We start from the raw sequence: 61,652 nt of genomic DNA, 5'->3' as shown, positions 1-61,652 counted from the left end.
ATTCTTGTAAGCTCTGAAGTACTGCAAAAGGTCTCATCAACAATTTTTCATCTCAGGGAATCCAATGATTCTTGCTGGTTTTTCAAGAACTAAAACAGTTTCATCTTGTGTTAGGAAATCCAATGATTCCTGAAGATTTTAAAAGTCTTTTTAACAGTCTCCTTGTCAGCCATCTGATTCTTTCTCCATCTGTGGAAATATAAGCAGATCCTCTTCCCCAAGCAGTTAACCTAATTCCCTTCTATTTACCAAATTTGGGATTTCTCATCATCATCTGGTAATTACATTGGAGTTGTTTGCATTGGATATTGTCTTGTTGTCTTAAAAGGCCTGTATTCTTCCCAATTGTAATCCTGATTGCTTTTCTGTTGGTTGATGACATCAGAGTTCTGAATTTCTAAAGTCTCTCTGGGTGTAACCTCAGCTGCTATCATGCCCCACCTGTCCTTTGATTGATACTTTAGAGCTGGGCCCTGCCTCTCATTCCTCTGGGTCAATATACATTTAGAGGCCCAGTGAAAGCCTCGGTTACATTTTGGACATGGGGTTTTGGGTTTTCTCTCACCCTGTCTTCTCATTGTATCGCTGTATCTACATTGGGCTCTTAGATGTCCAATTTTTCCACACTGAAAACATCGACGAGTTTCTCTAGAATTCCTTTGCCAAGAAGGACCTTGTCTTTCCATGTTCATCATAGTTTGGGCATAATAAGCATTTATGTCCACTGTGGCACAGAGTCTTATGATCTCTTCTAAAGGAGCATTTTTGTCTAGCCCCCATATAATTCTCTTGCAAATCTCATTGGCATTTTCCTTAGCCAAATGTCTAGTCATTATTTCTGTTGCTGCATTGTCTCCAATGGTTCTTATTACAGCTGTTTGTAAACGTCCCACAAAATCTGCAAAAGGTTCATTGGGACCTTGCTCTATTTTTGTGAAAGCATTATTTCCATCTTTCTGTCCAGGGAGAGAATTCCAAGCTTTTATTGCAGCCTTAGAAATTTGCTCATATACTGTTATGGGATAATAAATCTGTTCTGAACTCTCTGCATGCTGACCTTGACCAGCTAGTTGGTCAAAAGTGATTTGTCCTGTTTGCCTATTGTGTTGGGCTTGAATCCTACATAATTCATGAAACTCTGAAAGCCACAATAAATTTTGTCCTGGTTCAAGACATGTTTTAGCGATGGATTTCCAGTCATTTGGGGTTAAGATTTCATAAGACAAATTATCCAGTAACATCTTCACATAAAATGATGTAGCCCCATAAAGAGTGCAACCCTTTTTCAAATCTTTAATTTTTCCCAAATTAAAAGGAGTGTATTTTCTCTCTTTTTGACCTGAGGAGTTGAGCTCTTCAATCACAGGATATGCATTTATAAAATCAGATATATCTTCTCCTTCATTTTTTGCTTTAATTAATGCTTTTTCTAATCTTGTCAAATTCTGCTTTACAGGAGAAGCTGACTGTGTTTCTGTCTCTCTCCCTCCCCCTTGTTCCACCCATGAAGGGTTAATTGCGGGGGGAGGGTCATGAGATGTGGAATCACCTAATTCTTTCTGCTGTGAAGTATCATACTCAGAATTGTAATTAACTCCATTCTCATCTGATTCGTCCTCCTTTTCACCTAGTAAAGCTGGCACTTCTTCCTCCTGTACTTTCCTTTTCATCATTCTATCACTTAAATAACTTCTTATAGCCAATTGTATTACATTATATGTATTAATTATTGAGTTAGGCCCATTTTTATCATAGAATTGACAAAGATCCTCTCCAACCAATTTCCATTCATTTAGATCTAATTCCTTATCAAGAGAGAAACAAGGACATATGTCCTTTACAGTTTGTAAAAGTTCAGTGATTTGCTGTAAACTTATAATTAAACCTTGGCTTTCCATAACTTTGACAATGCTCTCTAAACATTTTCCTTGAACAGAAACAGGCTGTTTTCTAAATATCTGTCCCATCTTAGATGAAATTCTACTTTAACTCTTCTAACAAAATTTCTTTGTTGCACTCACCCTAATTTCTGGGTTGAAGAGTCTTTTCCACTGGATCAGGATCAGAGGCTTTTCCACTTGAATCAGGATCGGAGCTTTTCCACTGAAATCCACTGGGCGGCGGGGGGGGGGGGGGGGGGGGGGGGGGGGGTCTGTTAGCCCCACATTCAGGACGCCAAAATGTTGGGAGTTCAAATGTTGTGATCTTTTTCTTCTCAAAACGCAGTCAGGTGATAAGAGTTCAGATCTTTTATTATCTCCAATATAGCCCGGTTAGCTTAGAGGCCTATCTCTCTGCTTGGTTCCAAGAGCTCTTGCCGCTTTGTCCTTTGCTTCTGCCTCTGCTTTCTTCAGCCTCCAGAGCCAGCACCACTCTTCATGTCATTCTGGTGAAATCTCTCTTTGTAGCTTCTTCACTCTGAAGAACTTCCTCAACTGGCCCATTGAAGCTCTATTTATGCTCAAGAGAGGGATTATGGGTTTTCTCCCATAGTGCTCTCTGGCCCAAAGAGCTTCAAGGGAGGTGTGAACTCATTGAACTCCAATGAGTAAAGGTGTGGACACAAGCCTTGTATTAATTAGTTCTACTTAGTACCTTGTTTCAGGTTCTGCCCAAAACATCTTCTTGTAAGATTAGATCAACTCTAATTAGTTAGCAGTTAGTAAGGATTCCAACAGACCATCTCTCAAATCATGTGTTTGCCCAGTTTTAGGGGAGCTCAAGGGTAGAAAGAACAACCATTGATAAATTTCTCTGGTCTTCCTCAGACAGTACAGGAAGGTAGCCCATGAAGTCCATGGTATCTTTACAAATTTTCTGTAATTTGACTACCCTGTCATGTGGTAAGGACCAGCGCCAGGCCTGAGAAATGTTTCGGGCATTCCTGGAGCCTGTGTCAAAGGGATGCTTTCCCATGCCCTTGCCCTGTGTGACGTTATGCACCCAGATTTGGAGATGAGGCAGGAAGGGTAACCCTGCAAATTCATACAATTTGGCGGTTTGGGTCAGTGGGTCCTGAATCAAGTCTTCATAGCGTATCAGCAGGTAGCGTCTCCGGAGGGAGTCTGGTAACAACTGAGCTGCCTCATAGATCTCCTTGTGGCTTTGGCAGATGGTTTTCATCATGTGATAGGGATGGTCCTTTTTCTTTATCATTTTCCATTGCTTCCCCATGACAATATGGCTGTCACGCAGCAGATCCTGTTCGGTGTTTTGTCGAGAGCGAAACATAGCCCTGGGGTCTCGTATAAGGTGAATGATCTGCAGATTGAGGGAGGGGTCAGTCAGCAGAGGGTAGAGAGGCTTCAGGCTGAAGAAGCGCACCTCCTTGACTACCACATGACTGTAGGATCTACAGGCTTCTTGTACGGTGCTGAAGGGCTGCTTGCCACATAGGGTCTTGCAGTCAGCCGGGGGGATGATGGCTTCCCTATTAAAGAGATGGCACGCAGGTGGGGAACACAGAGCCCTGCTAGTCTCCCATTGGAAGAGGCTGGATTGTTTCCTTGGACCCCAGGCCATGTAAGCATCAAAGACACTCATGTCACAGAGGAAGACTGAGCGAACCAGGTCTCTCACGGCCATCTGCAGCTGCCCAGCACTCTCAGAAGAGAGGTTCGTCCACACGTGCCAGGCCGGCTCCATCAGGTAAAAGACATCCGGGTGCTGGCTGAAGAGCTGGCCCACAAAGGAGGAGCCCGAGCGCCAGGAAGACAAGATCAATACATGCTTAGGGCTTGACTTTCTTATTAGACCAGGTGAGTGACTGGGGTGGTAAAATGGCTGAAACAAAAGGAAAGCCAGAAATGGGAGCACCAGGAGGGCTAACAGCTTTGTTTTGTTTGCCCAGAACATTGTGCAGGAAGCAAAGCAGGCAGCCTGTTGGAGATAAGAAAAATAGACTGTAAGAGACTGTTGGGTATCATAAACAATGATCATAAACCAATGTCTAGCTGTATTAATTCAGTAATTTTCTTATACTTAATTGTATTAATCTCACCTTTAATTTTTAGGATTTTCAATTTGGTATTTAGTTGGGGATTTTTAATTTGTTCTTATTTTTTTAAAACACGTTTATTGTTCTGTTCTTTTTCTAGCTAATTGATGTAAGCATTTACAGATAAAAAATTTCCTATAGTTACTAGTTTTGCTGTATCTTGTTTTGAAATGTTATTTCATTATCATTTTCTTTAATGAAGTTATTAGCTATTTCTGTTTTGTTTTTTAATCTACTCATTTTTTAAGATTAGGTTATTTAGTCTCTAATTTTTAATCTGTGTATTCATAGTCCCTTTTTAAATATAATTTCATAGTATTATGATCCAAAAAAAGATGCATTTAATAATGTATGGCTTCCTGCATTTAATTATAAAGTTGTTATATCCTAATATATGGTCAATTTTTCTAAAAGTATCATACACCACTGAGAAAAAAGTGTATTCTTTTCTATCCCCATTAGTTTTCTCTAAATATCTATTATATCCAGCTTCTCTAAGATTCTATTCATCTCCTTGATTACTTTTTTGTTAAATTTATCTAGTTCTGAAGGGGAAGATTGAGTCACTCACAATTATAGTTTTGCTATCCATTTCCATCTATAATTCTTTTAATTTTTCCTTTAAAACTTTGGATGTTATAGCATTTGATATATACATACATATAGGTTTAATATTGATATTACTTCATTATCTATGGTTCTTTTAATCATAATATAGTTTTCCTGTTTATCACTTTTGTTACATTAGCTGAAGCATAATAAATTCTACTCCAACCCTTTATTTTTATTCTTGATATCTCTCATTTGTATTCTTATAAATAATATATTGTTGGTTTCTGGTATTTAATCCATTCTGCATTTCCATTTTATGCTTGAGTTCATCCCATTTACATACAAAGTAATAATTACCACTTGCCCATTTTCTTCCACCATGTTTTTTTTTTTTAATCACTGTTTATCTTTCTCTCCCTCTTTTCACTCTATTCTTCTTTTAATGTTTAATTGACTTCTAATCACTGCCTCCCTGATCCACAATCCTTCTAATAATCCCCTTTTTATCCTCTTCCTTTATCTCTCTATTACTTGATCTGCACACTCTTCTAAGAGTTTCTTCCTTATTCTATTTCTTTGTTCTGCTATTTCTCTGTAAGTTAGACCATTTGTACACCTTCTAGGTAGATATGTTAATCCCTCTTTAACCCAGTTCTGATGATAAGATTCTAGCTTTACCAGTACTGCACCCTTTCCTGCCTCCACTGTAACAGTTCTTTCATTCATTATTCATTTGTATGAAATAATTGTTCCATTTTTTTCTTTCCTTACACAATTTTATTTTTTAGAATCATTCCATCATACTCACTGACATGAAACACTTAACCCTTCCTAGCTGTGTGACCCTGGGCAAGTCACTTAATCCTAATTGCCTCAGCAAAACAAAAATAAAACAAAAAAAATTTTCTCCTAGACCTGGGAGTTTTGAAACTTGGCTATAAGAGTTTTCATATTGGAATCTCTTTCAGGTGATCTGTGGATTTTTTGCTATTTCTATTTTATCCTCTTGTTCCAAAACTTAAGGGCAATTTTCTTTAGCAAGCTCTCAAAGAATAGTATTTAGACTTTTTTTAACCATAATTTTTATTTAGTCCAAAATTTTTTAAATTGTTTCTCCTAGATCTGTTTTCTAGGTTGATTGTTTTTCTAATGAGATGTTTCACATTCTCTTCCCCCCTCCGTAGTCCCCACCCCCACACCATTTTTTTGATACTAATAGTTTAGTATTTTTTTTCTTTTTTAAGTCAAATTAAGCAGTGGTTTATCTATTTTTTTGGGTTTTTAAAAAAAATAAAACCAGATTCTAGTTTTACTTATTAGATCAATGATTTTCTTACTCTCAATTTGATTAATTTTTCCTTTGATTTTCAGGATTTCTAATTTGGTGTTTAATTGGGAACTTTTAATTTGTTCTTTTTCAATTTTTTTAGTTGTATACCCAATTCATTGTCCTGATTTTTTCTCTATTTTATTGATGGAAGCAATTAGAGATATAATTTCCCCTCTAAATACCACTTTGGCTGCATCCCATAAATTTTGGCATGTGGTCTCATTTTCTTTAATGAAATTGTTGATTGTTTCTATGATTTGTTATTTGACTCACTTGTTTTTTAGGATTAGATTATTTGATTTCCAATTTATTTTTAATCTCTTTCCATTGTCCATTATTAAATGTAATTTTTATTGCATTATGATCTGAAAAGGATGTGTTTACTACTTCTGCTTTCCTGTATTTGGTTGTGAGGATTTTATGTCCTAAAACATGATTAATTGTTGTGTAGGTGCCATGTATTGCAGAGAAAAGGGTATATTCCTTTTTGATGACCACGCTAGCACCCAGGATACCTTAGAATCAGCCGGAGTCAGGATAAGCAAAAGTCCTTAGTCTTTATTCTTGGTCTTTAGGGGTAGAAGTGAAGGGGATGGAAGCAGAATCTCCACAACCTCCTTCTTCCTTGTCCACCACAAAAGTGACCCTGGCTAGTCTTACTCCATTCCCTAGGCCCTCCTACAATTCTCTGTATACACCAACATTGAGCTACCACAGGATAGTGGGAAGGCATTTTCCAAGCATATGCCCATAGAGTATTGTCCAATCAGTAGTTAGCCTCAAGTGCTTGGCTGTCCTGACCTCAGTGCATCGACTCCAGAGTTTCAGCCCTCTACATTCCTTTCTATTCCCATTCAATTTTCTCCAGAAATCGCATATATAACTTATCCAGAATTTTATTCACTTCCTTAACTTGTTTTTTTTCTTGTCAAAGTTGTCAAATTATCTCATTCTGAGATGGGAGAATTGAAATACCCCACTACTATAGTTTTATTATCCATTTCCTCCTGTCTCTCAAATCAACTTCTTCAAAAATTTAGATACTATATCATTTCATGCATATATGTTTGGTACTGATATGACTTCATTATCTATGGTATCTTCAGCAAGGTAGTTTGCTTTATCTCTTTTAATTAGGTCTATTTTTGCTTTTGCTTTGTCTGAGATCATGATTGCTACCCCTGCTTTTTTTATTGCAACTGAAACATAATAGATTCTCCTCCAGCCCCTTACCTTTAGATGTATGTATTTCTCTGTTTCAAATAGTTTTCTTGTAAACAACATATTGTAGGATTCTGGTTTTTAATCCATTGTGTTATCCACTTCCATTTTATGGATGAGTTTACCTCATTCACTTTTATATTATAATTGCTTTCTCTCAATGTTATGCTTCTTTATCCCATCTTCTTACACTCCACCCTTTTTCTCCTCTAAGTGTTTTACTTACCTTCTGATCACCACTTTCCCAAATATAACCTTCTTTTTTTATGTCTCCCTTTCCTTTCTATTATCCCCACCCATTTTTTCTTATAGAGTAAAATAGATTTACATATCCAATTGAATGTGTATATTATTCCCAATTTGAACCAATTTTGATGAGAGTAAGTTTTAAGCTTTGCCCACCACCTTCCTCTATCTTACCCTTTATTATAATAGATCTTTAATGCCTGTGTTATAAAGGATATTTTATCCCCATTTATTTTTTCCCCACCTTCTTCCGGTATAATTTTCTTTCTTACCATTTTATTTTGTTTTTTAGCATATATACCATCCAAGTCACTTTATATCCATACCCTCTATCTATATATACTACTTCTAATTGCTCTTACAGCAATAAAGTTGTTAAGAATTACAAATATTACTTTACCACATAGAAATATAAACTGTTTATCTTATTGAATTTCTTATGTTTTCTATTTCTTGTTCCTGTTTTATTTTTTTATATTTCCCTTGAGTCTTGTACTTGGACGTCAATTTTTTTATTTATTCAGCTCTGATAAATGAATTAGAAAAGCTTGAAAATCCTCTATTTCCTTCAATATCTGTTAGGATTCCTACAAAGTGCTAAGTTGATTGTCTAATTTAGCATGGTACTTAACAGTTCTCTAGTTCAGAGTTCACACTTTTCACGTCTTTAAGAGTTCACACTTTTAAGAGAGCATATAAGAGGAGGAGCCCACTAGAGGAGATTCACAAATCAGGACTCAGTGAAGAAGATTCACACGTCTAAGAGGAGCTCCCACAAGCCTAGAGAGAACCTACAATCCCTCTCTCGGAGGCAGAGTCAGATTCATTCCATATATTCCACCATTGTGCTGGCTGGAGAGATTCGGAAGAGAAAGGCTAAAGCTGGCAGAGGCAGAGATAAAGGACTCGCCACGAGAGCTCTCGGAACCAAGGAGAGAGATAGGTCTCTAAGAAAGCTAACGGGGCTATTTTGGAAGAGAAAATAAAGGACTGAACTGTATTTAAGGTGATTATTAATCTGAACTGAAACTAAGGCTGCCTCCAGAAGCCCCCCGAGAAACGTACTCCACAGAGAACATTATAATTTAAAGAAGAACATTAAAAATATCCATTTTCCTCCTGAAAGATATTCAATTAGATGATTCTTGGTTGTAATCCTAACTTATTTGTCTTCTGGTAAATCCAAATCTTCTGGTTCTTCAGAGGACAACTTGTAAACTTCTTAAAGGATTTTAATTGTTAAGAATATCTTAACAGATCACTGGTGCTTCTATCTATTAGAAAATAATAGAATTGTAACCTGATTTGAAATAAATTATCAATCTTTAGAAAGATATCTTTAGCATGGACCCACAGTTAACACGTATACTAAGATAAGCTCAAAATTGTGTCCATGATTTAGGCATAAAGAATGAGATTATAAATAAATTAGAGGACAGTTTACCTCTCAGACTTGTGGAGGAGGAAGAAATTTGTGACCAAAGATGAACTAGACTAGATCATTATTGATCACAAAATAGAAAATTTTGATTATATCAAATTTAAAAGCCTTTGTACAAACAAAACCAATGCAAACAAGATTAGAAGGGAAGCAGCAAACTGGGAAAACATTTTCACAGTTAAAGGTTCTGATAAAGGCCTCATTTCCAAAATATTTAGAGAATTGACTCTAATTTGTAAGAAATCAAACCATTCTCCAATTGATAAATCGTCAAAGGATATGAACAGACAATTTCAGATGATGAAATTGAAACTATTTCCACTCATATAAAAGTGTTCCAAATCACTATTGATCAGAGAAATGCAAATTAAGACAACTCTGAGATACCACTACATACATACCTGTCAGATTGGCTAGGATGACAGGAAAAAATAATGATGAATGTTGGAGGGGATGCGGGAAAATTGGGACACTGATGTATTGTTGATGGAGTTGTGAACAGATACAACCATTCTGGAGAGTAATCTGGAATTATGCCCCAAAAGTTATCAAACTGTGCATACCCTTTGATCCAGCAGTACTACTACTGGGCTTCTACCCCAAAGAGATACTAAAGAAGGGAAAGGGATGTGCCAAATATGTGCCTTTTATGTGCCAAAATGTTTGTGGCAGCCCTGTTTTTAGTGGCTAGAAACTGGAAAATGAATGGATGTCCATCAATTGGAGAATGGTTGGGCAAATTGTGGTATATGAATGTTATGGAATATTATTGTTCTGCAAGAAATGACCAGCAGGATGAATACAGAGAGGCTTGGAGAGACTTACATGAACTGATGCTAAGTGAAATGAGCAGAACCAGGAGATCATTATACACTTCAACAACGATACTGTATGAGGATGTATTCTAATGGAAGTGGATTTCTTCGACAAAGAGAAGATCTAACTCAGTTTCAATTGATCAATGATGGACAGAAGCAGCTACACCCAAAGAAAGAACACTGGGGAATGAATGTAAACTGTTTGCATTTTTGTTTTTCTTCCTGGGTTATTTTTACCTTCTGAATCCAATTCTTCCTGTGCAACAAGAGAACTGTTCAGTTCTGCACACATGTATTGTATCTAGGATATACTTTGACATATTTAACATGTATAGGACTGCTTGCCATCTGGGGGAGGGGATGGAAGGAGGGAGGGGAAAAGTTGGAACAGAAGTGAGTGCAAGGGATAATATTGTAAAAAATTACCCAGGCATGGGTTCTGTCAATAAAAAGTTATAATTTAAAAAAAAAAATAGAAAGATATCTTTAATAAGTCTTTGGTTTGGTGTAACAGCAAGGTGTACTAAAATCATGAAGGAACAATGTACAGAGTAATGGAAGAAAAAATTTTAGATATGTATGCTATTGAAATAAAAAGAAGAATTTATTAAGTGAACAAGTGAAAGAAAATTTATGAGAAGACTATTAAGTTAATGAGAAAAATGATTTTCAAGACTACAGAGAAATGTTGAATAGATTTGAATATGTTAAAAGAAAGATTTGAGGGGAGTTTTGGTTTCATCAAAATGAGAAAGATGAGAGATATTGTATGTATTTATTTTATAGAGACTATAGTAACCAGAAAATTGCAGTTTGGAATTCCTAAACTCTAAAAGGGAGAAAGGAATGCAAAATTATAATTGCTCAAATGATTAAAAGGTCAAAAATAACTCCTTAAGCAGTAATGAACTGAACCAGGTACACCCAGCGAAAGAACCCTGGGAGATGACTAAGAACATTGAATTCCCAATCCCTATATTTTTGCCTGCCTGCATTTTTGATTTCCTTCACAGACTAATTGTACAATATTTCAGAGTCCGATTCTTTTTGTACAGCAAAATAACAGTTTGGACATGTATACTTATTTTGTATTTAACTTATACTTTAATACATTTAACATGTATTGGTCATCCTGCCATCTAGGGGAGGGGATAGGAGGAAGGAGGGGAAAAATTGGAACAAAAGGTTTGGCAATTGTCAATGCTGTAAAATTACCCATGCATATTAACTTGTAAATAAAAAACTATTAAAATTTTAAAAAAACAACTCCTTAAATATTAGAATTGGCCAATTAGAAACCAATCTTAATATGATATGATATGGCATATGCTAATCTGGCAGGCAAAGAAGCTAGAATTACAAGCAAGAATAATCTAGGAGCTAAGTGGCTCAGCAGATAGAGCACCATCCTGGAAGTCAGGAGAACCTGATTTCAAATATGATCTCAAGACACAACACTTCCTCACTATGTGACCCTGAGCAAGTCACGTAACCCCAATTGCCTCAGCAAAAAGAAAAAATAATAATAATCTTACAGAAAAAATAGATATAATCCTTCAGAAGAAGAAATGGATTTTTAATGAAATAGAAAATTTTCTAGCATTCCTGCTGAAATGACTAGAGATGAATAGAAAATATGACTTTTAAATACAAGATCCAGACAAGCATTTAAAAATGACCATAAGTGAAAAAGTATAAAAGATTTAACAAGGTCAAAAAAAAATTGATCAATTTAAAAAGGGAATGCACCGGAAAAAGAGGAAAGGGAAAAGAAGAGTGGTGAAAATTATCTTACAAAAAAAAGACATGAAGAAAAGAGTTTTTATAATGGAGGAGGAAATAGAGAAGGGGAGAAACACTTGAACATTACTCTCATCTAAATTGGTACAAAGAAGGAAATAAATATATACAAATATATATATATACACATTCTTAGCTGCAAAAGCTATTCAACTCAACAGGGAAGTAGGAGGAAAAGGAAATAAAAGAAAGTGGGGGAATTTAAAAAGTCAGATTAAGAGAGACAATGTTCAAAAGCAAAACTTTTGAGGAGTAACTGTGAATGTGAAGGAGATAAATTCACCTATTCAAGAGAAGGGGATAGCAAAATGGATTAGAAAAAAGAAGTCAAAAAAATTTTTTTTACAAGAAATAACTTGTTTGTGTGTGTGTGTGTGTGTGTGTGTGTGTGTGTGTGTGTATACACAAATTAGCAGAAGAAGAAATAAAATACTTATATAATTCTATCTTGGAAAAGAACATTAAACAAACCATAAATGAACTCCATAAATAAAAATCCCCAGAACTACTTGTAAATACAAGTGATTTCTACCAAACATTTGAAAAAATAAAAATTTAACTACTTTCTCCTATGTCTATTTTGGGCAGGTGCTTTCCATATAATTTTCTTTGTTTATTTAAGTTGTTTCTATTTCCTGGGGTTTTGTTTTGGGTTTTTTTGATTGACTAACTTATGATCTATCATAAACCATATTTGACTCACAATATTGTGCCACAGTTCTCTTTTAATGTCCTGACCCAGTTTTCCTAATTGCCCTATTCAATTACTCTGCCTCAGGTTATAACCATTCCCTCTTAATGTTAGGATAAAGGTCTTATATCTTAGACCTTAGGCTATAATCATTCCCTCTTAATGTTTGATGGGATAAAAGTCTTTATTCATTTTAGACATCATTAGAATATCAGGAGCCTCTCCAGTACCTCCCATTATGTCATCCTAGGTGCCTTCCCCTATTAGGTCATCCCCTCAGGTACTTCCCCCATTATGTCATTGTTCTTGTTATCCTATAAAAGAATCTTGTATCTGACATTCTAAGGCTGGATTTTTTGAGACGATAGTCTCATTCAGCCCTGGGACCAAACATGGATCATTTGGTCCCAGTAAATCTCTCCATTTAATAAATTATTAAATTGTTCTCTAATCTGTATCTTGCTCAGTTTCTCCAGCATTACAACACCTGTAATGATGGGTTGGGAGGGGGGAAGTTAATGAGGAACATAAGTTGATAGTTTGGGCTGAGCTGATTCAGATGAGAATCATGTAATTTTGATATTATTAATAATTACTACAAGCTCCTAAATAGTAATTTTAAAGCCACATAACCTGCAACCCATACTTCTAGGTTGATGGAACCATTGATGAACAAGTTCCAGTGATTTAAAGTAAAGGAATCTCAAAGAAGCACTTTACAACGTAAACATGTAGACTGTGAGATGTATATAAGAGGAAGATATAGTCACCGAAGAGATCTGATTACCTCTTTATTACTTCTGTTTATTTTAAATCTGACCAAACTTGCCTTTTTCCTATTCTTTAATCATGAAATTTTCTTTCCCATAGTCAAGCCTTTGCACTGACTGTCCTCCATATGCAGAATGCATTTCCTCATTCTCTTCTTAGAATTTCCAATTTCCTTCAAAACTAAATTCAAGCACCACTTTCACCTTTAAATTATTTCATATCTATTTGATACACACCTATATATGCACGTTTCCTCCTGGCTAGGTTGTAAATTTCTTAAGGTATGGGTCGTTATATCCTTGGTGCCTGAAATGTTGTGCCACAGTTCTCTTTTAATGTCCTGACCCAGTTTCCCTAATTGTCCCATTCAGTTACTCTGCCTCAGGTTATACTCATTCCCTCTTAATGTTTGATGGGATAAAGGTCTTTATCCATTTTAGACATCATTAGAATATCAGGAGCCTCTCCAATACCTCCCTCCATTATGTCATCCTAAGTGCCTGCCTCCATCATGCCATCCTCATCCTAGGGGCCTTCCCCCATTAGGTTATCCCCATCCAGGTACCTCCCCAATTATGTCATTGTTTGTTACCCTATAAAGGAATCTTGTATCTGACATTCACTGCTGGATTCTTGGAGACGATAGTCTCATTGAGCCCTGGGACCAAACTATGGATCCTTTTGGTCCTAGTAAATCTCTCCCATTTAATAAATTATTAAATATCTCTAACCTCTGTCTTGCTCAGTTTCTCCGGCATTTCAGACACAGTACCTACTTAGCATAATAGGGATTAATTGATGAACATTTATTAATTGGTTACTTGATTGACCTACCATTATTACAGAGTTTTCAATAACACTTCTATTCCATGTGATGACATCAAAATAATATTTTGGTAGGGGAACAAATTATTATTTGCTTATTACATTAGATTATATTTTTATTATTATAGATTGTTCCATATACGGATGGTATGGTGCTGGCTAATGGAGCACCTCCATTTTCAAGGTGGTGTTAGGTCAAAATTATTACTAGCTGCAGAGAATAGATTCCTTATTTTGTAATATCTCAGCATTGTATACAGTGAGTGTACAATCATCAACAAACAAAAAAATCATGCACCAACACTCCTTCCACTTTAGTTTTGGTTTGTAGTCTTTTCCATTTCAAGAATTTATTATCAGCTGATCTTCATACCGTGTTTGTCCTCACTGAAGGTATTTGACAGCATGGCTGAAAACGTCATGCTAAAAATAATGGGAGCAAGCACCCAGCTTCATCTCATTCCATTGGTGCCTGAGAAAGCCCAAGAACACTGTCCATTATCTAGAACATAGGCAAACAAGATGCCATGAAATTGATGTATAATACTGATGAACAGCTCCAGATAGCCACAATTTGATATAATTTTGCATAAGCACTCACAACTGATGGTATTAGATGCCTTGATCAGAGTGACAAACACTGAGTATAGATATTCTGCTTCTAGAATTTCTCCTTCAGTTATCAGGCAGCAAACACCTTATTGAACATTTCTCAGTTTTTTCCAAAGCCACACTGGCTCTTATCTTCTAGGCTACTAAGGAGTACTCTGGAAAGAATCTTGTCAGCAATGACTAAGAGAGACCCACTGCCCCCACCCCATTCATGATTGTCATAGGATAATCTATTTCCTTTATCTTTAAAGAGATGGACAATGGAGGTATTCTCAAACTCCTAGAGGATAACCTCTTGCCACATAACCCAGAAAATTTCAGTCAACTTTTATATGAGCAATGGACATCCCCACACATCTTGTAAATCTCTGATAGAATAGAATCAGCACCAGGTATTTTGTTACATGAAAGGACCTAACGGCATTCAATTGGAACTTCATCTAGGGAAGGATTGACTTCAACCTGAGGTAAATGATCAATGACTTCAGCATTGATTTGTTATGGTCTATGAGAATACTATAGAAATGTTCAGTTTGTCTCTCTAGGATCCTGACCTTATCACTAACCAAATTCAGTGCTACTTTAGCACTGAATAGCATCATAAAAACACTTTGAGTTGTTACTATCAGCATAAAACTGAATTTCATCTACCTTCTTACTGAGTCATGAATCCTGCATCTCTCTAATCTTCACTTGTACTTTACTTTTGATGGAATTAAATGCTGCCTTCTCAGAGATGGATGAGCTATCCTGATGATAAATCTTATAGAGTTCTTGTTTTTCATTTAGCAGCTTCTGAATTTCTCCATCATTTTCATCAAACCATTCTTGATGTTTGCAAGTATTCTAACTCAGATGAGCAAATGCAGTGCTGTACAACAAACCTCTGAAAGCTGCCTGCTCCTACTCCACTCCATTTTGCCAACTGTGTGTTGGCTCAACTTATCCTCCAAATTAGAAACAAACTGTTTCCTCTCAAAGAAACACTCTAATCTGTTGATATTAATCCTTCTGGTCCTCTTTTTGACTTGGAGCTACCACTTTTGTTGAATGTGAATATTCAGGTTGGAAGGGATAAGTCTCAGTACTCTGTGTTACATGTTGCCTTCATCATTCTCACATCCTGTCTGTCTCACATCCCTACAAATACATAATCTATTAAATGCCAAAGTTTGCAGTGAGGCTACATTCACAAAATTTTATTCCATTTAGGTAAACAGAAGATAGTCCTTGTGATGAGATTATGAGATTCAGTAGTAAGTGTCCATTGCTGCTTCCAACTCTATTCCTGCCAAGGACTACCTGCCATGTCTGGTAATCTGAGCCTACTCTAGCATTAAAGTAACCAAGTCCTCTTTTGGCATATTAATAATAAGGCTTTCCAGGTGTTCAGAAAATTTTTCTTTGGCTTCATCAGGGTTTGTCATGGAAACAAAGGCCCTGATGATGGGGGTATGGCATTTTCCTGCAAATAGCAATTGCATTGTCAGGAACCTATTGTTCACTCCTTTTGTAATGCCAGAGAAACTGAGCAAGACAGAGATTAGAGACCAATTCAATAGTTTATTAAATGGATCCATGTTTGGTCCCAGGGCTGGAGGAGACTATCATCTCAAAGAGTCTAGCCCTCAGTATCACAGAGCAAGCTTTTTTATAGGATAACAAGAACAATGACATAATGGGGGAAGTACCTGGGTGGGGATAACCTAATGGGGGAAGGCACCTAGGAAGACACAATGGAGGGAGGTTACTGATATTCTAATGACATCTAAAATGGATAAACCTTTATCCTGTCAAACATTAAGAAGGAATGATTATAACCTAAAGATATAAAACCTTTATCTCATCAACCATTTAAGAGGGAATAATTATATCCTGGGGTTTGGGGCAGAACAACTGAGGTAGACTTTTATCTCATCAAACATTAAGAGGGAAAGGTTATAACCTGAGGCAAAGTAAATAGGACAATAGGGAAACTAGGTCAGGACATCAAAAGGGAATTGTGGCACAACACTTTTGGTGAATATACAAGCTTGTTGAACACATTAGTTATAGGTACAAAAGTCATGCTAGTTTCAGGCACTTATCTTCTCTGTGGCCACTCCAGAAAAACTAAGTCTTAGTCATATCCAACTTAGACTTCAGTACTGTAGCCTTCATTTGAAAGCCTGCTGAATTCTCTTGCAACATTAGTTGTTTGTCTTTCAACTGTACTACTACACACTGTTTAAGACATAAGCACTAGATTACTACATTTATATTGACTCCAAATTCATTTTATGGTTTTTACTTTTTTCCAATTATCTCTTAAAAGGAATCTTGACTTTTAATTCAAACTGTACTAGAGATTAGAAAAAAAGTTTTAAAAAATTACCTCTATGTATATAAATATTTATAACTTCTCTTTTAGTGGTACCAAAAAATTGCAAATGGAGAAGATGTTCATCAATTATGACAAAGAACCCTACCATAGAAACTTACTATGGGAATAGGAAAGACAGGGGTTCATCTTCAGAGGAGGAGAATGGAGTAAGAAAAGCCTCTTTTACCCCAAAGAGTACATTAAATGGTTACCTACCCAAAGAGAATTTATAGAACTCAAAAAATAATTTAAAAATCAGATGAGAGAGACTGAAGAAAAATTAAAAACTAAAACCAAACCATCCAACAAAAACAAGATTATGAAAAAAAAAGTTAACCTACTTAAAGAAGAAAATAATTCTTTGAAAATTAAAATTGAGCAAGGAAAAGCCAGTGAAGCTATAAGAGGCCAAAAAAATAACAAAACAAATATAAAGAATGAAAAAAATTACAGAATATGAAACATAAGAAAAACAATAGATCTAGAGAACAGATCAAGAAGAAAAAATAGTTGGACTACCTGAAAGCTGTGATCAAATAAAGAACCTTCACACAATAATGCAAGAAATAATCCAAGAAAATTGTCCTGGAGTGATAGAACATGAGGGCAAAGTAGAAATAGAAAAAATTCACTGTAATCACCAACTCAATGAAATCCTTTGTGAAAAACACATATTATTGCCAAATTTCAAAATCCCCCAAATCAAAAAAGAATATTTTACAAGAAACAAAAAAATTCAGATATATTGGAACTACAATTAGAATTGTACAGGACTTATCAGCAACCACAATAAAAGATAGCAAGTCATAGAATCATATACTAGCAAGCTAAAAACTAGGCCTATGGCCAAAAATACCAAATTCAACAAAATTATCCATAGTAATTCAATGAGAAAAAAAAAAGGATATTCAATGAATTTGCAGGTTTTCAGGACTTTGTCTCATCCAAACCTTAAGTTAATACAAAATTTAACAAATAAGAGCCAATATCAAAATTAATTTCAAGGAATTTAATATGGGCAAATTCTTTGTTTTTTTACATGGAAACATATACTATATATTTAAAATTAACATCAGTAATTAGCTCAAAAGATAAATTGGGGAAGAGTTGAATACAATTTGATTCTAAAAAGCAAAACTGTCTAGAAAAAGATAAAAACAGTAATCATGTTATACAAATGAGATGTAGAGGAAGAATACAACCAGAGGCATTAGAGGAGGTAGAAGGACTTGTAATGCTGAAAACCTACTCATATTAGGAATGGATTAAATAGACAACACTACATAAAACCATGAAGGATATAGAATCCTCCATAATCTATAGAGAAATAAGGTGAGGCAGCTAGGTGGCGCAGTGGATAGAGCACCATCCCTGAAGTCAGGAGAACCTGAGTTCAAATCTGATCTTAGATACTTAACACTTTCTAGTTGTGTGACCCTGGGCAAGTCACTTAACTTCAATTGCCTAAGCAAAAACAAAACAAAACAAAACAATTAGAAATAAGGGGGAAGGAAAGGAAGAAGGGAATAGGACAAGGTAGGGTATAGAAAGGTATGTAGATTTATGGTAGCATGTGTAGATTAATGAGCATGGAATAAAGTGGGGAAGAATAGCATAAAATAAGGTGGAGTACAAAAGGTATTTAGATTAACAGGAGTGGATTAAGATATATAGATTAATGGGAATGAAATAAAGATGGGAGGAAAGGGTAACAGGAGAAGATAAGGAAGGAATCCATGGGTGGCAGGAGATTAAGTAAAAGCAAAGCAAGTTGAAGAGAAGAATTAAAGTACAAGGGGTAACCAGGATAGGAAATAAGAGATATACAGAGACATATATTACAACAAGGAACAGGAGTAGAATTTATTAGAAAAAAAAAGTAGAGCTAGTAATCATTGATCTCAAAGTGAAATTTAAAGTTTCAATTAAAAGAAATCTACATTATATGTCAGACATATTAATTTTGTTTTAGATATATGTTTACATATGTATAAATGCATATGTGTGTGTGCCTGAGTATATGTAGACATGTATGTATGTGTCTATGAATGTTTGTATATAGATATATGTATTTGTGTGGGTCTCTGGATGAGTGTGAATGTGTATAAATATGTGCATATCAATAGGTATATATGTTATATATATATATATATATATATATATATATATATATATATATATATATAGCTGCTTAACTGTAATCTGCTTGGAGTAAGTAGAGAGAAGTGAAGGGGAGGCAGAGAATAAAGTAAAAAATATACAGCAGAGAACAAAAGTATAACCTACAAGGAAGCAAAGATGGACACTTATGAATATAATTTCTTTTCTTTTATTATTATATATGCTTTTATGAAATAGAAATTTATCATTGCACATTTTGAATTCTCCCTGGTGTTCTGCTGGGCACGTGACAATGTTTTGTTTTGTTGTGTTTTTTATTTTCCTTTTTTGTCTCTTTTTTCTATTCTTTTTTTTTTCTTATTTTGTATTAATTCAATAAAAAAAATTTAAAAATTGAAATTGAAAAAAGATTTACTGAAAAGAAAGAAAGAAAGAAAGAAAGAAAGAAAGAAAGAAAGAAAGAAAGAAAGAAAGAAAGAAAGAAATTTACAAAGAGATGGATTTAGAAAAACCTGGGAAAACTTATAAGAACTAATGCAATATGAAGTGAACAAAACCAGTAGAACACTGTACTTAGTAACAGCGATATTGTAAGGATGATCAACTGTGAAAGACATCACTACTCTGAGCAGTACAGTGATCTACACTAACTCCAAAGGATTCATGATGAACATTGCTATCTATGTCCAAAGAGAGAACTAATAAATTCTGAGTGCAAATTGTAGCACATTTTTTTCACTTTCTTTCCTGTATTTTTTGGGGGCAACATGGTTAATATGAAAATGTTTTACGTGACTTAACATGTAGAATAGATTATCATAATGCTTGCCTTCTCAATGGGTAGGGGAGAGGTATGACAGAGGGAGAGAATTTGGAACTCAAAAAACACGTTAAAAAGAGAGAGATTCATTCCAGATTGTTTGAAAGGAGTTATCCTTTCAAAAACCCAGATTTTCAAAAATTTTCAAATGCAGATATTTTCCTAATATGTATTAACTTCCAAATAACATCCTCCTTTAATCCATAGACCTCAACTGCCAAGGCAGGATCAGTTGTGAGAATGCAGAATGCAGAACTATAAGGAAATGCCCCAGATCTCCATTTACTTGTGAATTTTCTTTTGGATATTAAAAAAAAATACTTTTAAAAATTGTGATTAAATCATCTTATTTACAATGACTGCTATGAATTTTAGAATGTGGAATAACTCAAGAATACAGAAACTAGCATCTCCTCTTTATTTAATCTTTATTTATTTTCATTTTCAATAGTATGTTATTTTCCAAATCCATGTAAAGATGGTTTTCAACATTTAATTTTGTAAGACTTTGTCTTACATAAATTTTTCTCCCTCTTTCCCTTACCTTGCCTATTACCAGAACAACAAGTAATCTGATATACATTAAATATGTGCAATTCTTTTAAGCATATTTCCATATTTGTTATATTGTGCAAGAAAAATCAGACCAAAAGGTTGGGGGAGGTGGGGGGAAGGAGGGAACATGAGAAAGAAAAAACAAGCAAACAAAAAGTGAAAATACTATGCTTCATTTCATATTCACTCTCCATAGTTCTCTTGATTCAGATGGCATTTCCCATTCCAAGTCTATTGGAATTGTATTGAATTGTTGGGAAAAGCCAAGTCCATCACAGTTGATCATCACATAATCTTGTTATTGTGTATTGTGTTATTGTGTTTTTTTAGTTACGCTCAATTCAGTCAGCCTCTGTTCACGCAAGTCTTTCCAGGCTTTTCTGAAATCAGCCTGTTCATCATTTTTTCCATCATATACATATACCATAATTTATTCAGCCATTCCCCAACTGAAGGGCATCCACTCAGTTTCTAGTTTCTTGCCACTACAAAAAGGGCTGCCACAAACATTTTTGTACATAGTCTTTTCTCTCTTTTATGATCTCTTTGGGATACCAGATCCACTAGAGGCACTGGCAGATCAAAGGATATATGCACAATTTTTTTTTTTTTTTTGAGATGGGGGCTCTAGTCCTTTATTTTTTTTTTAATTTTTATTTAATAATTACTTTATATTGACACTCGTTTCTGTTCCGATTTTTTTTTCCCCTCCCTCCCTCCACCCCCTCCCCTAGATGGCAAGCAGTCCTTTATATGTTGGATATGTTGCAGTATATCCTAGATACAATATATGTTTGCAGAACCGAACAGTTCTCTTGTTGCATAGGGAGAATTGGATTCAGAAGGTATAAATAACCCGGGAAGAAAAACAAAAATGCAGATAGTTCACATTCGTTTCCCAGTGTTCTTTCTTTGGGTGTAGCTGCTTTTGTCCGTCATTTATCAATTGAAACTCAGGTCTCTTTGTCAAAGAAATCCACTTCCATCAAAATATGTCCTCATACAATATTGTTGTCGAAGTGTATAATGATCTCCTGGTTCTGCTCATTTCACTTAGCATCAGTTCATGTAAGTCTCACCAGTCCTCTCTGTATTCATCCTGCTGGTCATTTCTTTTTTTTTTTTTTTTTTTAATTTTTATTTAATAATTACTTTATATTGACACTCGTTTCTGTTCTGATTTTTTTTTCCCCTCCCTCCCTCCACCCCCTCCCCTAGATGGCAAGCAGTCCTTTATATGTTGGATATGTTGCAGTATATCCTAGATACAATATATGTTTGCAGAACCGAACAGTTCTCTTGTTGCTTAGGGAGAATTGGATTCAGAAGGTATAAATAACCCGGGAAGAAAAACAAAAATGCAGATAGTTTACATTCGTTTCCCAGTGTTCTTTCTTTGGGTGTAGCTGCTTTTGTCCGTCATTTATCAATTGAAACTCAGTTCTCTTTGTCAAAGAAATCCACTTCCATCAAAATATGTCCTCATACAACATCGTTGTCGAAGTGTATAATGATCTCCTGGTTCTGCTCATTTCACTTAGCATCAGTTCATGTAAGTCTCACCAGTCCTCTCTGTATTCATCCTGCTGGTCATTTCTTTTTTTTTTTTTTTTTTTTAATTTTTATTTAATAATTACTTTATATTGACACTCGTTTCTGTTCTGATTTTTTTTTTCCCCTCCCTCCCTCCACCCCCTCCCCTAGATGGCAAGCAGTCCTTTATATGTTGGATATGTTGCAGTATATCCTAGATACAATATATGTTTGCAGAACCGAACAGTTCTCTTGTTGCTTAGGGAGAATTGGATTCAGAAGGTATAAATAACCCGGGAAGAAAAACAAAAATGCAGATAGTTTACATTCGTTTCCCAGTGTTCTTTCTTTGGGTGTAGCTGCTTTTGTCCGTCATTTATCAATTGAAACTCAGGTCTCTTTGTCAAAGAAATCCACTTCCATCAAAATATGTCCTCATACAACATTGTTGTCGAAGTGTATAATGATCTCCTGGTTCTGCTCATTTCACTTAGCATCAGTTCATGTAAGTCTCGCCAGTCCTCTCTGTATTCATCCTGCTGGTCATTTCTTACAGAACAATAATATTCCATAACATTCATATACCACAATTTACCCAGCCATTCTCCAATTGATGGGCATCCATTCATTTTCCAGTTTCTAGCCACTACAAACAGGGCTGCTACAAACATTTTGGCACATACAGGTCCCTTTCCCTTCTTTAGTATTTCTTTGGGATATAAGCCCAATAGAAACACTGCTGGTTCAAAGGGTATGCACAATTTGATAATTTTTTTGTGCATAATTCCAGATTGCTCTCCAGAATGGTTGGATTCGTTCACAACTCCACCAACAATGCATTAGTGTCCCAGTTTTCCGGAATCCCCTCCAACATTCATCATTATTTTTTCCTGTCATCTTAGCCAATCTGACAGGTGTGTAGTGGTATCTCAGAGTTGCCTTAATTTGCATTTCTCTGATCAATAATGATTTGGAACACTCTTTCATATGAGTGGTAATGGTTTCAATTTCATCCTCTGAAAATTGTCTGTTCATATCCTTTGACCATTTATCAATTGGAGAATGGCTTGATTTCTTATAAATTTGAGTCAGTTCTCTATATATTTTGGAAATGAGGCCTTTATCAGAACCTTGAACTGTGAAGATGTTTTCCCAGTTTGTTGCTTCCCTTCTAATCTTGTTTGCATTAGTTTTATTTGTACAAAGGCTTTTTAATTTGATGTAATCAAAATTTTCTATTTTGTGATCAGTAATGGTCTCTAGTTCATCTTTGGTCACAAATTTCTTTCTCCTCCACAAGTCTGAGAGATAAACTATTCTATGTTCCTCTAATTTATTTATAATCTCGTTCTTTATGCCTAGGTCATAGACCCATTTTGATCTTATCTTGGTATATGGTATTAAGTGTGGGTCCATGCCTAATTTCTGCCATACTAATTTCCAATTATCCCAGCAGTTTTTATCAAATAATGAATTCTTTTCCCAGAAGTTAGGGGCTTTGGGTTTGTCAAACACTAGATTGCTATAGTTGACTATTCTGTCTTGTAAACCTAGCCTTTTCCACTGATCCACTAATCTATTTCTTAGCCAATACCAAATGGTTTTGGTGATATATGCACAATTTGACAGCCCCTTGGTCATAGTTCCAAATTGCTCTCCAGAATGGTTGGATCAGTTCACAACTCCACCAACAATGTATCAGATTCCCAGTTTTTCCACCTCCTCTTCAATATTTATCATTATATTTTCCTGTCATTTTAGCCAATTTGAGAGGTGTCAAGTGGTACCTCAGGGATGTCTTAATTTGCATTTCTCTAATCAATAATGATTTAGAGCATTTTTTCATATGACTAAAAATGGCTTTAATGTCCTCATTCAAAAATTGTCTGTTCATATCCTTTAACCATTTATCAATTGGGGAATGACTTGTATTCTTATAAATTTGAGTCAGTTTACACTGGCTTTTTCCAGCTTTTATCCCCAGCTTTTTGCTTTTCTTCCAAATCTTGGCCACCTTGGTTTTGATTTTTAATTTAATGTAATCAAAATTATCTATTTTACATTTCATAATGTTCTCTAGTTCTTCTTTGGCCATAAATTCCTCCTTCTCTAGAGATCCAACAAGTGGACTATCTCTTGTTCTCTTAATTTGCTTGTATTGTCATTCTTTATGTTTGAATCATGAACCCATTTAGACCTTATTTTGATATAGGGTATTAGGTGTTGGTCAGTGCATAGGTTCTATCATACTATTTTCTAATTTTTTTTTCTAATTTACAAAATGAGGAAAATTATGTTTTTGTCTGGCAACTCTATACAATTATATGTTGCAGAGAAAGTGTCTACCTGCATTAGTACAAAAAAAAAGAGCTTCAATAGGATATTCCAAACATTGATAAAATAACAATTCTGTATCCCTGCTTCCTCTGTACTAAATACTTAAACTTACATCTTTATCTTCTTTTTAGGTGGTTACAAAGAATTGTTATCATGCAACACGGTACACAAAATATTTTTGTGCTAATACATTTTAAATAGACATTGCTTTGAGTACATTCATAGACAGGAACCAGTTAATCTCTAAGGTACCTTCCCAGATCTAGGTCTAATGTTTCTGTGATTTCCCTGGATCTTCAGATTCCTCATCTTTCAAACAGGAAAAAGAATACTCATACCAACAGGAAGATGGTAAAAATTAAAATGAAGTATGTGAAACAATAAAAATGTGACACAAAATGCTAAGTATTACTAGCTCAAGATATGTCGGCTATGTTAACTGATGATGACCTATATTGTGGATTATCTAGTGTCTAGATGCTGCTTTATTTTTTTTTTCTTTTTGAAAGAATTTTATTATTCTAAATTTGACAAATGCCAGATAAAATAGGTATTTCCATACAAAGTAGAAGAGAAAAAGACTACTATACATTACACTGCAGGTTTTTATTATATTCATTATTATGCTTTTCTGTGTTATATATTTCTTTTTAAGTAAATAGCTTCAGCTTGTAAGTTTCTTCCTGTTTATGTGTTTCTAAAATAAGACTCCAAAGTCCTTTTTTTTTTTTTTTTTTTTGGCTACCTCATCTATAACCCCATCCCACGTAAAATCCCTTTCCTTCCTCATTAGAAAAAAGGAAAATCAAGCCTTTAAAATGTGGATCCATAGCCATACAAAATATAATGTAATATTAATAATAATATAAAATATAATAAATTCCCACACTGATAGTGTCTAAAAATGCATATCTTATACTACATCTTGAGACTATTATACCTCTGGCATGATTTAGTCATTGCATTAATGAGAGTCTCAAGTCTTTCAAATTGTTTTTTCTTTATAATGTTATTGTTATTGTATAAAGTGTTTTGGCTTTTCTCACTCTATTCTCCAATAATCTGGACAAAGCTTCTCATTGAAGAATGGCTTTTATTCCTCTAAATTTGAATCAAATCTTCTTCTATCTTGGATATGAGACCTTTAGCAAAGAAACAGTACAATAAAAATTTTCTAGCTGTCTCTTTTCCTTCTAAAGTCAATTATATTGGTTTTGTTTATGTAAAAGACTTTTTTCATTTTGCATAATTGAAATTGTCCATTTTCTATTTTTTAATCCCCATTATCCATTGTTTATGAATTTTCTCACCTATTCATAGTTGTGAAAGATATATTCTTCCTTGTTTCTCTAGTTGTTTATGATGTGACCTCAAGTCTAAATCTTACATAAGCTTTTCTTGACATGTGATGTCAGATGTTGTTCTGCCAGATTACTTTTCAATGTTCCCAGACATTTCTGTTAAATAGTGAGTCTTTACTCCAGTAACTAGGGTCCTTATGTTTCTCAGACACTACAGTCTGTGTTTATTTGGTTTTTTTTTGTTTGTTTGTTTTTTATTTATTTAATAATAACTTTATATTGACAGAATCCATGCCAGGGTAATTTTTTTACAACATTATCCCTTGCACTCGTTTCTGTTCCGATTTTTCCCTTCCCTCCCTCCACCTCCTCCCCTAGATGGCAAGCAGTCCTATATATGTTAGATATGTTGCCGTATATCCTAGATACAATATATGTTTGCAGATCCGAACAGTTCTCTTGTTGCACAGGGAGAATTGGATTCAGAAGGTAAAAATAACCCGGGAAGAAAAACAAAGATGCAGATAGTTCACATTCATTTCCCAGTGTTCTTTCTTTGAGTGTAGCTGCTTCTGTCCATCATTTATCAATTGAAACTCAGTTAGGTCTCTTTGTCAAAGAAGTCCACTTCCATCAGAATACATCATCATACAGTATCGTTGTCAAAGTGTATAATGATCTCCTGGTTCTGATCATTTCACTTAGCATCAGTTCATGTAAGTCTCTCCAAGCCTCTCTGTATTCATCCTGCTGATCATTTCTTACAGAACAATAATATTTCATAACATTCATATACCACAATTTACCCAGCCATTCTCCAATTGATGGGCATCCGTTCAATTTCCAGTTTCTAGCCACTACAAACAGGGCTGCCACAAAAATTTTGGCACATACAGGTCCCTTTCCCTTCTTTAGTATCTCTTTGGGGTATAAGCCCAATAGAAACACTGCTGGATCAAAGGATATGCACAATTTGATAACTTTTTGGGCATAATTCCAGATTGCTCTCCAGAATGGTTGGATTTGTTCACAACTCCACCAACAATGCATCAGTGTCCCAATTTTCCCGCATCCCCTCCAACATTCATCATTATTTTTTCCTGTCATCCTAGCCAATCTGACAGGTGTGTAGTGGTATCTCAGAGTTGTCTTAATTTGCATTTCTCTGATCAATAATGATTTGGAACACTTTTTCATATGAGTGGTAATGGTTTCAATTTCATCATCTGAAATTTGTCTGTTCATATCCTTTGATCATTTATCAATTGGAGAATGGCTTGATTTCTTATAAATTTGAGTCAGTTCTCTATATATTTTGGAAATGAGGCCTTTATCAGAACCTTTAACTGTGAAGATGTTTTTCCAGTTTGTTGCTTCCCTTCTAATCTTGTTTGCATTAGTTTTGTTTGTACAAAGGCTTTTTAATTTGATATAATCAAAATTTTCTATTTTGTCATCAGCAATGGTCTCTAGTTCATCTTTGGTCACAAATTTCTTTCTCCTCCACAAGTCTGAGAGATAAACTATCCTATGTTCCTCTAATTTATTTATAATCTCATTCTTTATGCCTAGGTCATGGACCAATTTTGATCTTATCTTGGTATATGGTGTTAAGTGTGGGTCCATGCCTAATTTCTGCCATACTAATTTCCAGTTATCCCAGCAGTTTTTATCAAATAATGAATTTTTATCCCAAAAGTTAGGATCTTTGGGTTTGTCAAACACTAAATTGCTATAGTTGACTATTCTGTCTTGTGAACCTAACCTTTTCCACTGATCAACTAATCTATTTCTTAGCCAATACCAAATGGTTTTGGTGACTGCTGCTTTATAATATAATTTTAGATCAGGTACAGCTAGGCCGCCTTCATTTGATTTTTTTTTCATTAATTCCCTTAAGATTCTCGACTTTTTATTGTTCCATATGAATTTTGTTGTTATTTTTTCTAGATCATTAAAGTATTTTCTTGGAAGTCTGATTGGTATAGCTCTAAATAAATAGATTAGTTTAGGGAGTATTGTCATCTTTATTATATTTGCTCAGCCTATCCAAGAGCACTTAATATTTTTCCAATTATTTAAGTCTGACTTTATTTGTGTGGAAACTTTTTTGTAATTTTGCTCATATAATTCCCGACTTTCCTTTGGTAGATAGATTCCCAAATATTTTATGCTATCAACAGTTATTCTGAATGGAATTTCTCTTTGTATCTCTTCTGTTGGATTTTGTTGGAGATGTATAAAAATGCTGAGGATTTATGGGGATTTATTTTGTATCCAGCTACTTTGCTAAAATTATGAATTATTTCTAATAGCTTTTTAGTAGAATCTCTGGGGTTCTCTAGGTATACCATCATATCATCTGCAAAGAGTGATAGTTTGATTTCCTCATTGCCTACTCTAATTCCTTTAATTATTTTTCTCGACTCTTATTGCAGAGGCTAGTGTTTCTAATACGATATTGAATAATAATGGTGATAGTGGGCAACTTTGCTTCACTCCAGATCTTACTAGGAAAGATTCCAGTTTTTCCCCATTGCATATGATGCTTATTGATGATTTTAAATATATGCTCCTGACTATTTTAAGGAAAAGTCCATTTATTCCTATGCTCTCAGTGTTTTTATTAGGAATGGATGTTGGAGTTTATCAAATGCTTTTTCTGCATCTATTGAGATGATCATATGGTTTTTGTTTGGTTGGTTATTGATATAGTCAATTATGCTAATAGTTTTCCTAATATTGAACCAGCCCTGCATTCCTGGTATAAATCCTACTTGGTCATAGTGTATTATCCTGGGGATGATTTTCTGTAATCTTTTTGTTAATATTTTATTTAAGATTTTAGTATCAATATTCATTAGGGAGATTGGTCTGTAATTTTCTTTCTCTGTTTTCAGCCTACCTGGTTTAGGTATCAGTACCATGTCTGTGTCATAAAAGGAGTTTGGTAGGACTCCTTCAATCCCTTTTTTTTCAAATAGTTTATTTAGCATTGGAGTTAATTGTTCTTTAAATGTTTGATAGAATTCACATGTAAATCCATCTGGTCCTGGGGATTTTTTCTTAGGGAGTTGATTGATAGTTTGTTCTATTTCTTTTTCTGAGATGGGACTGTTTAGGACATTTACTTCTTCCTCTGTTAGTTTGGGCAAGCTATATTTTTGGAAGTATTCTTCTATTTCATTTAAGTTGTCGAATTTATTGGCATAAAGTTGGGCAAAGTAACTCCTAATTATTGCTCTAATTTCCTCTTCGTTAGTGGCGAGTTCTCCCTTTTCATTTTTAAGACTAACAATTTGATTTTCCTCTTTCCTTTTTTTAATCAGATTTACTAAGGGTTTGTCTATTTTGTTGGTTTTTTCATAGAACCAACTCTTAGTTTTATTAATTAATTCAATAGTTTTTTTTACTTTCAATTTTATTGATCTCTCCTTTTATTTTTAGAATTTCAAGTTTACTGTTTGACTAGGGGTTTTTAATTTGTTCCTTTTCTAGCATTTTTAGTTGCAAGCCCAATTCATTGAGCTTCTCTTTCTCTATTTTATACAAATAGGCCTCTAGAGATATGAAATTTCCCTTTATTACCGCTTTGTATTTCCCATACATTTTGGTATGATGTCTCATTATTATCGTTTTCTTGGGTGAAGTTATTAATTATGTCTATAATTTGCTGTTTCACCCAATCATTCTTTAGTATGAGATTATTTAGTTTCCAATTATTTTTTGGTCTACTTTCCCCTGGCTTTTTATTGAATGTAATTTTCATTGCATCGTGGTCTGAAAAGGATGCATTTACTATTTCTGCCTTCCTGCATTTGAGTTTGAGGTTTTTATGTCCTAATATATGGTCAATTTTTGTATAGGTTCCATGAACTGCTGAAAAGAAAGTGTACTCCTTTCTGTCTCTGTTACATTTTCTCCAGAGATCTATCATATCTAATTTTTCTAGTATTCTATTTACCTCTTTGACTTCTTTCTTATTTATTTTGTGGTTTGATTTATCTAATTCTGAGAGTGCAAGGTTGAGATCTCCTACTATTATAGTTTTGCTGTCTATTTCTTCTTGCAGCTCTCTTAATTTCTCTTTTAAGAATTTAGATGCTACACCACTTGGTGCATATATGTTTAATACTGATATTGCTTCATTATCCAAGCTACCCTTTAGCAAGATATAGTGCCCTTCCTTATCTCTTTTAATTAGATCAATTTTTGCTTTAGCTTGGTCTGAGATCAGGATGGCTACCCCTGCTTTTTTGACTTCACCTGAAGCATAGTAGATTTTGCTCCAACCTTTTACCTTTAACCTGCATGTATCTCCCCGCTTCAGGTGTGTTTCCTGTAAACAACATATTGTAGGATTCTGGCTTTTAATCCATTCTGCTAACCGCTTCCTCTTTATGGGGGAGTTTACCCCGTTCACATTTATGGTTAAAATGACCAATTCTGTATTACTTGCCATCTTGTTAACCCCGGTTTATGCTTTTCTCCCTTCTTTCCCCCTTACCCCCCTTTCCAGTATTAAGCTTGTGAGCACCACTTGCTTCTCATAGCCCTCCCTTTTTAGTGTCCCTCCCCTGGCCTTAGAGTTCCTCCCCCTATCTTACCCCTTTCCCTCCCAGTTTCCATATTCCCTTCCACTTAGCTTATTCCTTCCCTTTTCACTTTTCCCTTCTCACTTTTCAATGAGGTGGGAGAAGTTTCACCATAGATTGAATATGTCTAAAATTTTTCTCTTAAAGCCAATTCTGAAGGCAGTAAGATACCCACTATATTCATCCCCCTCCATTCTTTCTCTCAGATATAATAGGTTTCCTTTGCCTCTTCATGAGATGTAGTGCCCCCACATTACCCTTTTTCTGGTACAATGTCCTTTCCCATCTAGTTTCTAGAACAAGGTATACATGTATTCTTTATACATCTTTATAGCCGAAATATAGTACCCAAGATTAATCTTTACCTTTTTAGATTTCTCTTGAGTTCTAGATTTGTAGATCAAATTTTTTGTTAAGTTCTGGCTTTTTCATCAAAAATAGGTGAAATTCGCTTACTTCGTTGAATGTCCATCTTCTTCCCTGGAAAAAGATGCTCATTCTAGCTGGGTAAGTTATTTTTGGTTGCATACCAAGTTCCTTAGCCTTTCGGAATATCATATTCCGGGCCCTTCGATCCTTTAATGTGGATGCTGCCAGATCCTGGGTGATCCTTATTGTGGCTCCTTGATACTTGAATTGGGTTTTTCTAGCCACTTGCAATATTTTTTCCTTTGTCTGAGGGCTTTGGCATTTGGCCACTATATTTCTTGGTGTTTTGATTTTAGGATCCCTTTCAGTAGGTGATCGATGAATTCTTTCAATGTCTATTTTACCCTCTGTTTCTATGACTTCTGGGCAGTTCTCTTTGATAATTTCCTGGAATATAGTGTCCAGGCTCTTTTTTTCATCATACTTTTCTGGAAGTCCGATGATTCTCAGATTGTCTCTCCTGGATCCGTTTTCTAGGTCTGTTGTCTTCCCTAGAAGGTACTTCACATTCTTTTCCATTGTTTGATTTTTTTGGATATGCTTGACTGATTCTTCTTGTCTCCTCGAGTCATTCAATTCCATTTGTTCAAACCTGATTTTCAATGAAGTATTTTCTTCACTCACTTTTTAAAAATCTTTTTCTAATTGTCCAATTGAGTTCTTTTGTTCTATGGAATTTTTTTCCATTTCACCAATTTTGTTTTTTAGAGAGCTATTTTCTGTTTCCAGTTCACTAATCCTATTTTTCAAGGATTTTATTTCTTTATCCACTCTCTCTTTAACTGAGTGGGATGACTTCTCCAGATTCTTTTGCCAAGCCTCCCTCTCCTTTTCCCATTTTTCTTCTAGCTCTCTTGTGAGAGCCTTTTTAATTACTTCTATGAGGTTCATCTGTGCTGAGGAACAGATGATCTCCTCCTTTGGGGATTCACCTGGGGACTGTCTGTTTTAAGTCTCCTCAGGATTTAGAGTCTGCTCTCTATCTGTATAGAAGCTGTCAAGAGTTAAAGTCCTCTTCAATTTTTTGCTCATTTTGTTAAAGAATCAAAGACAAACTAGCAAAGAAAAAAAAGGAAAAAACCCTAAATGGAAACTGTTTTCTTTGGGGGGAGGGGCTGGGTGGTGTTACCGAGCTTCCTCTACAGACTGCGGGGCAGCAGTGAGGCACTGGCCCTACTGTGCTACACCTGCGCTCTGAGATCCGAGAGCGTGCTGAGACACTGTGGGGGAGGGGTGGCCAGATCCCAAGAGACTTCAGCTGTTTGGGGTTGTGTTCTTCACCCCCCGGACATTTTTAGCTTCTCTGCTGGGCTGCTGGCTTGCTGCCAGGGCAAAGTATCCAGTCCTGTAGCGAAGCTCTCCCCGCAGAGACGGCTGCGATCATACTCCACCCCCTCTCCGCTCTGCTCCTGTGCTCTCGCTGCCGCTGCCCTCAGCCTGCGCCCGATCTAAAACCGTCCCCGCCCTCGAGCAAAAACAGACCTTTCTTGGTGAGTTTCAAGGATGTCTTCTCTTGGTAACTATTTGTTGGGTTTTTTTTTTTCAGTCAAGCATTAATTCAGAGGCTTATAATGAAATGGATAATGAGAGAAAACGAGGAGCTTACACAGCTGTGTGCCTCCTCTCTGCCATCTTGGCTGGAAGTTCTGTGTTTTATTTGTTTTTACGTACTATATGCCTAATCTATTTCATTAATTAACTCTAACTTGCATCTTTATTTTTAAAAAGTTTTGATGATTATTGCTTTATTTAATCACTTGAGATCTGATAGTACCTAAATGATATTTTCTCCCAACCCTGACAATATCTTTGAGAAAAATTCAAAGCCAGAAAATAGTAGTCTACTTGACTTTTCCACTATTCATAGTTGTGAAAGGTATGTTCTTCCTTGTTCCTCTAATTTATTTATGATATAATTTTTTTGGTATCTGAGTAATGTCTATTTGGAGTTTTTCTTGGCATATCTGTAGTTGATACCAAAGTTCTGCCAGACTGCTTTCCACTGTTCTCAGAAGTTTTTGTCTAATAGGAGTCCAAGGAATTCAATATATGTTAAATATGTACAATATATGTCCAAGTAATCCAATATATGTTAAACATGTACAATTCTTCTATACATATTTCCACATTTGTTGTTCTGTACAAGAAAAATCAGATCAAAAAGGAGAAAACAGATTAGAGAGAAAACTAAAAGCAAGCAAACAACAACAACAAAAAGATGAAAATATTATGTTGTGATCCATATTCAGTTGCAACAGTTCTCTTTCTGGATACAGATTAACCATATTTTTGATAAAGTCTCTATGTTGTGGACCATCAATCATGGTCCGCTAACATTTACTGGTCTTAAATTTTCACAGGGAAATATCAATAATGAAACCATGTTTACATTCAGCCTTCAGCTTACCCAAGACACAGGCTTATTTGAAGAAGCTCTTTCCCATCTTAGCAACCTCATTCTCTAACTTCTCAATATCAATTCTACCACATTTGTAGATAAAATGGCCAGTTTTGTTGAATTTGTTAAACATCTATATGTCCAATATGACAATGTTAATGCCAGGCTTTTCCTTAACCATTTTTGTGATGGTTTTCACACCTATGTCCTCTGATGACAAACCTATTATGAACAAACTACTGAAAAATATTGATAACTATATTGTTATATCATTTGAAATTTGATGGTTCCTGAGTACTATTTTCTCTGAAATCTTACACTGTCTTCAAGAAGAAGACAGGCAAGAAGAGACTGTTCTATCCGACAATTTAATAAACTGCTATTAAATTATGTCTTCAAATAAGTAGATCTGTGAATAATCCAAGAATCTCCTTTATGCCAATATAGGATATCACATGTTAGATCAAATATCCCACACATTGCAGTCATTCTTCCTCAAGTCTTGTTTTGGTTCTCAGCAGAGAGAATATCTGAAGGATCTAATTTCTATAATGAAAATGTGGATTTACACTTTGGACATATTTGTCAGCTCTTGGCTTTCAGTGGAATATTCAACTTTAGTGAAAGAAGTAAGAACACACACCCAGACTCAGTTAGATATAGAAATGCAGCTTACCCAATAGGGAAATAGAAAGATAGGGGAAAGAAAAAGAGGGTAGGTGGTGGGGATGATAACAGGAGATCAGATTAAAGAAGACAGTGGTTAAATTAAAAATAGATCTTGGAGGAGAGACAAGATAAAAACAGAGAAAAGAAGAAACAGAAGAAAAAGAGATAGAAGAAAATACACAATTAGGACTTGTAACTCTGAATGTAAATAAAATAACTTCACCCACAAAATAGAAGATAGCAGAATGAATTAAAATTAATTATATGTAATAGTATGTTGTTTACAAAAATCACACTTAAAACAGAAGGACACACACAGAGTTAAAATAAAGGAGAAGAATATAATATGCTTTAGCTGCAATAAAAAAAAAAAAAAGAAAAGAAAAGAAAAAAAGGGCTGTTGGCAAACATGATCTCAGACAAAGTAAAAGCCAAACAGGACCTAATTAAAAGAGATAAGCAGGGAAACAACATTTTGTTACAAGATACCATAGGAAATGATGTAATACAAAAAAACTTACACATTTCTCCAGTAAAGCCCTCATTTCTCAAATATATATTGAATCAAATTTATAAAAATAAGATCCATTCCCAAACTGACAAATAATCAAAGGATAAGCAGTTTTCAGAAGAAAAAAATCAAAGCTATCTATAATCGCATGAAAAAATGCTGCAAATCATTATTCATTTGAGAAATGCAGATTAAAACAACTCTGAAGGACTACTTCATATCCATCAAATTGACTAATATGACAGAAAAAGAAAGTGACAAAGAATATTAATAATAATATTAAGGCACTATTATCCTATTTTTTCCCCATTTCCTCTAACATTTGTGGATATGTGAACTGATCCAACCATTTTGGAGAGCAATTTGGAACTATGCCCAAAGGGCTACAAAATTGTGCATAGCCTTTAACCAAGCAACTCACTATTAAGTCTGTACCTCAAAGAGATTTTCTTTTTAGGGAAAATGACCTGGTTGTATATTTATAGCAGCTTTTTTTTTTTTTTTGGTCATGGCAAAGAATTGGAAATTGAAGGAATAAAGATCAGTTGGGGAGTGGCTGAATAAATTGGGTTATATGATTATGATAAAATACTGTTGTACTATCAGAAATGCTTTTAGAAAAACCTTCAATGACTTATATGAACTGAGCAAAATGAAGTGAGCAGAAGCAGGAGAGCATTATATATGTGAGTATGAGTGTATGTATATATGTATGTGTGTATATGTACATATATATATACATGTATATATAGTGGCAGTAATATTGTACAATGATCACTTGATCATTGTATATTCACAACTGTGAATGACTTAGCAATTCTCAGGAATATGAAGATTCCAAAGGACTTATGATAAACATGATAAACTTTATGATAAACATGACTGATAAATCATAAAGGACTAAATAAAATTAAACTTTGTACATTCTTTATTTGAGAAGATGATTACATGTAATCCCTCAAAATTTTATCACTGACAGTGATTTTGGAGGAAATCTGCTGAGGACCTCAATATATTGGAATGCTCTCAAAAGAGTAGAAAAGAGAGAAAATGGGATGCATTATGAAAGGAGGAAAGGGAGGAAAGAATAGAGAAAATTATCTCACATAAAGGAAACACACAAGGAAGAGTTTACACAATTTAAATGAAAGAAAGTATTAGGCAATACTTGAATCTCACTCTCAACTGAACTAATTCAAGGAGGGGAAAATATACATTCACATATAATTGGGTACAGAAATTCATCTTATTCAAGAGGAAAATAGAAGGAAAACAGATTAAGAGAAAGTCAGGAGTAAGGGAGATAAAAGAAAGAGTATACTAAGAGAGACAGAGGTTAGGGGGGAAACCCCCAAACTCTTAAGGAAGACACAGAATAAAAAGAAAAGGATAAATGTAAAAAATTATGTTGATGAGAAATATGTAGCTAGTAATCATAACTGTAAATGGATAAGCTTACCCATGATAAAAGATAGCAGAATAGATTAAGAATCAGAATCCATCAGCACGTTGTTTACAAGAAACAAACATGAAACAGAAAAATAAAACTGCGTTATAAAAACAAGAGACTGGAGCAGAATGTATTATGCTTCAGCTAATGTAAGAAAAGGGGAGGCAGGATAATAATCATGTCTCAGACAAGACAAGGGCAAAAATAGATCCATTTAAAAGAGATAAATAGGGAAACTACATTTTGCCAAAAGATACCATAGACAATGAATTCATATAAATATTGAACATATATACACAAAATAACATAACATGGTGGAGGGGAAGTGGTCCATAAAACTCTATGATTTAACAAAACTATAAGAATTCTATATTTTAAGGAAAAAGGCACTTCATTATTATAATTTTTCAAAGATTTATCATATTCATTTTAATATCTCAATAGGGAAGTTGCCTAATATCATTTTTTAAATTTCACATAAAAGTATGTTTTTAAAAGCATATTTTCATGGATAATTTTGATTACTTTAAATTAAAAAAGTAAAAGATAAAAGGAGTAATTATCTCATACAAATGTGTCATAAAAGGAAAAACTAATACAAAATAATCTAGTGGGAAGAGTGGAAAAGGTGGGTAGTGCTGGAACTTTACTTTCATCAGGAATGGTTTAAAAAGGGTACAGTATATATATTTAGAAACATTTAAAAGTCTCCTAAATTCAAAAAGAAATAAGAGGGCAAAGGGAAAGGGCAGGGTAAAAGATTTTAGAGGGGTGGGTAGGTTAAGAAATAGAAGGAGAAAGTAGTACATAAAAGTAAAGGAGAATCCAACTTCTTAACCACATAGGGAATTTTTAAACAATTAAATGTAAATTAAATAACAGTAACTTTGACTTACATATACTAATATATTTATGCAATTTTTTAGACATTTAAAAAGACATAAAAAAAGACATTATATAAGTTTTACTAGGTCTTTGATAATGAAGTAGATCGATCTCCCTCAAAGTACTGGAACTTGTTTTTATACATTTGTTCTTTGTAAAATGTAAGATTGTATTTCCAAGTGATAAAAATTTGTTTTGTATTGTAAGATTCCCAGTTTTAATCTATAAAATAATTATTTGTTTTAATCGCAAAGACAATGAAATAAGAAACATCCTGAAATAATTTGCCATTTTCTGAAATCTTCTATATTTTATACTAACATTTATAAATAATATCTTTTTTTTTGAGCTTGATATTTTATAATATGAACACCTTCCACATAAAGAGAGCAGACAGTTAATTGACTCTATGCTCTTTATAATGCTATGTTCTTGGTTAATTTTATTCTTATTAGTTCTTACTTTATAACCTTACTTCTATTGAAATACAATTTTGAGTTAATTTTGTATTGCTGATTTTATCACAAGTTTACATTTCTAATATACCTGCACAATTAATTGAAAATATAGTAATATTATTAAATTTTACTTACTTTTCAGTTGCTTCCTAATTTTGAAACAAGCTGTCTTCTTTCTGTGACCACACTGAAAACTGGGAATTTACTAGTTCTAATTTGCATTTCTCCAATAAGTAAACAACTTTCCTTTTTTTTCTCCACCAGGATAAATGGATTACTTTACAAGGAAGTAGTGAATAAAGCAGATCAACTTTGATTTATGGTAGAGAAAACAACCTTTGGTCTTTGAAGAATTCATATCACTTATTTTTCTGCCTCTGAGAACAGAGTATTGTCATCTTATTTGTGTGTCATTTGCCTCCTTTCCCTACCCAGCTTGTTCAAAGCCATAAAGGCAGAAAGAAGTTCTACAGAAAGTTTCTACTCTATATGATTTAAGTTTTGAAGAGAAACACACATGAACAGATATATGAATGTATTTGCTCACCAGTTTTTTCTTATCTCTGATGCATTTATTCAAAAGGTTTAGGAACAATCTTTAGTTTTAGTTTGTAGTAATAGAATTGAAATTAATGAGAAAATCATACAAATAATTCATAATTTCATTAAAGGAAATGATAACAATGAAAAAACATATATTAAAACCTATGAGATGCAGCAAAAACAGTAATTAGAGAGAAGTTTATAACTCTAAATGCTTATATCAATAAAATAGAGAAAGAAGAGACCAGTGAACTATATATATATATTTATTTTAAACTATTAAATGAACAAATTAAAAATCCCCAATTAAACAAATTGTAAATTAAACATGAGATTAATAAAATTGAATGTAATAAAACCATTGTTAATAAAACTGCTGTTTTTTTTAAAAAATAAACTATTAGTTATTGTAATGAAAAAAAAAAAGAAGAAAAATCACTCAGTATCAAAAATGAAAAGGGTGAACATACCACCAATAAAGATGAAATCACAGCAATTATTAGGAGTTATTCTTCCTAATTGTATGCCAATAAATTTAACAATTGAAGTGAAATGGAAAACTATGTACAAAAATGTAAACTGACCAGATCAGCAGAAAAGGAAATAGAATATTTAAATAGACCTATTTTAGGAAAAGAAATTGAATAGGCCATAATGAGTGTCTTAGGAAAAAAGAATGAGAACCAGATGGATTGATTTAAAAGTGAAATATTTAAAGACCAACTAATTCCATTATTAAATAAATTATTTGGAACAATAGGCAAAGAAACCCTCCCCCCCTTCCCAAGCTCTTTTTATGAAACAAATATGTACTGATACCTTAATCAGAAGAATAAAAACCAAAAAAGAAAATTAGAGACCCATTGCATTAATGAATATGGGTGTAAAAATACTAAATAAAATTCTGGGTAAAAGATTACAACAATATATTTAAAAGATTATACATGGTGACCAAGTACACCAGAAATGTAGGGGGGGACACATGGCCTACACATAAAGGAAAATATTATAAGAAAATCTGAAGAACATGGAACATATAATTTATCAGGTTTATGACCTTGGTGAATATGTATGTAAAAGCAAGAGAGAGAGAAAGCATTTTGAGGTATAAAATAGATGATTTTGAGTATATTAAATTAAAACATTTCTGTACAAATAAAACCAGCAAATGAAAGATAATAAGAAAGGCAGAAAATGGGAGGGCAGAGGAAAATTTGGAAGATAGTTTCTCAGATAAAAATCTCATGCCTCAACTATATAAAGAGCTTTATCAAATCTATAAGCATATGAATCATTCCCCAATTTATAAATGGTCAAAGGATATGAATAGACAATTTTCCAATGAAGAAACCAAAATAATTTATAGACATATGAAAAAATGCTAATTATTGATTAGAAAATATGAATTAAAATAACCTTAAGATATATTTTACATTTAATAATTAATTAAAATGATAGAAAAGAAAAGAGACCAATATGAAGACAATGTGGAAAACTAGGACACTAACTTATCGTTGGTGCAACTGTGTACAAATCCAACCGTTTTGAAAAGCAATCTGGAATTGTGCCCAAAGAGGCATTAAACTGCCTATATGTGTTGACCCAGAAATACCACTAGGTTTATATTTCCCAAGATAATTAGGAGAAAAGGAAGTGAACCTAGATGTTCTAAAATAGTTGTGGCATTTCCCTGTGGTAGCCACAAACTGGAAATGGAGGAATTGCTGATCACTTGGGGAATGGCTAAATAAGTATATAATTATGAAGTAATACTATTGTATTATAAGAAATGATGAGCTTGATGATTTTAGGAAAACATGGCAAGATTTGTATGAAATAATGAAATGAGCAGAACCAAAACAATGTATATAGTAATAGCAATATTTTCTTAAGAACCACTTTGAAAAAAAAAAAAAAGAACCACTTTGAGCAATTAAGTCATTTTGATTACTCTAAATATTCAAATTATAAGGAAGGATGATATCTACATCCAGAAAAGCAACTGATAAATAGAAGTATGTATATGATTATATATTTATGTCTAATAGTAGAAATCTGAGGGGTTGGGAGAAAGGAAAAAGAAGAAATTTACATGATAATTTTAATATGTATTTATTTAAAAGGAAAATTGAGCTGTACATAATCAATTCACAATTTCATGTATAAGCCTCTTTTTAAATTATAAATTGTTATGGAAATAAGAACTTTAAAAAATAATAAATTGGAGATAATCTCAGAAGAAAGGCATTAAGATTAAGGAAAATTATCATAAATAATAGCTTCAGAGGGCTTTAGGGATCATCTCTTTACTAGCTATTTCCTATAGAATAAAGAAACAAATATGAGCAAGGCCCCTTCTCTCATAGCATTAAGTACCCAATCTAGACAGCTAATAAACATTTATTAAGTACATGATATGTGCTAAGCACAGTACTAAGTCCTGGAGAAAATCATTTAAGGTTTAGCTTTATCTCAAATCTAGTAATCTAAGATGCACTTCTTATGTATAGCTGGCCTTGATTAAGCAGACTCAAGACCTCTGGAGGAACAATTTCTCAAGTCTTTTTAGGATTTCTGCTTAGCCATCCAAACTCAGGAAAAGCAATGCAAAGCAGAAAAGGTGACTAAAGGTCTCCGGACCCAATTGAAACTCTCCTAGAAGAATAGCTATGTTTCCTTCACAGAAAGTCTCAGAAAGGAGAATATCTTGTTTCTTCCAAACTGGAAGAAGACTGGATCTGACAATTTATTTTCCTTAGAAAATGAATGAGAACTTGATCTAGATTGGTCAAGGGATAGGACACCAGACCTAGAGTCAGAAGCCCTAAGTCAAAGAAAGTCCAGCCTCAGATACTTCCTAGCTGTGACCACTTTGCCTCTATCCAACTCAGTTTCCTCATCTGTAAAATGGAAATAATAATACCATCTTCCTCCCAGGATTATTATGTACTCTCAAAAGATGCTTTTAATGGAATATGATGTAGCTGTACACAAATAGTTATAGCAGCTATTTTGGTGGTATCAAAGAATTGGAAATTGAGAGAATGCCCATAAACTGAGAAATGGTTTTAACAAGTTGTAGTATGTGATTGTAATAGAATCTGGATGTGTCATGAGAAATTACAAGAAAGATAATTTCAGAAAAACCTAGGAATACTTGTATGAACTGAGGAGAGTGAAAATAAGAAGAATTGAACCATTGTACACAGTAATAGCAATATTGCAATGATGATCAACTGTAAAAGAATGTAAGAATTAATTCTTGATCCTGCATTTAATATTTGATTTTATTCTTTAAGTGCTTTTATTCTCTAGCCATATTCTATATTGTGCATAACAAACCTATGCCTCTTCTTGTCTCTGAATGAAGAAACTCATATGTACAAAAAGTTCGATCTTATCTCTCTTTAAAAATAGATGCCAAAAGTTTGTTTTCCCATAATCACTGTTAGTTAAAGAAAAACCTTTTTCTCAATACTTCAATAAAACATTAACTCAGCATTTCCTAAAAGATTTCTGCGTGATATCCTTGAGAAGCTAACCTAAAATACCTTTTCCAATAATTAGAAATTAAGGTGATCCTATCTAATCCCTCAAAGCATCATTGAGAATGTATACCTAAATCCCTAACAGTGACCTCAGAATGCAGCAGAGACCCATACATTCAAAAAAAAACATTACTTAGAGATAGGTAAAAATGGTCTTCATCCTACATGTAAGCTATACCAACTTTTTTTTTTTTTTTTTGCTAAGGCAATTGGGGTTAAGTGACTTGACCAGAGTCACAACAATAAGTGTTAAGTGTCTGAGACCAGATTTGAACTTAAGTTCTCCTGAATTCAGGGCTGGTGCTGTATCCATTGCACCAACCAGCTGCCTCTCATACCCACTTTTTAAAATAGAATCAATCATGATCTCTTATTCTATTGCTCCTTGGCCAAATATTTCATTTTTTTCGCTCTGTTCTCTGTTCTATGCTTGTAAAAATGACTTTCATCTTCAATTTTGCATCTATAGCACAAAAGGAGCAAGCCATCAACTCTTTCATTAATAGACACAATGCCCTATGTACCTTGATTTACCTTTTTGTTAAATTTCAGACATGACAATTTAGTGATGGGGTAGGAGTAGTTAAGACTAGTCCTCTTTAAACCTTCTGGAAAACCTTTTTCTTTCTCAGTGCTCCAGAATAAGTTTTGGGGGTTTTTTCCCACCTTAATGGGCAAATTTATCCTGAAGGACCATAAGTGATGTGGCTCTCTCTTCCATCTCAAATTCCACAGTTTTTTCTTGACTTTAAGGTAATTCCCTTTTTGGAGAAAAGTTGCAGCTTTGTTTGTCTCTGTTTGGGGACAGGTGAGAGACAGCACCAGGCCTGAAGTTAGAAAGACCTGAGTTCAAATATAGTCTAAAATATTTAATTACTGTTTGACTCTGGGCAACTTACTTTATCCTGTTTGTTTCAATTTTCTTGTCTATAAATGAGATGGAGAAGGAAGTACTAAACCACTCTATTATCTTTGCCAAGAAAACTCCAGATGGTGTCACAAAGATTTTGATAGCACTGAAAAAAAAATTAAACAACACAAAACCAAAAAAGTATTTTTGAAGGGCTGTTTGTAGTCAATGTGATATATTTTGCTGCGTGTTTTATTTGGGAATTGTGTTGTTGTTTATTTTTCATTTTTATATATTTTTAATAGCTTTTTATTTTTCCAAATACATGCAAAGGTAGCTTGCCAAACCTTGTGTTCCAAATTTTTCTCTTTCCTTCCCCTTTATTCACTTCCAATAGACAGCAAACAATCCAATTTAGGTTAAACATGTGCAATTCTTTTAAACATATTTCCATATTCATCATGCTGCACAAGAAAAAATCAGATGAAAAGGTGAAAGGAAAAAAAAAACAAGCAAACAACAACAAAACACACAACAACAAAAAGATGAAAAATTTTTTTCATTTATATTCAGTCTCCATAGTTATCTCTCTGGATGTGGTGGCACTTTCCATTACAAGTCTATTGGAATTGCCTTGAATCATTCATTGTTGAAAAGAACCAAATCCATCACAGTTATCATCATATTGTTGCCGTGTACAATGTTTTCTTGATTCTACTCACTTCACTTAGCATCAGTTCATGCAAGTCTTTCCAGACTTTTCTGAAATTAGTCTGATCATCATTTCTTATAGAACAATAATATTTCATAACATTCATATACCATAACTTATTCAGCCATTCTCCAGCTGATGGGCATCCCTCAATTTCCAATTCCTTGCCATTACAAACAGGGCTGCTACAAACATTTTTGCACATGTGGGTCCTTTGCCCTCTTTTATGATCTCTTTGGGATACAAGACCAATAGAAACACTGCTGGATCAAAGGGTATGCAGTTTGATAGCTCTTTGGGCAAAGTTCCATATTGCTCTCCAGAATGAATGAATCACTTCACAGCTTCATCAACAATGCATTAGTGCCCCAGTTTTCCTACATTCCCTCCAGCATTTATCATTATCTTTTCCTGTCATCTTAGCCAATCTGAAAAGTGTGAAATGATACCTCAGACTTGTTTTAATTTGCATTTCTCTAACCAACAGTGATTTAGAGTTTTTTTTTCATATGACAATAGATGGCTTTAACTTCCTCATCTGAAAATTGTCTGTTTGTATCCTTTGAATATTAACTGGGGAGTGGCTTGGATTCCTATGAAGTTGACTCACTTCTTTATATGTTTTAGTAACAAGGCCTTTATCAGAAACACTGTCTATAAAAAAATTTTCCCCAGCTTTCTGTTTCCCTTCTAATTTTGACTGCATTGGTTTTATTTGTACAAAAACTTTTTAACTTAATATAATTAAACTCATCCATTCTGCATTTCATAATATTTTCTACTTCTTTGGCCATAAATCCTTTCCTTCTCCACAGATCTGAGAGGTAGACTATCCCTTGTTCTCCTAATATGCATATAATATCACCTTTTATGCATAAATCATGAACTTATTTTGATCTTACCATGGTATAGGGTGTTAGATCATGGTCAATGTTTCTGACATACTATCTTCAAATTTTCCCAGAAATTTTAGTCAAATAGTGAGTTCTTATCCCAGAAGCTGGAGTCTTTGGATTTATCAAACACTAGATGACTATAATCATTGACTACTTACCTTGTGAACCTAACCTATCTCATTGATCCACTACACTATTTCTTAGCCTGTATCAAATGGTTTTAATGACTGCTTTTTTATAATATAGTTTTAGGTCTGGTACAGCTAGGCCACCTTCATTTACATTTTTTCATGAATTTCCTTGCAACTCTTGACCTTTCGTTCTACCAGATGAATTTTGTTATTATTTTTTCTAGCTCTATAAAATAATTTCTTGATAGTTTGAATGGTATTAAATAAGTAGATTAATTTAGATATAATTGTAATTTTTATTATATTAGCTTGGCCTAGACATGAGCACTTGATATTATTCCAATTGTTTAGATATAATTTTATTTGTGTGAAAAGTTTTTTTTAATTGTGTTCATATAGTTCCTGGTTTTATCTTGACAGGTAGACTCCCAGATATTTTCTATTATCAGTTATTTTTTTTAAAGCTTTTTATTTTTAAAATATATGCATGGATAATTTGTCAACATTGATTCTTGCATAGCCTTATGTTTCAGATTTTCCCCTCCTCCTCCCCACACCCTCCCCTAAATGGCAAGCAACCTAATATATTTTATATATATTAAATCCAATATGTGTAAACATATTTATATAATTCTCTTACTACACAAGAAAACAAATCAAAAGGGAAAGAAAATGAGTAAAAAAATGAAATGCAAGCAAACAACAACAAAGAGTGAGAATGTTATGTTGTGATTAATATTCAGTTTCCACAGACCTCTCTCTGGATATAGATGGTTCTCTTCATCACAAGCTCATGGGGACTAGCATCAATCATCTCATTATTAGAAAATGTCATGTTTATCAAAATTGATATCTTATAATATTGATGTTGTTGTGTACAATGCTCTCCTGATTCTTCTCATTTCACGTAGCATCAGTTCATGTAAATCTCTCAGGTCTCTCTAAAATCATCCTCCTGATCATTTCTTATTCATAATAATATTCCCTAACATTCATATACCATAATTTATTCAGCCAGTCTCCAACTGATGGGCATCCATTCAGTTTTCAGTTTCTTGCCACTATACAAAAGGCTGCCACAAATATTTTTGCACAAAGGAGTTCCTTTCCTTCCTTTAAGATCTCTTTGGGATATAAGCCTAGTAGTAACACTGCTGGATAAAAGGGTATGCACAGTTTGGTAACTTTTTGAGCATAGTTCCAAATTGCTCTTCAGAATGGCTGGATCTGTTCACAATTCCACCAACAATGTATTAGTGTCTCAGTTTTCCCATATCCCCTCCAACATTTGTCATTATCTTTTCCTGTCATCTTAGCCAATCTGAGAGGTGTATAGTGGTATCTCAGAGTTGTCTTAATTTACATTTCTCTGATCAGTAGTGATTTAGAGCATCTTTTCATATGATTAGAAATGGTTTTAACTTTTTCATCTGAAAATTGTGTTTATAGCCTTTGACCATTTATCAATTGGAGAATAGCTTGAATTCTTAGAAATTTGAGTCAATTCTCTAAATATTTTAGAAATGATGAGGCAGCTAGATGGCTCAGTGGATAAAAGACCAATTCTGAAGTCAGGAAGACCTGAGTTCAAATCTGACCTTAGTTAATAATTCCTAGCTGTGTGATCCTAGGTAAATCACTTAACCTCAATTGTCTCAGCAAAATAAATAAATAAAAGAAAAAGAAAACAAGCTTTTAAATAAAATAATCTAAATGTTAAAAAAAAGAAAGAAAGAAAGAAAAGAGGCCTTTATCAGAACCCTTAAATGTAAAAAAGTTTTCCCAATTTATTGCTTCCCTTCTAATCTTGTCTTCATTAGTTTTATTTTATCTAGTTTGTTTAAATGGGATTTCTCTTTCTCTCTCACTGCTGGACTTTGTTGGTAATATATAGAAATGCCAATTATTTGTGTGGGCTTATTTTATATTCTGCAACTGTTCTAAAGTTATTAGTTGCTTTTAGTAGTTTTTTGGTTGATTCTCTAGGATTCTCTAAGCAAAACATCATTATCATTTGTAAAAAGTGATAATTTTGTTTCCTCATTACCCTACTCTAATTCCTTCCATTTCTTTTCTCTTATTCCTAAAGCTAATATTTCTAGTACAATATAAAATAGTAGTAGAGATAATGGGTAACCTTGTTTCATCCAAGATCTTACTAGGAATGCTTCTAATTTATCCTCATTAAATATAATGCTTGCTGATGGTTTTAAACAGATGTCACTTAATCATTTTAAAAAAAAAAAACTCCATTTATTCTTATGCTTTCTGGTGTTTTTAATAGAAATGGACATCATATGTTGTCAAAAGCTTTTTCTGCATCAATTGAGATAATCATAAGATTTCTGTTAGTATGGTTATTGATATGGCCAATTATACTGATAATTTTCCTGATATTGAATCAGTCCTGCATTCCTTGTATAAATCCCACTTGGTCATAGTGTATTATCCTGGTGTAATAAGCTTCTGTAATCTCTCTGCAAAAAGATTTTCACATCAATATTAATTAGGGAAATCACTTTATAATTTTCTTTCTCTGTTTTGACTGTTCTGTTTTATGTATCAGGATCATATCTGTGTCATAAAAGAAATTTGATAGCTTCCTTCCCCTATTTTTCCAAATAGTTTATATAGGATTGGAATTAATTGTTCTTTAATGTTTGGTAGAATTCACTAGTAAATTCATCTGACCTGGAGCTATTTTCTTAAGGAGTTCATTAATGGCTTATTCAATTTCTTTTTTTTTTTTTTAATGGAACTATTTCTAATTGTTAAATGGTCAAAGAATATGAAAAGATAATTTTCAGATGAAGAAATTGAAACCATTTCTAGTCACATGAAAAAGCACTCTCAATTACCTCTGATCAGAGAAATGCAAATTAAGACAACTCTGAGACACCATTACATATCTCTCAGATTGGCTAAAATGACAGGAAAAGATAACGATGAATGTTGGAGAGAAGGTGGAAAAACTGGGACATTAATATATTTATTAGTGGAATTATGAATTTATCCAACCATTCTGGAAAGCAATTTGGAACTATGTTCAAAGGGTTATCAAACTGGGCATACCCTTTGATCCAATAGTATTTCTATTGGGCTCATATCCCAAAGAGATCTTAAAGGAGGGAAAGGGACTTACATGCGCAAAAATGCTTGTGGCAGCCTTTTTTATAGTGACAAGAAAAGGGAAATTGAGTGGATGCCAATCAGTAGAAGAATGGCTGAATAAATTATGATATATGAATGTTATGGAATATTACTGTTCTATAAGAAATGATCAGCCAGATGATCTCAGAGAGTCCTGGAGAGACTTACATGAATTGCTGCTAAGTGAAATGAGCAGAACCAGGAGACCATTGTACACGGCAACAGCAAGATTATACAATGATCAATTCTAATGGTCGTGGCTCTTTTCAACAATGAGATGATTCAGGCCAGTTGCAATAATCTTATGGTGATAAGAGCCATCTACATCCAGAGAGAGGACTGTGGGAAATGAATGTGGATCACAATATAGCATTTTCATTTCTTTTGTTGTTCAATTTGCTTGAATTTTATTTTCTTTCCCATTTTTTTCTTTTTGATCTGATTTTTCTTGTGCAGCAAGATAATGGTATAAATATATATGCCTATATTGGATTTGCATATATATGTACCATGTTTAATATTTTAAAAAATTAAAGTAAATTTTATTCCATTAAAATTTTTTTAAACCCATAAAAATATTTATGACTATTTAAATAATTTAAGTAATTCCTTATCTGTAAAGCTGGACAATCTATATTTTTGTAAGTATTCATTCGTTCATTTTACTTAGATTATCAGATTTGTTGGCATACAGTTATACAAAATAGCTCCTATTTATTTCTTTTTCTTTGGTGGTAAATTCACCCATTTCATTTTTGATACTGGTAATTTAGTTTTCTTCTTGTTCTAATCAAATTAACCAAATTAATTCATCTATTTTGTTGATGTTTTCATAAACCCAAATCTTAGTTTTATTTATTAGTTCAATAGTTTTCTTACTTTCAATTTTATTAATCTCTCCTTTGATTTTCAAAATTTTTAATTTGATATTTAATTGGGGGGGTTTAATTTTTCTTTTTCTAGCTTTTTTAGTTGCATGTCCAATTCATTGATCTTCTCTTTTTCTATTTTATCCATGTAAGTACTTAGGGAAATAAAATTTTCCCTAAGAACTGTTTTGGCTGCATCCCATAAGTTTTGGTATATCATCTCATTATTGCAAGAATGAATGAAATTATCAATTGTTTCTATGATTTTACCCACTCATATTTTAGGATTAGGTTATTTAGTTTCCAGTTATTTTAGGGGTTTATTTTTCCCATGGCACTTTATTACAAGTAATTTTTATTGCATCATGATCTGAAAAGGATGTATTTACTATTTTTGCTTTTCTTCATTTGATTAAGTTTTTATGACATAATATATTGGTCAATTTTTGTGTAGATGCTAACCATTAAGAAAAAGGCATTTTCCTTACTATCCCCATTGAATTTTCTCCAAAGGTCTATTATACTGGATTTTTCTAAAAAATTATTCACCACCTTAACTTCTTTCTTGTTTATTTTGTGGTTAGATTTACCTGGTTTTAAAAAAGGGAGGTTGAGATATCCTACTAATATAGTTTTGCTGTCTATTTCTTCTTGCAATTTACTTAACTTCTATAAGAATTCGGATGCTACACCACTTGGTTCACATATGTTGTAATTAGTAATATTGATATTACTTCATTATCTATGGCATCCTTTTGCAAGATGTAGTTTTCTTCCTTATCTCTTAATTAGATCTATTTTTGCTTTTGTTTAATCTGAGATCAAGATCACTATCCCTGCTTGTTTTTTATACTTTGGTTAAAGCCTAATAGATTCTGCTTCAGTCTTTTACCTTTGCTTTGTATGTATCTCTCTGTTTCAAAGTGTTTCTGCTAAACAACCTTTATTGTAAGATTTGGCTTTTAATCCAGTCTGCTATCCACTCCATTTTTTGGGAGAATTCATCCCATTCACATTCACAGTTAAGATTACTAATTCTGTATTTCTTATCATCCTATTTTCCCAAGTTATTCTTTTCTCTCTCCTTTTACCCTTTCCCTCCTTACCAGTGTGTTGCTTATGATCACTACCTCTCTCAATCTGTCCTTGATCCTTACATCATTTTGAAAATTTTAAGAACTTTATTTCATACAGACATACAAATTCTAGTAACAGGCAGATTACTAAGCCAAATAATCATTTATTCATCATTATTAAATGATTACAAATTTCAAATTGAAAACAACAAGAACTTACATATGTGCATTGTGCTCATGTCTTCTACTGACCACTTGAAATTTGCTATAAAAGGGAAAAGCAAAGACGTGATAATAATAGCATCAAACTGGTACTTCAGTTTCAATCTGAAAATACATATATGGCAGGAAAAATATCCTTACCTCTATATGACTTCAGGTAAAAATAAAAATTGACAACCAAACCCATGGTAACAATTCCACCTCCTAGACAGACTCAAGAATTATCAGGTGGGAAACACAGGAACAGAACACAATGGGGAAACTGATCCAGAAGGCTCTCATCTTAAGCAGCCAAGGTTATTCTTTCAGATTTTGCTCAGATATAAATCTTTGCCTGTAACAGTTCAGGATCACATTCCTCTGAGTAGCTTATGACTTCAATGGTAAATTACTTGACTTGGTGCTCCATCAGACAATCATGCCTGAATTCAAAACTCAAAAAGACTAACAGTTACAATTACAGATTTCATCTCAAATAGCAGGTATCACTAATCACAGCTTATAATTACATACAGTTATTTTTACTTTCATGGAATCATAATAAGCAATAAAAGTTTACCAGGTCTCTCACACATAAGAGATTTCACTTAACATTTTCATAAATTTTTCTTTTCTTCTTCTACAATTTAAACCCATCCTGGTATAAAAACCAATCATTAGAAATTGCTTCTACATAACAAACTTGTATATTCCCAGCAAACCCCTTATTTGTTTGAAAACCCAAAACAAGCTCTTTTCCCAGAGTTGACAACTGTGCTCAAAAGAGTTTCAAGAAACCTGGTAAGTGTACAAATTGCCTGTCCACCCTCTCTACCCTTAGAGCTGTTGTGGGCTCTGCTCTCTGACATTTTTTAACTTCTCCCCCCACTCTTTGAAGAGTAACTAACTCTGCTGCATTCCCCAAGGCAGACTGCTCTAAAAAGCAAAACAGTCCAGATAAGATTTCCACCTTATTACCTCCTTTCCACACACAGTAATTGCCAGTTTTAGTTTTTAATATTATGACAATAACTCCAAATAACTTAGTTAAAAATCTTACAGCTTTCATAAGTGGTAGACAAATTGTCTTAGCTATAACTTCTTCTTAAGGTGATCATTTACAAGGACTTTATCTATTTAAAAATGTTTTAGAGAGGAATCTGAAAAGATGGTGGAATTGTTTAGAAAACTTTTAGCACTCTAAATTTTCTTCACAGAAAAAAAAAAAAAAACAGAACATTGCCTCAGGGGGAATGTGGACCATAGTCAGGAGTGTCAGACCCCTGTGCTACTGCACTATCCAGATATGTACAAGCTCCTCCTCTCTTTCAGTAGTGGCTCTGTCTGGGACTCACCTGGTCAGCACGATTGTGCTTGACATCCTTCTACAATGGCAAATCCTTCAATCTTCTACTCCGCCATCAGACCTCAATACTGTCCATGAGATGAAAGTTTCTAAGATTTTAAGATTCTAAGGTTCTGAAGTTCTAAGATTGCGGCTGCCTCTCAACCCTAGCCTTTCCTAGGGCTTGCTGTTTATGGTAAAGTAGTAGTTTTGCTAAAAACAATTTGAGAGAATCACAGAAAAGACTTGACCCCCAGGGGCAGAGGTTCAGCCTGATTGAACTACAGATACCTCCCAGTGACTCAGCAGAAAAAGGAAGGGAGGTAAAAAGAGATGGAAGAGGGAGGAAGGAAAAAAAAGAAGGAAGGACAGATGGAAGGAGGGAAGAAGAAAGAAAGAAAAATGAGCAAGCAAAGAAGAACAAACCCAACCATGGATAGCTACTAAGACATTAGAGAGGATCAGGGTTCATATTTAGAAGAAAGCAATGGAAAATTTTAAAAGTCACTCCTTTTTCAATGGAAAACATCAAGTAGTCCCAAGTGTTGGGGTCCCCAGCTAGTGCAGACCTGCTGACACCAGCTGGTGTCTGAGTACTTACCCAATTATCGTCGCCTCTACAACCTTTGGAGACAGACATTTCCGTCTCTGGATTTGACAGAGCAATTCTGACATCCTGTATGCAGTTAAACAAACTTTATTACTTGGTTATATCATCTTGTCTCTCCTCCTGCTTCCCTGCTTCCCTGCTTCCTCTCTCTCCCTCTGCTGTCCTGTTCTCATACCCCTCTAATCTCCCCTGCCAATGTGCCCCCACAACAAGTATGTGTTTAGCTTGTGTATCCAGGAGCCCAACTCCTGAGACCTTGGGGGCAACCTCGGTTTGGTACATGGTTTGGACCATGTGTGTCTACAGGGTGTGTACCCTGGACCTGTAGTTAATGAGGCAGAGCTCATACCCAAGGCCTCAACATCCATTCCCAAGAGTGAGCTGACTGAGATCCAACCAGCCAAAGACCACAAGGGTCAAGTTTGCATAAGATTTGTCTTTGCAAAGACTTGTTGCCTATGCAAATGGGGCATTGTGTGCAAGGTACATGATGAAAGTTCTCAAGATTAATGCAGACTTTTGTTATTCTGTTCCCTAGCATTCTTGTTGCTAGGTACTCTAACAATAATTGACTATATGAATAACAATAAATTAACAAAGTTAACAATAAATTAACAAAAAACATGATTATCTCAATAGATGCAGAAAAAAAATTTGATAAAATACAACATCCATTCCTATTAAAAACACTAGAGAGTATAGGAGTAAATGAACTTTTCCTTAAAATAGTCAGAAGCATCTATTTAAAACCATCAGCAAGCATCATATGTAAAAGGGATAAATTGGAACCATTCACAGTAAGATCAGGGGTGAAACAAGTTTGCCCACTATTCTCATTACTATTCAATATTGTACTAGAAATGCTAGCTTTGGCAATAATAGAAGAAAAAGAAATTAAAGGAATTAAAGTAGGTAATGAGAAAACCAAATTATCACTCGTTGCAGATGATATGATGATATACTTAAAGAATCCTAGAGAATCAACTAAAAAACTATTAGAAATAATCCACAACTTTAGCAAAGTTGCAGAACACAAAATAAATCCACATAAATCATCAGCATTTTTATATATTACCAACAAAGTCTAGCAGCAAGTGATACAAAGAGAAATTCAATTTAAAATAACTGTAGTCTATATGAACCAGATCTAAAACTATATTATAAAGCAGCAGTCATCAAAACCATTTGGTATTAGCTAAGAAATACACTAGTTGATCAGTGAAATAAGTTAAGTCCACAGGACAAAATAATTGATAACTATAGCAATCTAATGTTTGGCAAACCCAAAGACCCCAGCTTTTGGGATAAGAATTCACTATTTGACAAAAACTGCTGGGAAAATTGGAAACTAGTATGGCAGACTCACATCTAATACTGTATACCAAGATAAGGTCTGAATGAGTTCATGATCTAGACATAAAGAGTGATATTATAAATAAATTAGAAGAACCAAAGAATAGTTTATCTCTCAGAACTGTGAAGGAGGAAGGAATTTGTGACCAAAGAAGAACTAAAGATAATCATTGATCACAAAATAGATAATTTTGATTATATTAGGTTAAAAAGCTTTTGTACAAACAAAACTAATGCAGACAAGACTTGAAGGGAAGCAATAAACTGGGAAAACATTTTTATATTCGAAAGTTCTGATAAAGGCCTCATTTTTAAAATATATAGAGAATTGATTCAAATTTATAAAAAATCAAGATATTCCCCAAATGATAAATGGTCAAAGGATATGCATAGACAATTTTCAGATGAAGATATTGAAACTATTTCTAGTCATATGAAAAGCTGCTCCAAATCACTATTGATCAGAAAAATGCAAAACAAGACTACTCTGAGGTACTACTACCCATCTCTCAGATTGGCTGAAAGGACAGGAAAAGATAATGATAAATGTTGGAGGCGATGTGGGAAAACTGGGACATTGATACATTGTTGGTGGAATTGTGAATGGATCCAACCATTCTGGAGACCAATTTGGGATTATACTCAAAAAGTTATCAAACTGGGCATATCCTTTGTCCTAGCAGTGTCTCTGCTGAGATTATATCTCAAAGAGATCTTAAAGGAGAGAAAGGAACTCACATGTGCAAAAATGTTTGTGGCAGCCCTTTTTGTAGTGGCAAGAAACAGGAAACTGAATGGATGCCCATCAATTGGAGAATGGCTGAATAAATTATGGTATATGAATGTTATGGAATATTATTGTATGTAAGAAATGATCAACAGAATGATTTCAGAGAGGCATAGAGAGACTTACATGAACTAATGCTAAGTGAAATGAGCAGAACCAGGAGATCATTATTTACAGCAACAAGACTATACAATGATCAGTTCTGATGGACATGATTCTCTTCAACAATGAGATGATTCAAACCAGTTCCAATTGTTTAGTGATGAAGAGAGCCATCTAGGTGAAGGGGCAGGTCAATTCTCTGAGAGCCTCCACAGCTGTGGATCATAGTATCTGAAGGAGTTGCGGGGCAGCCTTTGCTGACACAGGTGTTGGGGACTGGGAATGTAATAAATGGGAAGCAGAGGGAAGAGGAGACAAGGCAACTGCTTCTCAGTGGAGAGGTCAAAGAACAGCAACTGCCTCTCAGTCTCCTTCTATTATCATCATCTGCTCACATGAAGAGATCCATTCTGCAGGTTTGAGTTAGACCTCCAGCAGCCACTGGTAGTTGGCTCCCGTATCACAACACCAGACTACACCCTTCCCAAGTTAAGTGGTCTCATTCAATTGGAAATCTCGGTTGGGGCATAGTCAACATTGAGTGTCTCAAACTCCCAGTTAAGTAATCTCATTCAATTTTGAATTGAATTGAATTGAAAATCAGTCTCTCAAGAGTTGGCCCCTATGCCTTGAGGCCAAAGATCAAAGCAGTCCTAATATATCTGGGCTGTATGCCTAGATTCTTTGCAGAAGTCCTAATAGGATTTTGCCCTCTGCTGAAGCTATTTTCTTCATCTCTGCTATATTTCTAACAGGACCTGGCCCAATAAGAAGGCTGTCTTCTTAGAAAGCTGTCTTCTTAGTGTAAATAAATCCAATTCTTTGCCACAAACCTTGTGCCTGTATATAGTGGGGTTTTCGAATTCTTTCACAAAGCCTGCCATTGCCCAAGGGGATCCCATTGCTATTAGGTGATTTCTTAACCTCAATTCTAGCACCTCATCAAAATGACCAGAGATAAATAGAAAATGTGACTTTCCAGATCTAATCAGTTGGAAAAATATCAAGTGCTCATGGGTAGGCTGAGCGAATATAAATAAAAATGACAATACTCTCTAAATTAATCTACTTATTTAGTGCTATACCAATCAAATTTCCAAGAAATTATTTTACAGATGTAGAAAAAATAATAACCAAGTTCATTTGGAAGAACAAAAGGTCAAGAATTTCAAAGGAATTAATGAAAAAAAAAAAAAAAAAAAAGCCAATGAAGGTGGCCTTGTTGTACCAGACTTAAAACTATACTAAAAAGCAGGAGTCATCAAAACCATTTAGTACTAGCTAAGAAATAGAATAGTTGATCAGTAGAATAAGTTAGGTTTACAGGACAAAAATAATCAATGACTATATTAATCTAGTGTTTGACAAACCCAAAGACCCCAGCTTTTGGGATAAGAATTCACTATTTGACAAAAACTGTTGTGCCACAGTTCTCTTTTATTGTCCTGGCTCAGTTTCCCTAATTGTTCTGCCTCAGTTTCCCTAAATTGTTCTGCATCAGTTTCCCTAATTGTTCTGCCTCAGTTTCCCTAATTGGTCCTGTCTCAGTTTCCCTAATTGTTCTGCCTCAATCCCCTTAATTGCAACCCCCTCCCCCCTCTGGTTCATGAAGACTGATATAACTTAGGGCTATTTGCTCTAAGGTTATAAATTGTCAATGTGCAAACTCAGAAAGGGGAACTCCAGACTTTGTGTCTGGAGTCCAACACTTTCTTTACTCCCAGCTTGTTAAAATTTATAGTCCTACCCTACAACCTGTCAGAGCTGAGTTGATGGTTCCTGTCTGGAGATTCCCAATCATCAGAGTTTGGACTCCACACCCTGCCTTTGTTTAGCTTCTGTGTATAAATATGTCATTGAGAATTCACTTTGGCTATTAGATGCTGGTTGGGTGCTGGACTCTTGGAGATGATAATCTCATTCACCCCTGGGACCAAACCCATTCCAGCCTCATACACATTACCTCTCTTTATTCCTCATGTCTAACCAAACTTGCCTTTTTCCTAATTCTTCAAACATGAAATTCTCTTTCCCATAATCAATGCCTTTGCATTGGCTGTTCCCCATATACAGAATTCATTCCCTCCTCTTCTTTTTAGAATTTCCAATTTCCTTCAAAACTCAGTTCAAGCACTACGTTCTCTCTCAAATTGTTTTAGATTTATTTGGCACATACCAATATATGCACATATTTTCTCCTGGCTAGATTGTAAGTTTCTTGAAGGAAGGGTCTTTGTATCCCTAAGGCCTAGTTAGCATTGTAGGGACTACTTGATGAACAGTTAGCTTGATTGATCTGTCATTACAGAGTTTTCAATAACACTTCTATTCTATGAGAAGGCATCAAAGTAAGATTTTGACCAGCCTTGAAGTCAGGAGGACCCAAGTTCAAATCTGACCTCAGACACTTAATACTCCCTAGCTGTGTGACCTTGGGCAAGTCACTTAATCCCAATTGCCTCAGGAAAAAAACAAACAAATCAATGAAATAAGATTTTGGTGGAAAATAACAGATTATAATAAAGTTCCATATGAATTCATGACCAACTGGAATAAAGATATTGAACATATTCTAGCTTATATGTAACTCTCCAAGTTAGGTCTTTGCTATCTCCCAAATTTACCTGCACCAAAATATTCCTTCATCCCTCTAGTAAACATCTACTATGTACAAAATATATAACAAAGGGAATATAAAATGAAAAGATAATAAGGTTATCTAGAGCTTATCTTAGCTTTTATTTATTTATTTCATTTATAGTTAACCTTTCTGTGTGTTCTTGGATGTAGAATTCCTAATTTTGTATAGTTGGTCTTTTGGCTGTATAGTTTTATAGTCGGTTCTCAGAGAATAGTATTGTACTTGAGATGCAAAGAAACAGTTAGAAATAAGGCTAGGATGGAAAGTTGAATCATATTAGTCAAATATTTGCCAGGCTAAAGAAAATAAGGAGATATTGAAGGTTTGAGCATGGAAAGCAGATCAGGCTGTGGTAGGAAGGATGAATGGAAGAGGGGCAGAAAAGCCTCCCACATTAAACTCCAGCAGGATTCCAGGTGTAAGTGATGAAGGGAATAGTTATTGATACTCTTTATCACCTAGTTATTCCCATCTATTATCTTCTACTCTTAAGATTTTCCTAAAAGATATACCACATTTTCCTTTATTTTTCACTCCTTTGTGCCGCCTAAAATGTAAATAAATGCCTTACTTTTTTCAGGGATGTACATTAACCTTCCAGAGGCATAATTTAGAATCATTTACCTAAGATCTAAAATACAGCTTTTCCAGGAATGTACTTTGTAATGCTGTTAGTATTATTAATCAACAAATATTTGCTAAACAATTACTGTATGCATAGCACTATTGTAGTACTTTTGATATTTATGGGGAATAGTTCCTTCCCAAATCTCCACCATTCCCCATTTCCTCTGAGCAAGAGATTGTTTCTGAAGTCTGAGTAGGGTTTCTCTTTCCCTTGGGTACATTTTCCTCTGCATATGAGAAGGGATCCTAAGCTAGCCAAGAGTTTTCGATTGGCTGGGTCTAAGGTCCAGCTTATAGAGGTAGAGGAAAAAAGAACATGGTGAATAATAGCAGATTAATAAAGCCCAGTCAGAAGCACCAAAGGAAAAAAATAAAAGGCTAGAAAATGAAATATGTTGATTATTCTTTAAACTTTTTTTCAGTTGTCAGCAGACAATATGTTACAGAAATAATAGATTTTGCAGACTAAACATGTATAAGCAAAGCTTTCATTAGCATAAGATAGCCCTTTCCCCTCTGGTCCTCAGTTTCCTACCCTGTTAAATGACTGATTTCAACAAGGTACCTTCTAAGGTTCTTTCCAGGTCTAAAGCTATGATTCTTTGCAGTCTGTCCAAGTTCTTCAAGCCTAGGAGAAAAATCTGATGATCTATTGGGACCCACTCAGAGTAAAGGCAGGGCATTTCCAAGCTACAATCCAGGACCAAACCTGTGAAGTAGAGACAACATAGATCCAGTAGTACTTAACCAGGGCCACCAACATTTTAGGAAGGATATAGATAAGCTCATGAAGGATATGAGATAAGAGGAAGTTTACTGGGATGAAGACAAAACTTGAGTCTATGCTATATAATTATTCTTGAAAGAATTTCAGCTATTTAGAGAGAAGAATCAAGGTGAACTGAATAGTTGTTTTCAAATATCCAAAGGGAGCTGTCATTTGGCAGGATTAGATTTGCTCTATGTGGCTGAAGAAGATAGATTTTTTTTCATACAAGTACTTATTTATAAATTATATATGTACATGCAATTCTGTACTGATAACTATATATAGTAAAAAAAAAGATCTTATATCAGAATGGAAATTTAAAAGAATGAGATGATGGAATATATATATATATATATGTATATATATATATATATATATATTTACAAAACATACGCATGGGATACTACTATATATCAGGTAGTTAGGACACAAAGATGAAAAAAAAAAAAAGAGAAACGCCCCCTAACCTCAAAGAGCTTATATTCTATTGGGAAAGACAAGTCAAACACATATAATTAAAAAAGAAGATTTGTGTATATAAAAGCAATTTCAGGATCAAATGGGGACTAGAACCTAGAGGAAGAGCATCAGAGGAGGCTTCATGTACAAGGTAGATAGCTTTGAAGGGAGTTTGCCTCATATGCTCATCTGTAAAATGAGCTGGAAAAGGAAATGGCAAATCCATTCCAGTATCTTTGCCAAGAAAACCCTCAATAGAGCCAAGACATGACTTTTAAAAAGTCTGAATAATAACAAAAAGGGATTCTAAAAGGCAGAGAAGAGCAAATAATGTATTTCAGGCATAAGAGAGAATCTGGGCAAAGATGTGACTTTTGAAGGTGAAATATCCTTTTTCACAGGACAACAACCAGGGTAATTTGGTCTCATCCAATACACAAAGAAGGATAATGAAAAGATAGCCTTGAGGCAGCCAAAGGCTTTGGATTCTAGATAGTGGAGTTTGTAGCTTATCCTTTAAAAAAAAATTAAGGAACCCCTGGAACAGGGTAATGTTATCATCAGATCTATGCTTTAAGAATATCAAATGAACAGTTATGGAGAACATGGATTGGACAAGGGAAGGACTGAACTCATAGAGAAACTGCAGGCAGGGAGAACCAGAAGGACACTCTTCCTTTGGTTCAAGTGAGACATAATGAGAGCCTAAAGTTGAGTAGTGCTGGTATGAATGGAAAGGCGATCACTGTGAGAGACATCTCAGAGGTGTGGTCCTCAACAAGAGGCAGAATTAATGAAAATTTTGCAACTCATTGGATTTTGGGAGGGAACAGAGGAGTACTGTGAAGTTTCCAGTCTAAGTACTGGAGGGATAGTGGCATCCTCTGTAGAAATAGGAATGTTAGGAAAATGGATAGCCTTTGGCAGAAAGATAATGAGTCCTGTTTTGAACCTGTTGAATTTGATATACCTTTAGGACATTCATTGGGAAATACCTTTTTTCCCCCTAGATTCTCTCTATTTTCACTTTCCCTCTCAGACAACTAGGTGGTACAAGAGATAGAGTGCTGGTCTTTGACTGACTCAAAAATTACTTAAGTTTTTTTGCATCAGTTTCTTCAGCTGTAAAATAGGGATAATCACAACACTTACCTTTCAGGGATCTTGTGAGGATCAAATAAAAAATGTTATTGTTCAGGGGTTTTAGTTGTGTTTCAAAATTTATTTTGATTGATTTGAGGAGAAGTAAGCACTGATAACAGGGGAGGAGGCACACAGGAAAGATTGAAGGTGGTGATGGTGCCTGCTTATTTAGGATTTTCTTGGCGAAGATACTGAAGTGATTTGCCATTTCCTTCTCCAACTCATTTTAACATTTGAGAACAGGTGAGAAAACTGAGGCAAACAGGGTGAAGTGACATACCCAGGATCACACAGATAATAATCTGAAGCCATATTTGAACTCAGGAAAATGAGTATTCCTGACTCCAGATATAGTGTTCTATGAATTATGATGCTACCTAGCTGTGCCCAGTAAGTGCTATAAACATGTTTATTCCCAAATGGCATTAATCATACTTCCCAACTGCTGTTAGGAATTTTCCTATTTAGAATGGGAGCTAGTAAATATCGTCTTTTAAAATGCAAATATTGTGGAACCCTCTGTTAAACAATATGAAGTGTAAACATCTCCGTTTAATGTAAATTAATTAAATCGAAATGCCATCTTAATAGCTAGCAAAAGTCTGCCTCATGGAGAGAGATGAGAGGTGAACTTGGAATGTTGCCCAAAGAACAAACCTGGATGGAGCCTTGCATTTAGGAGTATTAGGGAGACAAGGAAGAGGGAGCTCCAGGAGACAGAAAGTAGTCCTTTAAAATGTTGCCTGGAGGTGATCCCTACCTCAACAGAGGCAAAATAGAAAGCATTCCTCCTTCCCCACTCCAATCACGTCCAAGCTGTAATTCTGCCATCTTGGAGGAAGTAGTTATCCTTCATTCTTGAAGAGAACCAAAATGACATCACTATCTCTGAGTCAAGTTAGTCTGTCCAGATTAATTGATCAGATCAATATAAGCTTAGAATGCTTTACTATAGATTGGGGACAAATGGTCTAAGTGAATTCTTGGAGTAGAATCTCTATACTTGCACATCTCCAGGTTTCTTTTGGGTTACTTCAATTCTGCTTTGCTCACAGAACACAGTGCCTTCTCTGATGGGGGCACACCATACTGGGAATTCTGTGCCAGTGTTTCCTATGTCAAATAATCTAAAGTTCCTAAGAAAGACTTTGAGAGTGTTTGTGTATCACTTTTTCTGACCACCATGTGAGCAACTTGATCTGTGTCATTTCTCTATAAGATTGGAAAGTCTACATTTCGCATTCAAACAATATGGCCAGACCAATGGAGTTGTGCTCTCTGCAATAGAGTTTGAATGCTTAGCAGTTTTTTGAGAAAGGATCTCAGTGTCTGGTATCTTATCCTGCCAGGTGCTCTTCAAAACCTACCTAAGACAATTCATATGGAAGTGATTTGGTTTTTTTGGCATGATGCTGGCAAACTGTCCAGTTTTCACAAGCATACCTCAATGAGGGAACCACAACAGCTCTGTAGTCTTTCAATTTGATCATCAATCTAATACTCTTTTCCCTCATACCTTTCTTCAAAACCTCCCAAACACTGAGCCAACTCTAGCAATGCAAGTGTCAACTTCAGTAATAATGTGTACTTCTCTGTAAGTATATTGCCAAGGTAAGTAAACTTATCCACAATACTAAAAACTTCTCCATTTGCTGTAATTAATAGTTCTACATATGGATGGTGTGGTGCTGGCTGGTGAAGCACTTCTATGTCCCTGGTATTGTTAGGCCAAAATTATCACAAGCAGCAGATCCATACTATGTTGCATCTCAGCTTTAGAGACTACAGTGAGTATTCAATCAACAGCAAACAAAACAATTTTGCACCAATACTTCCTCCACTTTAGTTTTGGTTTGTAGTCTTCTCAAATAGAAGAATCTGCCATCAGTTTGAGTTCTCTCAGTTTCCCTTGAAAACAATATGAAACCAAGTCTCTGAATAAGTGTGATGGAATGAAACCACTCTCCAGCTCAAGATAAACTAGAAAAACTTCAAGAAAAGTCAGTCTCACTGGGGTGAAAAAGGTGTTCAGTCCAACTCAGATAGGCTCTGGGAAAGTCAGTGAGAGGTTCTTAATCATAGCAAATCAGCAACTAAGACCCTCAGTCCTGGGTAGTAGAGAATCAGATCAGTGGGGCAATTTCCAGTCCCAGCTCCAAAGGCAAAATCTAAAACCAAGCTTTTCTTGGAAAGAGCAGCCAAACTACCTACTGCAAACACAAGCAGCCCCTGTGTCCAAAGCCAAGTGTCAGAGCTGCATAGGAAGCTTGGGACAGTACCCCCTTTACCCCAAGAGCAGAGCTCAACCATAAAAGTAAAAAAAAAAAAAAAAAGAAAAGAAAAAAGAAAAAAAAAAAGAAATTCCAAAAGAAAAGAAAACGAGCAAGAAACAAAAAGAACCTTGACCATAGAAAGCTACTATGGTGATAGGATAGACCAAAACACAAACTCAGACAAGGATATGTGCAAAAGAGTAATATGAATTGGTCTCAAGTCCAAAAAGACTTCTTGAGAGTGCTCATAAAAGATTTTAAAAGATAATTAAGAACAATAGAAGAAAAAATGAGGAGGAAATAAGAGGTAATCATGAGAGAGACAATAGCTTGGAAAAGGAAGGAAAAATATTGTCTGAAGAAAACAACTAATTAAAAAGTAGAATTAATTAAATGAAAAAAGAGATACTGAAAGCTAACTGAAGAAAATCACACATTAAAAACTAGAACAGGGCAAATGGAAGCTAATGACTCTGTGAGACAGCAAGAATCAAGTCAACAAACTAAAAAGAATGAAAAAAAAATGGAAATAAATCTGAAATAATTTATTGGTCCTGAAGAGACTATTTAAAAATCACTGGCCAACAGAAGTGAGTGCAAGGTAAAATGTTGTTAAAAAAAATTACCCAGGCATGGGTTCTGTCAATAAAAAGTTATTTAAAAAAAAAAAAAAAGAATGCTTGTATTAAAAAAAAAAAATCACTGGCCTACCTAAAGGCCACAACTCAAAAAAGAGCCTGAATAGCATTCTTCAAGAGATCATTAAGGAAAACTGCCTTGATATTCTAGAAAAAGAGGGGTAAATACTCATTGAAGGAATCTATTAATCACCTTCAAAA

At 34.4% G+C, this 61,652-nt stretch overlaps 1 protein-coding gene across 1 annotated transcript; it reads right to left on the bottom strand.

The window, feature by feature from the left end:
- Window positions 1–2,709: 2,709 nt before the first annotated feature.
- On the bottom strand, window positions 2,710–36,976 carry LOC127547701 (carbohydrate sulfotransferase 4-like). The gene is made up of 2 exons (XM_051974671.1): window positions 36,864–36,976; window positions 2,710–3,879 (listed from the first exon to the last, which is right to left on the bottom strand). The coding sequence occupies exon 2, from the start codon at window positions 3,853–3,855 to the stop codon at window positions 2,710–2,712; it is 1,146 nt and encodes a 381-aa protein (XP_051830631.1). The 5' UTR covers window positions 3,856–3,879; window positions 36,864–36,976.
- Window positions 36,977–61,652: the final 24,676 nt, after the last annotated feature.

The sequence above is a fragment of the Antechinus flavipes genome, chromosome 2 (assembly GCF_016432865.1).
Source record: "Antechinus flavipes isolate AdamAnt ecotype Samford, QLD, Australia chromosome 2, AdamAnt_v2, whole genome shotgun sequence".
Taxonomy (NCBI): Eukaryota; Metazoa; Chordata; class Mammalia; order Dasyuromorphia; family Dasyuridae; genus Antechinus; species Antechinus flavipes.
Note: the sequence above shows the minus strand (reverse complement) of the source record. Positions and strands in the feature narration are given on the sequence as shown.

What these genes read in the sequence shown, in the direction of transcription:
- LOC127547701 (XM_051974671.1), bottom strand. Translation starts at nt 3,855, where the DNA reads ATGTTCTGGGCAAACAAAACAAAGCTGTTAGCCCTCCTGGTGCTCCCA.